Genomic DNA, 72,089 nt, shown 5'->3' on the forward strand with positions numbered 1-72,089 from the left:
TCCCAAAATGTGTTCCTCTTTGGCTTGAGTATTTTTGAGAATAAAAGACTAAGGAAGAAACTTTGACCTTCCCCCTAACTGCCTGTTCCAAAGAGGAGCGACCAACACAGATAACAATAGTATTATATGAACTAGATGTGGTGGACAGGGAGGAAACTAACAAGGCCCATTTCATCAGTCTTCCCATTTTCCATCGTCTTTGCAAGGTATGGCAAACATTTGTCTATTTAACTTTTGCCTTTCCAGCTACATGTGTATTGCCTTCCTTTTCTTTGAAGTCCCAAACCAATACCACAAACATCACCTTCTGTCTTTAGCTGAAGATTGTATTTAAGTGGGGGCTTTGGCTATTCTGGTGAGTTACTCAGTTTTCCTGGCTTTCTTCCATGTTTACATGTTATAGAACTTGTTTGACTTTCTCCTGTTATTTTGTCTCGTGTCAATTTAATTCTTCGACCAGCCAGAGGAACCTAGAAGTGTAGATGAATATTTCTGCCTGCTCTACGTTCAAATTTCAACTTGTGGAAAGTTGTATTTATATTTTACATATTATAGCTGAAACCTAAGTTTCTCTTATTACTTCACATATTGCATGCTGTAGCTACCTAGTCATTTGCCTCTGTGCGTTTAGGTAAATATTTCCTTTAAATACAAATAACTTCTTTCACATCATTTGAATATATAATTTTCTTAATTTAATTTAGAATTAATTGTGATTATTCCCACATGCAGGTCATTTAATCTCAATACTTTAATTGAAATGATAAATACACCAAATTAAATAATCCCATTCAAAATTGTTTTATAAAAGTATGTTAGGAGAAGACAGACTCCAGATATCAATTACAGTTAAGATAAAGCAAAACAGGTAAGCAAAATTAGAAACATCACATTTGAATGCTTCTTTTCTTACTTCATATTCCATTAGCTATATTTTATGTATCACAAATAAATTTTATATACTGCATATATGTAATTTAAAAATTATTTTATGTGATGCTCTAAGGCTGTGCTGTCCAATGCAGTAGCCATTGGCACCATGTGGCAACTGGGCACTTGAAACATGTATAGTCAAAAGTTCAATGTCCTCTAAATTTAAAATACACATAAAATTATGAAGACCTACATTAAAAACAACATAAAAGGGGCAGGCCCCATGGCTTAGTGGCTAAGTTTGTGCACTCTGCTTCAGTGGCCCAGGGTTTCACTGGTTCTGATCCTCACTGTGGACCTAGCACTGCCCATCAGGCCATGCTGAGGTGGTGCCGCACGTAGCAGAACCAGAGGGACCTACAACTAGAATATACAACTATGTACTTGAGGGGCTTTGGAAAAAAGAAGAAGAAGAAGAAAAATATGGAAACAGATGTTAGCTCCAGTGCCAACCTTTAGAAAATAAAAATTAAAAAACATAAATGATCACATTAATAATTTTATATTGATTACATATATAAATTATAATATGTCGATAAGAGTATATCACTATATAAATAGCAATATATGTACAAACATATGTAATACAATATATTGTAATATGTTATTAATATAAATGTTAATATTAATTTTGATTATAATGTTTGGCATTAAATCAATAAACTCTTTAAATCAACTTCACTTTTTAAATGTGGCTATTAAATTTCACTATTTAATTGTGAGTCACCTTATATTTCTACCAGACAGTGCAGCTCCAGGGTATTCTGGTCAACATGTAAAGGGAAATAAACAAGAGCAAGGGCAGCCATGACTATTCTTTTATAGAAGAGATTACCCCAAACATTCTGTTATGGCCCCAGGTCTTCCTCATTTTCAGGCTGCCGATAATGGGATTCAGCGTGTGGGTTAAACTGGTGTGGAACACTGCTAACAGCTTATATTCTTCTGGTGAGCAGAGATTCCTGTTCTAAAGACAGATGTAGACAAAAGGTGCATAGTAAAATGTCATTATGGTTAGATGTGTTGCACAGGTGGTGAAGACCATTTTTCTTCTCTCTTTTGAGTGCATACAGTAAACAGCAAAAGGGACATAGCCATAGAAAGCAGTGATTCAAAGGAAAGAAAAAAGGAAAGAGAGGCTTGTGCTCACAAAAAACATGTACTCATAGACACAGGTGTCCCTACAGGCCAGAGGCAACATAGTTGAGACATTGCAAAAGAATTGACTAAGGCAGTAAGGAATGTGGAGGGTGTAGACTGGGTGTGGCAAGGAGTTTATAAATCCCCAAACCAAGATCTTATGATCATCTTTACATGCATTATTTTACTCATTCATATGGGCTAATGGAGGGGGTGCAAATAGCCACATAACAATCACAGACCATGAAGGCCAGTAGTAAGACTTCAGAACGTGCCATGGTCAGGAAGAAGGAGTTTTGCACCCCAAACCCCAGGTAGGACATGCCTCTCTGGCCAGGGAGGAAGTTGAACACCATCTTGAGGATGGTGGTACAGATGTCCATCAGGTCCATAAGGGAGAGCTGGCGGAGGAGAAAGCACATCAGTGTGTGGAACTGGGGATCCAGGCGCATGAGGTGAACCATTGCTGAGTTATCCAACAAGGTTTGAAAGAAAATGAGGATGATAAAGAACAAGAGGAGCGCTCCAGCTTGATTTGGGGGAAATAATCCCAGCAAAATGAAGTGATTTGAAGTTGGATTCCATTTCTACATGAGAACTCACTGCTTTAACTTCCTTGAAAGAAAAAACAAAAACAAAGCACAGGACATGAAACAAAACAGGAGCGTAAAAAGAACTCTGACTTTACTAATGTTTGTTAGAATGAATTGTTTTTCCTTCAATCTTGCAGCTTTTCTTCAATCAAATTCAGAAATGAATGCTCCCTCTCCAAGTTTCCTAGTAAGCATTTCAGCAAAAGATCTTAAAGTATAAAGTCATGTCATAACCAGCAAAGATAAACAAGACAACTAAAGCATTCCTCTGTAGATAACTCCTGGCAAAGCACATGGCTCACAATTTATCCGCAAATCACAGAAATCCCTGCATCCCTGAACGTCTGTCAATCTGACACATCATATTGACAACAGTAACTGGAACAAGTGACTCAGAAACACTTTGCATGCTTGAATTCTAAGTCCTTTATTACTGAGGTTTCTTCTACGTCGTCAGTTTCTGCTCTTTCCTCCCCACTGCCACTACTCCAGCCAGGCAAACCATGATTCTTTACCTCTCATGTACTTTATAACTTCTATGTCTTTACTGAAAATGTGCCCACCACCCAAAATCAATGTCTTTGAACTATGAAAGTATGTATTGTCTGCCCTACATCTACCTTAATTATAAAATATTACTTGAATATTCTTTCTTCTGTAATGATGTTTCCATTTTCTGAAGCCCTACAGAATTCAAAGTCAAATGCGCATATTTTTATACATAGTTTTCTTCATCAGGCAAGTTACACATGACAAAATTCACAGATTACATGATATATATTTTTGCACTCCATTTTCCACTGCTTCAAGCAATAACTAGTATGACAATGAAAATGTACAACAGTATGGCCATTGGTCTCACTCTCCATATATACTCTCTCTTCATATCTATATTTATCTTTTTCTCATATATCTTTGAGTTGCCATAAATTATATGAAATGCTTTTCACCTTATCTCATTTATTGCAATTCTTTGCCAACCAAAATTCTGTTAACTTCGGTATTAATAACTCTATTTTTCAAATAAGAAAAGTAATATTCATAGATGTGACGAGTAATCTCAAATATAGTTAGTGATGCAATCAGATTTTGAGCCTGTGTGACTGTTTCAAATTTCTAGTTATTTCAATATTCCAAGTTTCCTAATTTTTGGTAAACGCTTTGTTCTGTGTACCATGCCTTATTGAAATCAAGTAGTGTAGTTATTACTCTTTTTCAAAAGATCAGGCTTAATTCCATATTTCAGAGTAGGTCAAAGCATACTGCAATTAGATGGGATATGTATATTTTCTCTGCATTTTAGTTTCTTTGCTGTTAGTGGAAGCAGAATCAAGCAATTGCAAAGTTATTCCACTAGAAAAGCAGGTATGAACAGGAGGAGCCTCTTGATTTATACATCATGTATGTTTGTACTTACTCTCTTCAGATTTAATTGATTAAACAGAGCCACTATTTAGAAGTAAAGAATAAAGAAGAGTTAAAGATGAATAATTTTTCCTTTCTGGAGAATCTTCCTACCTTTTTATGCCTATACCTTTCCTTTGGGAATTTTTACATGTAACTCAACTTTTTATAGCCCTTTTCTACTTATGTTAACTCAATTCTGGCAATTTGTTCTTTCCTTCACTCAGTCTCCCAAACATGCATAAACTGTGATTGTTGCACTTCTTATAATTTCAATATATGTTTGCTGTCTTCCTTCTCTGTGTCTCCATGTGGGATTTCCTGTTTTATGTGTGCTCATCTGTCTCAAGGAGACATTCAATGACACATTATGTCGAAGACACTGGTTTGGGTTTCAATCTTGTGTTACTGATCTTTCAACTGTAAAGAATAACAAGTAATGTTTGCTTAAGTTATTCATATTTAGTAAGTTAAAATCATATATTACTTCATATAACATTTAAACACAAGTAAAATTATGAAAAAGAAATTTCACTTTTATAGCTGTTTATTTGACAAATGCTAACAATGAAAAGTACAAAGTCAGGAACATAACACATGCACAATTTTGTTAGGCATGGATGCTAGATGGGATTGTAGACAGTCTCTACTTTTTATAACTTTCCATTAAAAAACTGATGACATAACAGATAAAGACAAAACATACAGTCACCATCCTTATAATACAATCATTCCCTCAAATGATATTCACTAAGTTTCTATTTTATGTCAGTGCAGCCAGGTATTGAAATGCTTTGGTGATTAAAACACGCAAGAATCTACAAGTACATAGTTCAAGTGTACCAAGAATAGGCCAGCAAACTCTAACTCCCAATCTGTTGTCATATAGTGATTAGTACTGTAGATAAAAATAAAGTAGAGTAAAGGGATAGACAGACAGATAAGAGAACTCAAAACAGCCACTACGTGGAGGCAATATTCAAGCAGATCTGGTCAAAGAACTTTCAACTTGAGTAAACAGCAAGCAAAATTAAAATCTGTTTTCTCAGGACAATAGCTGTGAGCCCAGGGATTTTGAAGGACAGGGCATTAGGGCATTGGTGTAGGAAATACCAGACCATGGTAAGGACTTGGATTTGTTTTGGTTGAGATGAGAAGCCTGTGAGAGTGCTATGATCTTAGGTATATTTCTAGAACTCACATGACATGTTCTGGGTGAGTAGAGAGCTGCAAGGAGGAGTGTCTGTAGGAGTCTAGGCAGGGAGGAATCAAAACAGCCCTGGAAATAAACTATGGAAGATTTTCTAGATGATAGCACCAGAGTTATTCATGGTGGTAGGGGTTGACTCTGTACTTATTTAATGTTCTTGTTTCTTCCTGAGAATTAAGTTCCTTAATAAGTGCACATCCCTTGGCATAGACCATGGCTGTGACTGCAAGATGCCTAGTGATCCTCATCCTAACCTATTATGTCCTTACCACAGTGTTGATACAGACCATCATGAAATGGTTGCCTATCTTATCATTTGTATATGTCTGGTTCCCTCTCCTGACGTTTGATCTTGTCCCTTTTATATGAGTATTGTTCTGATTTTAAAAAGGAAAGTTCTAAGACCTGAGTGAATCAGGATAGTTGGTCACTATTCAGAGCTAGGGTAGCACCTGATGAACTGATCTTTATCTATGGCATTGCACGGTGACTATTGCATAGTGGTTCTCAGGATTTTATCTGCCTGCTGAAATGGACCCAAGTTTTGCATTAGAACTAAATTAATATGATTTCATACTGATAAAAGATGACTAGTTTAATTTAAAAATCAGTCTTTAGCATGTGTGTCCTGGAAATAGGAGAGAAGTGACACTTGGGGTACTTTCCACATCCTTTTATTTAATCTAGGTTTAAATTCAGGGGAGAAAGCTTACAACCAGTCCTCCCAGGAAGTATGTTTACAATAGCAAGTGCTGAACAAATATAGCTGGATCTAAGTTTATGTATTCCATGTTTATAAGAGATGCAAATTTGCATTTTGATGCTCAGCTGCACAAATTGGAACAAAGAGTATCATAAAATTCTTTGATGATAGTTATAACTATTTTGTTTCCTATATTGAAAACTGTCATCTTCTCAGGCAATGGAAACCGATAGTTACTTTCAGATCCTGTAAATCTGGGGTTTAAAGCTTCTAGTACGTGAAACATAGGAGCTAGATCTCTATTTTCTATTGATCTATTTCATTGATGCCCAAAGATTTCTTTTTTGTGTATGAGACTTATTTACTGCATTAAAATTACATGAAGCACCACCCTCTGGTTACTTTATGACTTGGAGAATATTGTTCCTGTGGCTACAAGTTGAGTCTATCATTAATGTCTCCCTTGATCATCTTAAGAAGCTTATGGCTGACAATTATAGAGTTAAAAGGAAAATTACTACACTGACAGAATCTACTATGTGTAAATATGCCAATCTCAGGGTCTTAAATTTATTTTGCAAAAGTTACAGTTTAAGTATACTTTCAAAAAGTTTTATAGACAATAAGTGTAAGATCAATAAGCAAGTTGTTTGAGCCTCAGCTAACTCAATCCCAACAACTTTGTAGAACAGCTGTGAAAATGGAATTGAGTTCTGTATGATAAGCACGCAGTAGGTCCTCAAGAAGTGTCAATATTCTTTGTCTATTCTGTAACTGAACCATTGAGTGGCCGCTTGTCCAGAGAAATAAAGTGTATTAATTAAGATCACACATATCACTCCATGGCTGCGCATCACTAAATTCTAACTCACTCGTGTTACCTCTTTTTACATTTTAACTTTACCCTTGGCTTTTCCAATTTGTTATGGAACTGTCTATTCTCTGTGCAACAGAAAATATTTCTCTAAGATAGGAAAACCATATCTCCCAAATATCTCTCTAGGTTAAAGCTAGCTCAAATCAACTTAAGTTAACAATATTACTATCACTCAACTTGTCTGAAGTTCTTCCTAATTTTGTATTGTGGGTGAGGAAGTAGATTTTTAATGACATCATTTTCTGCTAACAGTCCCTTGAATTATTTAAAATGTTTAAGCACCAAACTTTGCTGACATAGTCTCTTAGGCTATGCTACAAGATCATGTCACTCATCGATAGGCTCTGCATCAAACCACAACTCTCTTTCTGACATGAGAACATTTTCTTTACTTGCTAAAATTCACGAAAAGAAAATGCCTGAGGACACTTTGTAATATCCTTTCCTTTCTGTTCCTACTGCTCATCATTCACTTTTAACATAAAACCTATGGCCACATTTAGGGTCCTGTTGTCCAGGACTTCTTGGAATCAGAAAACAACTTCACACCCTAGTGAAATATTTCTCCATTTGCATGTGCATTGCTTATTTAATATATTTCCTTTCCTATAACTTTGTTTCAATAAAGGCCAACTAAGACATTTCATACCTAATTCCCTCAGGTTCTAGTGTTGGAAGACAGTAAGCTGACTTGCTATATTCCGTATGCAGAACATTGCATCATCAAGTCTTAGATATTCCTCTTTACCCTTAATTGACCCTCAATGTCTATGGGGGTCAAAATCTTGGGCAACTCATTGGACTTTGCTTATTTGCAGATCCACTCAGTTCTGCACTTACATATAGCAAAGCAATCAATCCAATTAGTACCATTGAATTCTGTTGATCCCGAGAATTAAAACAAAAGGGATGAACTTGATTATTCCAGAATATGATTTTAGAGCTATAAGAGATGTCAGGTCATCATTACTGGAATTTTTTCAGTTTGAGAACTAATGTTAATCCTCTTTAATAGAGATTAAAGAAGTACTAAATAATAGCAGAACTAGTATCAGGGACAGTTTTCTGCCTATGTCCAGTGCGTTTTCAGAGGGAATTAATGGTGACTGTACTAAATTAAATTTTTCGCTGTCAAATATTTCCTTCTATTTGTATAGGGGTGAAACAATTGATCCTTGTAAAATTTAATGCAGTCAGCTGCTCTACTGAAGTAGCAAGTTGACTCTTAGTGATAATGAAATAAAATGAGCATTTAGTCTCAGACAGAAGAGTCTAGCTCCCCACTGATTAAGAAGTCAATTGGGGAAAATTACTTAAGAGTCTAGCTTGTTGACAAGTCTTTGAAGTTGTTCTAAGGGATATTCTAAGAATCAAATGGGATGATATGTGTCAAATGCTTACATAGTGCCTACCACAGAGGAAGGGCTCCATAGATTTCAGCATCTTTTATCATCCTATTCAATCTACAGATTTGTAATTCAGCTAAATGTACATTTAAAATAAAAATTGGACACTCTGACCTGAGACTGAGCATCTCTTTCTGTTTGTGGAAATGTAACTTGCTCCTTTTTAAGGTGGAGGGGTGGCAGTATTATGGATAAGGGGTTGCAGAGTTGTGATCAATGAGAGAATCCAGAGTGAGATGAATTACTCTGAGATGATATCTCTATGGAGCCCAGGGATTTCAAATGAGCTGAGAGATTCCTCATAGTTATTTAAGGAATAACCAGTTTTTTGCTTGCCTGGAGTGAAGAAGACTTTCTGAGAAGATTTTGTGAGTACAGGGAAACTTAGTAACAACAGACTTTATTTGGGGGAATATAGTGGATGGTTGTGGAAGTCTGGGAGAACAGGGTAAAGAGACTACATGAAGCAGGGTACAGATTAGTATGAGATCGTTCTTATAAATAATTTATGGATGCCTACTCAGGGATTTGAGGAAAAAATATTAAAAATGGTGACTGTTTGGGATAGGCACAGATGGTGCATATATCCATGTGCTGTAAGTGCTCCACTCAGGAGAGCATCACTTTATAGAAGGGCCCAATAATGTGGTGGAAATGTTTCCTCCACCCAGGATATGCCAGCCCCTTTCTCCAGGCAACTTGGTGCTTACTTCATGGGCACCTTTACACAGTGACTATTGTGGTGGCTTGAGTGGAGTCAATACATGGTCTCAGTGAAATGAACTTGGCCTCACCAAGGCTGATTTGGTTAAGGCCCAATCTCCCAACAAAGTAAGCCAAAGCTAAGCTACTGTTATTGCAACATTCACTGAGGGGATGTGCCAGCTACCTGGAGTCAAGCTGATTATATTGAACTCTTCCATACTATGAGGGGCAGCAATTTTTTCTTCATAATATACGCACATATTTTAGCCTCTGTATTTGGTAGCCAATGTATTTGCCTTTCTGGATAATAGATCCCTCCAAGAACCTATACAATTCCATCACTCATGGACATATATAGTACCTTACCCGTGGAATCTTATAGTATATGATTTCTGGCCAGTAGGCAGGTTTTTATGGAAAAGAAAGTTGTCAACTGACTCATTCCCATGGAACCTCTTGGTTTTTATCACATGCACCGTGACCTAGGAATACCTGTCCTGACACAAGAGTGGAAATGCATGGTGAAAGCTCAGTCATATTTGTATTACACATATGATATATAGAATTGACTAGACTTTTTCATTTATTTTTTTAAATTTTTTCCACCTCAGTAGATAGACTTTATAACTAAAGAAACCTCAGAAACTCCAAGTTTTGTAGTCCACATTCTCTCACAATTCCATCTCAAAGTAATTGTTAGGACCTTGAACCTATGCCCACATGATGCCAGGAAGGACTCCCTCAGAAATATTCATCTCAAATTGAACATTGGAGAATAACAAACTGTGCAAAAATCACAGAGGGTGGAGTTCAGGTCCACAATGGATAATGGACAGGAAGACCCACAAGAGAAGAGATTCAGGGGATATTTCATGGGCTAAGGAAGAAAGCCAACACACTACCACCAGGGTAAAAATAAAGATTTAAACTATCCCACCTAGTATGAATTGATAATATGAACAAGTGGCCACTTTCTATCTCTCGTTCTACCCACTTCTGAGTGTGAATTTATACTGAAGTTCTCTTGTTATATATGCATTATTTTGTATTTGAATATTAGGATTTTAAAGCACTTCTTACTTAATTTAGGAATTTTACAACCTAAGGAGCTAAAAGTAGAGGTCTTCAAGAGGACTACACATCATCCAGACATCTAGATATTGAGAAGAATACAATAACTGATTGGACTTGGTGTTTCTTGTTATTTTGGGGAGGGGGTAGGTGTTTTCTATGAATGGGAAAAAGGATAGATATAGGTGTTGGACAGGCAAAGGTGTGCTTCATCCTAAGAGAGTTTGATCTCACCACTTTTTTCAAAGATTCTATTTAAACACTCATTTTATCATGAAAAACTGTTTTGAAGGTTTTCTTGTGTTTATGAAGCAGAGTATGTCAGAGACCGTTAGTTTCCTACCCTGTTTCTGTGCTATCCTTTTGATATTAACAGTAACACTATGCTTTGTGGATGACAATGGAACCAGGAAAAACACTACTTTCCCAGTCTCCTCAAAAATGTAAGTTCTCATTGAGATGATTTCTCTTTAAAAGGGCCTAATTCTTTTAATACTTACCTTGAGGAAATGCAGATCTGATGCCCATGGAAGCAGCTTCTTTATCAGGACAACAGAATAAGATCATGAATATTTCATAGACTTGCAACCACACATCCTTAAGCTGCTGGAAGAAGGAGAAATTGTAGTCTCAGGATTTCTTGCTACTTAAGTATAACGGATTCTCTAAGTGTTTCAGCCACTGCCTGCATTTTTGTTACTTGCTGCCAAATGCAGTACCTAAAAAAAAACATTTCAATGATTTGAGCTTCCTTCAAAATTTATAACATACTTCTGGGAAAATTTATGTAAATTATTTGATTGATTCCAGTTTAATTCCTCCATGTAAGCTGTGGCTATGCAATTAACAAAAGAGGACTTAAATAGTCAAAGGAGCTGATGCTAAAGAGAATTCAGGAATCCTACAAATCTTTTGAAAGTGAAAATAAAGTCAGGAAAGAAAAGAAAACCTCAATAGCTTTACTGTTGTACAACTTGCTTTTATTCAACAAGTAATATATCAAGGTTTTTACATATAATTACATACAGTATTTCTAATTTTTAAAGAAATCTACATAGCGTTCTATTATATGAATGTGGAGTATACTAATTCATAAATATTATAGCCAGAAACTTACTGATAAAAACTTGGATTCCTTTTTATTATAAACAATTGTGCAATGTATAATTTTATACATATGGCCTTTCCCATAATGCAGGCATGTTTACAGGGTAAACTAATATTTATTGTATTTCTCTTAGTTTTAAATAGGGGAAAATTGGTTCAAATTTCTGAAAAAATAGATTAAGAATATTGAATTGAAGTTTCTTGACTTGAATCTATTGGAATTTTGCCTGACATCAGGGGTGTACCAGATTGCTTACTACTGCCTATGCCCAAGTACCTAGATATATGGCCATTTTAGAGGAAAATATTTACAAACAGTGAACCTATGGCATGCAAAGCAGAGCAGGTGTGGTTTGCACTGATGGATGCTTTAAGAATGTAGAGGGAATCATGGCCTGGCAAATGCTTTTTTGTCCTTTAGAATCATATATTTTCATTGCTCTGCTCACAGTTGTCTCCTTAAAAGGTTCCAATCTCACTTTTTAAAAGGTTTGCCTGGCTTTACATTGTGTTGTGGCTTGGTTGATTCCACTATGACCTATGAGTCTCATCTCACTTTCTCACAATGACAAGACACTTAGGATTCAGGGATCCGACCTGCATCCTCTTGTCTGGAATGTTCCTTGTCAACACATCCTTATAGTCAGTATGTTTTCCTACTCTGAATTTATACCTAGAGACTGGAATGTAGTAGGGTCTGAAAAAAGACACCACCTGAATGACTAAATGAATGAATAGATGCACCACTCTGTCCTCATCACCACTGTCTGCTCCTCTCTAAATTCTCTTGCTAGTGTGTGTGAGTGTATGCAGTAGCAGCCCCTTCATAAAAGCAGTAGTTTGAAGATGATCTGAGCTCTACTAAATCGGAAGGAGGCGTATTCAATCAGAGGGTAGTAACGGGAGCACATTTACGTTATATGTCATAAGTTGAGCTGAGACTTCTATTAGCGACCTTTTCTGGCCACATTGAAAGTGGATTGATAGCCTTAAAGTGCATTCTAAAGACTTGATGCTCTGAGCTAATTCTTTCTCTGTTTTTCTTTATTAAAGATTGGCACCAGAGCTAACAACTGGTGCTAATCTTTTTTTCTTTCTTCCTTTTCTCCCCAAATCCTCCCCTTACATAGTTGCATATTTTAGTTGTGGGCCCTTCTAGTTGTGGCATGTGGGATGCCACCTCAGCATGGCCTGATGAGCGGTGCCATGTCTGCCCCCAGGATATGAACCGGTGAAACCCTGGGCCACCAAAGCGGAACGCCCGAACTTCACCACTAGGCCACGAGGCTGGCCCTGAGCTAATGCTTAATTAAACGAAAATGAGTGATTCCTTGACAGACTTTAACAGGTGCTTCTGCATGATTTTTTAAAGCCATATTGTTTCTTAAGCTTTGGATCGCAATTTAGTCATGTTTAATCTAAAATCTTCAATGAACAATAATGAAGAAAACATTGTGTCAAAGGTTAGCTTTCCTTATTTTTAATTAAATGCCTTAATCATGGAACAGATGTCAGAATTCTCCCAAGAGATTACTAAAATCCTAACAGCGAGTCTTATACAAAGGTATAAATCAGATTTGTTCTTGGACCTGTAATGGTTAATGTTATGTGTCAACTTGATTGGGCTGTCCACATAAATGATAAAAATTCAATCTATAAATCAAAATTGGGGTGAGTTTATTATATGAGCCAATCTGAGGACTGTATAGCCCAAAAGAATGGCATTCACCAAGGAAGGAAGCACTCCAAAGAAGCAAGGAGGACAGCATGGTTATATAGCATATTCGAACAAGGAACACAGGGCAGGGATATCTCCTTTTACTACAGTTGCAAGATGCTTTACTAGCACAGCAGGTCAGTGGCCACAAGATAAACACAGTAGGTCAGTTTGACCCTTAGTTTCTAGGAAGAAATGCTTATATTTAAAGAAATGCTGATATGGGAGAGAGCATACACCCGTATTTTTAAAGGCACCATTCTTTGCTTTGCAATATTGTAAAAGTTTAAAGCGTATGTACAATGCATGTTTGGCAGCCCACGTGAGGCCTTTCTGGGAAAACACGGTCAGGCTGACTTAGTTTTAAACCAAATGGCTTCCTCATATACCTCAATATTAATTTATCTTGTCATTTATTCATCAGGGCCAAGATATTTGGTCAATATTATTCTGAGTGTGTTTCTGGAAGAAATTAATATTTCAGTCTGTAGTCTGAGTAAAACCTAGTGCCTTCCCTAATCTGGGTAAGTCTCATCCAATCAGCTGAAGGCCCGAATGAAAACAAAAGGCTGCATAAGAGAGAATTTCTTCTGCCTGACTGCTTTGAAGCTGGGACATCATTTTTTCCTGCCTTCCAGACTCAAACTGAAAAATCAGCTCTGCCTGGGTCTTCCACCTGCCAGCTTTCTGACTGGAACCACAGCAGCGTCTCTCCTGGGTCTCAGCTTGCCTCCTGCAGATCCTGGGCCTTTTCAGCCTCCATCACTGTGTGAGCCAATTCCTTGAAATAAATAATAAATCGTGTATATGTATATATATACTCCACTAAGTAGATATATGCACACATATACCCACAGCCTATGGATGGAAACTCTGACTAACTCAGGCCGATATGTTTTCTTTTGCTCAGCCAGGGACATCTCGTTTCCTTGTATTTTAACGAGTACTGAAATCTTGAATCAAAAATAGTATTCATATAGTGTTTTATTTCTCTATTTTTGACTCCCAATTTTCAGGTACGGACATAAAATTTCAATGTTTGTCTTAATTTATATTAAAAGTGTTATATAATTTATAAAATACATATAAATGTTTCACAACTTCAAGTTTGCCATGAGACGGTGGCAATATCACTGTGCTCATTTCTGGGCTTGTAGTAAGAATTACTGTATCTATCATGTTACACAGCCAGGAATCTGACTCCTGTTTTATAGCGGTTTTTTTTTTTTTTTGAACATCATCAAAGAAAGACATCACTGTGCAATTTCTATACCTTAGATAAACACATGCCATAAGGTATCTAATCTAATTTATCTTTATTTTCTGTTTCATATAAATCAATTTTTAACAAATATTTCTGATTAAATTTTAATTTCAAATGAAATGCCTAGTAAAATTACAGTCTATTTCCACTTTATCTTTTCCAAATGAATTATTTTAATAGTTTTAAAAAAAGAAGCCATAAAATTTACCATCTTCAATTAGAAGTTACAACTTCCAATGCAAAATACAGGCATACCACCCAAAGATACCAGAAGTGAATTCTCTCAACCATCAATTAGCGGAAATCTGTTGAAAAGCACTATTTATGTTCTTACTCCTTAAAAACAATGTTTGGATAGAAACTTCCACTAAACACCTGCAGGACAGTGAGCCCCAGCAGAGCAGACACTTGGCCTCAGACAGCACAGGTATGAATCAAGGGTCCATCTGTTAGCAAGGGGAAGATTTCAGAATAAGTACTTACAAACCTCGTTGTGCCTCAGTTCCTACAGCTGCAGAATGAGAACCATACCCATAACAGTACTTACTCATATGGTTGGTATAATGTTTTAAATGTCTTAAAGCTTCTAAAGCCCTTAGAAGTTATATAGTAAATGTGAAATGTTAGCATAATTCCAAGGGATCCTCATTATTTGTGGAATTTTACTCAGTTTTTTACTTGATTTCCCTTGGCCTTTGTGTAAATTCAACTTGGAGAGGTGCTTAGAGGTGTATTTATTTATTCTTTCCATTTAGTTTTGGAAGCATCTTCTTACATACTAAAGCTTCCTTTCTTTACTACGTTACAATAAGACACTTCAGGAAGGCTATACAAATATTCCTATAATAAAGCTTGTGATCAAAAGTCTACAGAAACCTACAGTCCTCATGGACAAAGGCTTGCCATCAGTTATTTTGTGAGTTTGATTAAGTCATTTAACCTTCAACATCTCAGTTCAGATTTTCTTATCTTGACGAAGAACTAATTGTTCACTCCAAATATAAGTATGAACATCCTGGATTCTACATATTCAAATGTTTTGCAGACTAATCTTACAGGTTTTTTCTGCAATTTCAATGACAACAACCTGAAACAATTCCCCACTCTTTACCCAGTTTCACACAGATGCCCACAGAACCACAGCATGACATCAGTATCATTCAAATCAGAATGTACCTTTATAGATGGGAAGTGCATAATGCATGCTGACATTGTTGATAATGAAAATAATAAAATAATGGAAACTAGAGTGGTTTAAATATGTATTAAAATGGCATACATATGTTCACATATTTCAAAAATGCAAAATAATTCTGCCCTTTCTTTAACATATAAAAGAAAATGTTCAAAAAGCCAATGGCTACAAATAATAAACGATATGAGTCCTCACATTAAGAAATTACAATATATTTTATCCCAAGAATGTAAGGTAAAAATAATCGAAGCCAAGGTATATTTGATTGAAGCTGTGCTACATGAGCACAAAGGAAACACTCTTCAAATGACCAGAGACTAAAGACAGACATAATTTACATTAAAAAAGAGAATAAACTTCAAAAACTTTTAGATAAAATGAGTCATTAAATATTGAAAGTTTCCATAAACTCTCCTTAATAAGAGAAACAAGAAAATAATATCTGCTATCTTCACTTCTATTCACATTTGCATTTCAGTTTAAATCTAACCCAAAAGCAAAAAGAGGAGAAAAATTGTACAAAGACTAGAAGTCAGTATGCATTATTATTGAAGAACATAATAGTATAAATTGAAATCCTAAAGGGAATAAAAATAAATTTATGTAAAATAAGAAGACATAAATCTTTTAGATAAATTTTCAAATTCCCTAACTGAACAAAAGTTTCAGAAAATTTACTTGAAAATGATAAAAAATAAGAACAAAGCACTATACTCTAATTGAATTCATAGTAAATTTTAGGAGACATTAGAGGAGATAATCTCATAGTCACAGAGAAAAGATTGAATTTTTAGAAGATAGAAGCTCAAACCACAAAAGAAACAATTGAGAAATGCATTTTTATTAATAATTTTACCTTGTCAAAAAGCAGTGCAAAGATTATGACATGAAAGCCGTAGTTACATTCCCACCACCGATGCACAAGACTTGGTTCCCTTTTCTCCACATCTTTGCCAGCATTTGTTATCTTTTATTTTTTGATGCTAGCCATTCTAACCGCTGTGAGGTGATATCTCACTGTGATTTTGATGTTTATTTCCCTGATGATTAGTAAACGTTGAGCACCTTTTCATATACCCATTGGCTACTTTTATTTCTTCTTTGGAAAATTGTCTATCCAAGTCCTCGATCAATGTTTTAATTGGTTTGTATGTTTTTCTGCCATTGAATTGTCTGAGTTCCTTATATATTTGTATATCAATTCCTATCAGATATATGCAAACAGTTTCACCCAACCTATAGGTTGCTTATCCATTTTCTTGATTTCTTACTTTGCTGTGCAGAAATTCTTTAGTTTGATGAAGTCATACTTGTCTATTTTTGCTTTTGTAGCCTAATCTTTTGGTGTGATATCCAAAAAGTCAAGCTCAGACCAATATCAAGGAGTCATTCTCCTCATGTTTTCTTCTACAAATTTATAGTTAAGGTCTAATATTTAAATATTTACTCCACTTTTAGTTGATTTTTTGTATGGTGTAAGATAAGATTTAAATTTAATTCTTTTGCATCTGGATATCCAGTTTTCCCAACACCATATATTGAAGAAACTATCCTTTCCCCATTGTGTGTTCTTGGTGCCCTGTGGAAATTTAAGTTGACCATTTATGCTTTGGTTTATTCTTGGCGTCTCTACTTTGTTTTAATAGTCTATGTATCTGTTTTTATTCCAGTACCATCCTGTTTTTATTAATATAACATTGTAATACAATTTAAATCAGAAAATGTGATGCCTCCAACTCGCTTCTTATTTCTCAAGCTTATTTTAGCTATTCAGGATCTTTTATGTTTCCATATGAAGTTGAGAATTGGTATAGCCACTACAGAAAACAGTATGAAACTTTCTCAAAAATTGAAAAATAGGATTACCAGATGGTCCTGCACTCTTTATTTCTGGGTACATAACCAAAGTAAAAAATCAACACCTCAAAGAGATATCCATATTCCCATGTTTATTGCAGCGTTATTCCCAATAGCCAAGGTTGGCAACAAACTAAAGCCTGTTGACAAATGAAGGGATAAAGAAATTTTGAGATATATATCTCCATCATTTAAATAGAAGGAGATCCTTCCATTTGCAACAACAGGGATAAACTTGGAGGACATTATGCTAAGTGAAATTAACCAGACGCAGAAAAACAAAGCTTAAATAATTCATGCAGATGTGGAATTTTAAAAAGTTAAATACATAGAATGGTGGTTACTAGTGGTGGGAAGTTGGGGGAAACGGGGAAATGTTGGTCAAAGGGTATAAAATTGCTGTTATGTAGGATAAATAACTCTAGATAGCTAATGCAAGGTATGATGATTATAGTCAATAATACTGTATTCAATACTGGAAACTTGCTAAAAGAGTAGATTTCAGATGCTCTCAGCTCACAAAAAGTGGTAACTATAAAAAAATTTTAACTATGTGAGGAGATGATATCTTAATTAGATAATCATAGTCATTTCACTATGTATATGTATATAAAAGCATCTTTTACATCTGAAAAGTATATAATTTTTATTAAACAATTAAAAACAAACTTAAAACAATAAATAACCATCATAACCTAGGAAAAAATAGGTAGCATTTGTAATTAATAAATGATCAGCATATAAGGAATACTTACGAATAAATAGTCTCAAATCTCAGAAGAAAAAATGGGTAAATGGCAAGAATAGTTTAAAATAAAAGAAACCATGATTTTCAATTGAGTGAATGAAATGATATTTAACCTCATTAGAAATCCAGCAAATGCAAGTTATATGTAAAATATGATTTCCTCCATGGTCAAGAGATTCGTAAAACTGGAAGTTTGTCAATTTCAAGCTTTGGAACGGATATAAAACAATACATAATTTCATACACCTCACATAACTTGTTTACTTTTAGATGGATAAACGCTAAAATTAGAGATTCTCAATCCTCCAGATGTATCTGTGAGCACCGGTACTCACAGTGCTTTCTGTTGACAGTTTGGAGCATCTTATATGTGTGTTGTGTTTGGCAGCAAAGACCACTGACCATTAATGTTTCCCTCTCACTTTTATCCATTGACACAGCCAAGGGCCACTCAACCATCTTTGAGCACCCTCAAAGGAGTGTGCTCACACCTAAATGTAAGTTATTTCATGGGTCACTGGTCCCTTAATTACTTAATTTTTTCCCTGTCTGTGTTTTGACATCTGCTTATTCGGTCAGTGGGTCATCTTGTTTTGGAGAGCTCATGTAGGTTGCCTACAGGCTGTCAACAGATCTTAGAAGAGTATTTTTCCTGTGCCTCATCTTTCCTTTCGTCTCGTTCAGGCCAATTTCAGCTTTTAAGACCAAGTTCTCACCATGCTTTCCCAGTTGGGTTCAGACAATGAACAGGTCAAAATGTCTTCATGTATTGCCTGCTCTGGGGTCCGGCAACCTTAACCAGCAAACCGCATTCTTTGACGTTGCTAACTCAATTTCCAGTGCTTTTCAGATGTTGGTTGTATTCTACACAGTGGTGTCTCATGTTCCAAATGTTTTTTCTGACACCTGAGGTGAAAGAGGGTCAGATGGTACCAGGGTTCCATATGAGGAATATGGGAAAGTGAGTTGTATGCTTACAAGGCCTATGTAATAGTTCCTTACTCTCTTACCAGATTCCCTTTGATGTGATCAAATTTGAGACATAATCAGATGAATCTTGTGCAAAAGTTTGATTTTCACAAAGTCAAATACGTAATGCTCACAAAAATAGGAAATAAATGAATGTCTATTCAAAGTTTGTTTAACTTATCCAAGCGGGGAAAAAGAAGGTGTCAGAAGTGGTGCAAAGAGCATTTGAGTTTAACAGGGCTTTTTATAGACCTGTGAGAAGACCACACTGAAATAAACACTATTTTTTATTTTTACTTCTGTTTTTTGTTTTACAACATAGAAATAATTGGTCTTTGTCTTAGGTTCCTGGCACAGAACTCCTAAAAACCTTGGAATTTCCAGAGTGGAAGTGGGATAGGGCTGCTTTTGGTTCTGATGAGGAGACTCTTGGTGGGCCCCTAGATAGCTTGAGGATGGGAGCTGGTAGCCAGAACACCAAGCCGTGATTGGAAGTTTGGAACCTTTAGTTCCATTCCCCAATCTCTAGGGAAGAGAGAAAGACTGGAAATTTACTTAATCACCAATAGCTATCAGCATGCCTATGTAACTAAACCTCCACAAAACTCCTCAAAGACAGGATTCAGAGAGCTTCTGAGCTCACAAACACATACCAGGAGGACAGTGCAACTCAATTGCACAGGGATAGAAGCTCCTGCACTCAAGACCCTCCTGAAACTCACCCATGGACCACTTTATTTGACTGTACATTTTTATCCTTTATAATAAGCTGTAATCATTATAATAGCGTTGCTCTGCTTTTTGTAAGTCACTCTAGAAAATTATAGAACCCGAGGAAGGGGTCATGGGAACACTTTGTAGCCAAGTTGGACAGAAGGGTGGGTTACCAGAAAACCTGATACTTGTGACTAGCAACTAACGGAGGCAGTCTTCTGCGAGTGAGCCCTTAAGTCTGTGGAGTCTGTACAGACTCCAGGTAGTATCAGAATTTACTAAATTGTAGGCTATCCAGTTGATGTCAGAATGTTGGAAAAGTGGTATTGGAAAAGGCACCACACATTTGGCGTCAGGAGATGAAAATCTTCTCATTGCTTGAGTTTTTGTTTTTACCTATGTAAAATTGGTTGATTTCTTATTTCATTACTGGACATAAATTATTTGCGTCTGTACTGGACACATTACAGATACATTGCATACATTGCATACACATTAATCTGCAGTGTCACAGATTCTGGGCCCTGATTATTAGTAAATAGTAAGTCAAACACAGTTGTTTTCACCCCGAGAACTAAATAATCTTTGAGCCGTCCTGTTATACAACGTCCATGTATAACATTAAAAGGGCAGACTTCTCTCTCTTTGCTTATTTTCTTTTTTAGATAATATTTCATAACACTTGGGCCAGAATCAACATAAGCCCTGCTTTCAACATGCATTTTTTCCCCATTGGAAACAATCGATGAGGATAACAATGAATATTGATACATGATTTACAAAGGGCCAGATATTCTTCCAAGTAATTTACAAATATTTTGTTTAATCTTTCTAATAATCCTACAGACTAAGCAATGTTATTATGCATATTTTACAGAAGAGGAGCATGAAGCTCACTCATAATGCTAATCCAAGACCAGGAAATGCATAAGAAATAGAAAAAGGATTTAAAAAAACACACAAAATTGGAAATCAATGGGTTTAGAGGCTATCAAAGCAATGGAGACCAGTTAAGGATAGAGGAGTCAAAATTCAACTTTACATGACTAATTTAAGGACACAGTTCTCAACGTGTAACTAAGGCTCCCTTTGAGTGATTCAAATGTTCCCTAAAGTTTTAGAACCACAAATATGAGGTGATTTAAACATAAATTCCTCTACTCTGCTACCTCAGGACAGTTAAATATAGGTATGTTGTTTAAAAATGTTAACACTGCATTCTGGTCGAATGCAGACGTTCATAGATCAAATGGCTGTTTTAAAGATGAAATATATGTAAAATGCTGAGCATATTTGCCAGCATGTAGAAATGCTTGATAAATGAAATCTATTATTATTCTCATCAAACAGAAAAAGGAACAATCTATATTTCAGGCAATTAAGGCACATTTGTTCAGTTCAAGGAGTGGAGCTCCTGTTTTCGCCTTTGAAAAGTCCTTGCACTCGCTGTCGTCCTCACAGTTCCACCTCTCTTCACCTTCCCATTCAGGGTTATTTTGCCTTTAGTAAAACCTGGGTGTTTAATTAGTTCATTGCACCACTTACTCTTGAGAAACCGTTAAATCTGTGTTCCCCTGAAAAAGGTGACTTGCCTTCGAAGGTGTCGTTGCCCCGGGGAAGGTCTTGTGTTGTGTACGAAACTTTAAGCGGTCACGTAGGACTTCCAAATAAGTATGGCCTGAGGCCAGGAGGAGGAAGAGGTACCCTCAACACTGATGTAAGCAAAGATTTGTAGTCAACCTATTAGAAAGATCCACTACCACGTCCATGTCTCAGGGATTCTGACTGTCTACCATAGAGGTGAGTCTAATTTGAGAATTATTTTCCCTTTATATTAGTAAGTAATTTCAGGTGATTCATATTTATGAAGTGTTTAGTATGCCACATCTGAATTTTGAGTTGCAGAGTAAACTTTGTAAGACTTTATTCACAAATGATACAAAATAAAAGTCTCCCCATTGTCCACATATATTCTGAAGACGTAAGTTGTGGGCTGGTCCACCCAAAACCAGTAGGCTAATAGATCTTCTTGAATAAGCAATCAATTCATTCAAATTACTGAGCTCATGATAGTGGATTGTTTCAATGAACTGTGTGGCTGTTTCAAGAAATTAACCATGTTATATCAATATCTTCTGGACATAGAGGCACTTTCTTTGTTGAGGGCAGAATGGCAGAAGGAAGAGAAAAGGAGATTGTGGAAGGAAACTCCAACAGTTTATGACGATGATCTCTACTAGAGCTTACAAGTCAGTGCAATGTGGAGAAGGAGACTGTAATCAATTTCCCTACGAGCTTCAGAAAGGGCGTGATTTTGGGATTAATAGACACAGAATTCCTCAAACATTCTCTAAATAAAGGGCCTAGAATAAATAAGAGAAATTCTGGGGGCAAACTATTTTGTTACTTTAAGAATAATGAAGAACAGTTTCCTTTTCTTTCTCTGAAGGATGTGTACATGTATACCTGGAAAACTATCCATAACCTATTCCTGGAGGGGAAGTATTTCTCTCACTTCACGAAAATATATACGCACATTTAAAAAAAAGACTGCACTCAATTTCAGTCACCTTATTTAATAGCCTAACATTAATTTGGTCCACAATTCATGTAAAGAAGAAATACTTATAATATTCTCATAATTTGCTGAGTTAATATGGACTTTTAGTTAAAGGCTAAATGTTTCACTTAGCAAGTGAATGCATTTATATATCCATAAAGCCAATAAATTCTTTATTAAAAATTCTTTGTATGATATTTAGTGAAAAAGATCAAGCTGCATTAGTTATGTACAAGAAATTAAGTAATACCTTTATATTGACCTTCCTATTAAATTATCTATTATAGTATGTTGCAAAGCCTAATTTACTAAAATACCATACATCACAATTTTTCACAATAGAGGAAGATATTACAGAGTTACTTATTTATTTACTACACTTTTGTTTTAAAGAGTCATGGTTCCAAATTTATTATTTATTTAGACACACACGTGCGTGTGTGTGTGTGTCCATGTGTGTATCTCTCTATCATCTATCTATTTCATCTTCACATTTCCAGAGCATTCAGTTAAATGATCAAATTGACATTTTGTGCCATGGCTTTCTAGCTATTGTTTATGTGGGAAAAATAGCAACTAATGATATAGACCAACAAATAAAATTGAAATTAATAATTTTGTTTCAATGTGCAAAATGACTTTGGAAATTACTTCAAAATTCATTCATGCACAAAATATCTTAATTATTTTAGTAATCTGTTAAGAAGCTTTGTAATTTAAAACATATAAATGCAGCAAGGTTAAGTAACTGACTCCTCATCACATATATAGAAAATGATTCTCAAACCAGGAGTTCTGTATCTTGAGCCCAGAGTTCTTTATCCATACATCCCCACATCAATAAGATCAGTCTGAGGGTGGTTTAAAGTTATAATGGAGGCTGAGAGAGCCTGCAGGCAAGGAATCACGGTCTGTGGCTATAAGAGGAGAAAGATATCTTAAATAGTGTACAAAACAAGGAGCTGAATGCACTAGATAGGAGGTAGTGCAAATCACTAAGGCTTGGCAAGGCCTCGATTAGGTAGACTGCTTATGTGTCTGGTATCAGTGGTTAAACAAGCCATCGCAAAGGTGCTGGTGTTCCTGTGTGTTGTTGTATCCGTTCAAACGTGAATGCTGACGTGGTGGAGGTAGCACTTTAATGAGCCATTAGCACTGACTTTCCATAGGTCTCTTAAAGAGACTGCCTATGTGTTAAATGGCTCTGCAAGACATGGGCTCTGTCTGCCGCCTAATTTTTATAGTATTAGAGTATTCACAAAATCAAACCCTTCGGGTTATAAAGCATCATCACTATCTCTGTCTCTGTAGTAAACAATTACCAATCAATTACCAGACAATTCCAGAAAACAGGCTCAGAGGGTATTGTGTCTCTAAGGCTTCGGATGAAATATTTTTGGACTGTCCATGTCAGAAATAAAGAGGTCTGCAAACCTGTCCATAAACAAAATTGGCAAATTTGTGCATTTTTCTGCTAATAAAAGAGGAGAGTTGGCTCCATGCACCTATATGCTCTTCTGCTCTTCATGAATTTACAAGTTTTGTTCTTAGTATGGAGTTTAAACGATGTCAAACACTAAAAAATCTTACTTATGTTCAGTGTATAGCAGCTCTCAATCTGTGAACCCTTCCTCATAAAGCCATGCTCATTTCTGTGGGCTCAGTCATTTTGTTTGTGTCTCCAAAGAAAATAGATCTGTTTTGTTAAATATTAAACAACCATCCTCAGAAGATAGGCCAAATATGTAATTTAAGCATTTTTAAAATATTTTTCCTCTCAGATATATTTATACTTCACCTGTGACTAATAATTATGCTTCATGTAATATGGTTGTTTTAAAACTGCTTCCTTTTCTTTTTAATCACCTTACTCGTTGTTATAGTTATTGCTATGCTCTCCAAGCATTTACTCTCATCAAAGGTCCTCTCATGCTTGCCTTTCATACTCACCTGATCGTTGCAAGCCTCCATGACGGTACATTGTGTCGTGAAACGATGCGTAGGGCATGGCTCCAAGTCCTAGTAAGCTGGGGAAAGAAATGTGCATTTTATTCCAAGTGTGATGGAAACAGACTGAAGGTTTCAGAGCAGAGAGTGATGAACTAGCATAGCCGCACTTTAAAATCAGGTAATAAAAATAGTTATTTAATGAGAGGAAGTAACATTTTCATCAATTATTGGGGATATTATGTTCCTTCAGTGGGGAAACTTTGTTATACTCATCTGTTCCCTTCTGTGGCCCTTGTAACCCACAGTGAAATAGCTGTAATTTTTTGTTTCTTAAAAAAATAACTAATTTGAGTATGTTAAAATTTCCAAAATTTGAAAAGAATTCATCTAAGACTCAAAGAAATATAAATAGCAAATGTTTAAATAAGTGTTTATTTTCTAACTTGGTTAAATTTTGGTTTCAGTACACATAAGAAAAGCACAATAATAATAATTATTAAATAATATAAAAAACAGCCAAATTAACTACTTACAATTCTATAATCTTTGAAAGCTTTTTTCTACTTTTGATTCATTTTGATCTATTATACCAACCAACCAATATATCATTGTGTGAAATACATAGACTAACGTTATTTAAAACAGTGAAAGGCTGAGTTACAGAGAAGTGGAATAACAGGTCAAGCAGAACCATCTTAACTGGGATGTAGGGCTTTGAGTCAGGACCTTGGATTCCATATCCAGCACATGTGCAGAAGTTATGAAGCCAAACTAAGGTTTGTAGATGATGAAAGTCCCTTCCTTCTCTATTTTTCCATTTGCAGAATCACACCAGAAGAAATCGTGGAGAAGAGAAACACAACATCAGACTTCATTCTTCTAGGACTCTTTAAACATACAAGACCCCACCTCTTTCTCTTCATGGTGGTGCTGACAACGGCCATTGCTTCTCTTATGGGCAATGTCGTCATGCTTCTCCTGATTTACTGGGACCCCCGGCTCCACACACCCATGCATTTCCTACTGAGCCAACTCTCCCTCATGGATGTGATGCTGGTTGCCACGATCATTTCCAAAATGGCTGCTGACTACTTGACTGGCAAGAAGTCCATCTCCCCTGCTGGTTGTGTGCTGCGGCTCTTTTTTCACTCACACTGGGTGGCGGCGAGAGTTTCCTTTTAGAGCCATGTCCTATGACCGCTACGTGGCTGTTTGCCATCCACTGAGATATCCTGTCCTCATGAGCCAGCAATTATGCCTGAGAATGACTTTGGGGTCTTGGTTCCTGGGGGCAGCTGATGGGCTCATGCAGGCTGCTGCTACCCTGAGCTTCCCATTTTGCGGTGCACGTGAGATCGACCATTTGTTCTGTGAGGCCCCCATGCTGGTGCGTTTGGCTTCTGCTGACACATCAGTCTTCGAAAATGTAATGTACATCTGCTGTGTGTTAATGCTTCTGGTCCCCTTTTCCCTCATCCTGACCTCCTACAGTTTTATCGTCGCAGCTGTTCTCCAGATGCATTCTAGAGAAGCCTGCAAGAAGGCTTTTGTCACCTGCTCCTCACATTTGGCTGTGGTGGGACTCTTTAATGGAGCTGCCATTTCCACCTACATGAGACCCAAATCCTACAGGTCAGCTGACCTTGATAAGGTCGTGTCAGCATGCTACACTGTCTTCACCCCTGTGCTGAACCCCCTCATCTACAGTCTGAGGAACAGCGAGGTCAAGGGGGCCCTGAGAAAGGTGGCTGGGGAAATGTGTAAATTTAAAATGACAGCAAACTTAGTCTCATTCTTCAAATTATTCAATGCTAAACGAGTCTAATTTCCTGAAGTCGTTAACATTTAAACATATGGTAATTCTCTCTCCTTTAATAAGGCTTGAAGAGAAAGTTAAATTCTTTGATCAGTATAATAGGAAGTTGTTAAGAATTACGTGAGACTACCATACTAAGAGAGGCTATTTTTTGAGCACTTACTATTTGCTATGCTCCACACCAAGCAATTTTTATACATTACTTTGCATCCTATTAACAACTATATGATATAAGTACTTTGACACCCATCTTCTAAGTGAGAAAATGGAGGCATGGGAAACTAATATTGTTCTCAGTATCACGCAGCAAATAAGTGTTAAAATGTGACTCCCAAACTTGTCCTTTAAGTTGGTATATTGATTTCTGTCCAGGAATTTATTTTAAACACTATGTTCTATGTCTTTGATCTGTGCATGTTATATTTTCACTGTTTTTGTAAGCAGTCTTTCACAATCTGTTTTATCTGGATCTTGAAGGCAAGCCATTTTAATTCATGTAACTTTTTGTTTAAGTAATGTATATCTTTCCCCAGGCTCTAGTTGTAATTGCAATGGCCAATCTGTTTTAAAGTACACCATGACTAAATTCTCTCTTGAAATTAATTGTGTCCATGATGCTTAAATGTTATGTTGATTCATGATGCTCATGGGGTCCATGGATATGAATTCAGACACATAAACATGCTTAGTCTTAATAGAACACATGATGATAGTGAGTGAGCAAACCTGAGTAAGTCAGCCGTCTGTTATGTGGATCACCTCACATCTGCAAATGTCCAGATAACTAGAATTATTTATCATGCAAAATATGGGCACCAAAAATAACAATACATTTCAGGGAAATAATATAGACCTGTTATCTGATGACAGTTAAATTAAATATGAAATCAAAATTAAAAAGAAAATTTCAAAATAGTTTTGGAAATTCTATGTCTGTCTCTTTATTTTTTTGATTGTTTTTCAGAGATTTTACCCTTAGCTTCTAAATAAATGTTTCTGTAGAAAATTTTCAAAAGGCACTACCGATGTGTTTTCCATCGATGTCTAAAAACAGAGGAACATCATGCAGAAGCTGTATGTGCAAAATCAGGAACAGTAAGAAAACTTGAAGTGGGGAGTTACCTTGAACATATCATCTTCAAGGCATTATTTACTTACAGCTGATACAGTTTTTAGTTAATGCAGTTAATACAAATCTCAAGCATACAGGTTACAAATTTTACCTATATATATGCTTATGTAACTACAACAAAGATCAAGATTTAGAATATTTCATATTTCTAGTACTCTTGGAGTCTTCCTTTTGCTTTTTCCTAATCAAAAACTCCAAGAAGCTAATCATTATTTGAACATATAATTAATTTTGCCATGCTTCTTTCACTCAATACTATATTTTGGAGATTCATCCATATTGCTTTTTGAGATTCCACATGTAAGTGAGATCATATAGTATTTTTCTTACTCTGATTTTCCATTTAGCATAGTACCTACAAAGTCAATCTGTGTGTCACAAATGCCTGGGTTTCCTTCTTTATTGTGGCTTAGTAATATTCCATTGTGTGTGTGTGTGTGTGTGTGTGTGTATACACACACATATACTTAATACATATATACATATGAAACAAGTTGTTTGCAGGTGTTTTCTATTGTGAATAATGCTACAATGAACATGGATGTACAGATATCTCTTTGAGATTCTGATTTCATTTTATTTGGCTATATACCCATAAGTTGGGTTGTTGGATCATATGGTAGTTCTATTTTTAATTATTTGAAGAATCTCCATACAGTTTTCCATAGAAGCTATACCAATTTACATTACCAACAACAGTGCACAAGACTCCCTTTTCTTCACACCCTCAGCAACATTGTTATCTCTGGTCTTTTTCATGATTGTCATTCTTACGGATGTGAGGTGAACCCATTGTGGTTTTGATATGCTTTTCCCTGGTGATTAGTGACATTAAGCATCTTCTCATGTATTTTTTGGTCATCTGTAAGTCTTTATTGGAATAATGTCTATCCAGGTCCTTTGTCCATTTTTTCAACCAGGTTGTTTGTATTTTTGCTATTAAGTTGTAGGAGTTCCATATGCATTTTGGATATTAACCTCTCATCACATAATTTGAAAATATTTTATATGTTTAGTATGTTGGCTTTTCATTTTGTTGAGTATTTTATTGTAAAGAAGGCTTTTAGTTTAATGCCATCCTATTTGTTGATTTTTGCTTTTTCTGCTTGTACTTTTCATGTCATGTCCAAAAATATCAATGTCAAAACCTACATTGAGGTCTTCTAAGACCTTGTCGTCTGAGAGTTTTATGGTTTCAGGTGTTCCATTAAATTATTTCATCCATTTCCAGTTAATTTTTGTGAGTGGTGTAAGATAGGTGTCCAATTTTATTTAATTGTGTGTGAATATCCAGTAGTTCAAATACTGTTTATTGAAGAGAAAATCCTTTTCTCATTAAGCATGCTTAGCTCCTTTGTCAAATATTACTGGACCATATATGCATGAGTCTGTATCTTGGCTCTCAATTCTGTTCCATTGTTGTATATGTTTATTTTTATATCAGTACCATCTAGTTTTGATTAGCATAGCTTTGTAATATTGTGTAAAATCAAGAAATGATTTCCGTTGCTCCCAGCTATGCTATTTTTTCTCAAGATTGCTTTGAATATTCAGCATCTTTTGTGATCCCCATACAAACTGTGAGATATTTTTTCTATTTCTCTGAAAAATGCTCTTGGAATTTTGATAGTGATTGCATTGAATATATAGATGGCTTTAGATAAGTATTGACATTTTAATATTAACTCACTGATCCATCATTATGGGATGTTTTTCCATTTGTTTGTGTCTTCTTCAAATTTTTTCTTATACTTTATAGTGTATAGACTCCCCGCTTTGCTTGAATTTATTCCTAAGTATTTTCTTGATGGTATTATAAATAAAATTGGTTTTTTAAATACCTTTATCATATATTTTGGTGTTAGTGCAAAGAAATAAAATTGACTAATTTAATTTGATTGATTTTGCACCCAACAGCTTTACTGAATTGAATTATGCTAAGGATTTCTTGGTTGAGTCTTTAAGATTTTCATCCATAAAATTATGTTACCTCCAAACAGAAAAAAATTTACTTTAACTTTCAGATTTTGGTGTCTTTATTTCTTTTTCTCAATGAATTGCTCTGGCTAGGACTTCCAATACTATCTTGAAATCGAGTGATGAAGATGTGCATCTTTCACTTGTTCATGATTTAGATGAAAAGCTCTCAAACTTTCACTATTGGGTCTGATGTTAATCACGGACCTTACATATATGAACTTTATTATGTTCAAGTACATTATTTCTTTACACAATTAGTTGAGAGCTTTTATTATAAAAGAAGGATAAATTTTTCAAGTAATTTTTCTGCATCATTGAAAGAAGAATAAGATTTTTACCCTTTATTTTACAAATGCGGTGTATCACACTTGTTGATTTGCGTATGTTGAGCCATTTTTGTATCCCAGAGACAAGTGCCACCTCATAGTGATGTGTGATCCTTTAAGTGTGCTACCGAGTTCAGCTTGGTAGTATTTTGCTGAGAATTTTTGCAACTATATTTGTCAAAGTCATGGGCCTGAACTTATTTTTTAGTGTACTTATCTGGCTTTAGTGTCATAGTGGTGCTAGCTGAGTAAAATAAATTCGACAGTTTTCTTTCTTTTACAAATTTTTGGAAAATTTCGAGAGGGACTGATGTTAATTCATCTTTACTTGTGAGGAAGAATTCACCAGTGACACAATCTGATCTTGGTCTTTTCATTGTTGCGCTGTTTGATCACAGCTTCTAGCTCCTTAGTCATTATCAGTCTGCTCACATCTTCTGTTTCTTTATGATTTTGTTTTGGTAGGTATGCATTTCTAGGAATTTATCCATTTCTTCTGTGTTGTCCAATTTCTTGGCGTGTAATTGTTTATAATAGTTTCTTTTGATCTTTGTACTTTTTAAAGATTTTATTTTTTCCTTTTTCTCCCCAAAGCCCCACAGTACATAGGTGTATATTCTTCATTGTGGGTCCTTCTAGTTGTGGCATATGGGACGCTGCCTCAGCGTGGTTTGATGAGCAGCGCCATGTCCGCGCCCAGGATTCGGACCAACCAAACACTGGGCCGCCTGCAGCGGAGCGCGCGAACTTAACCACTCGGCCACGGGGCCAGGCCCTGATCTTTGTATTTTAATGGTATCATTTGTAATGTCTTGTCTTCTAATTATATTTATTTGGGTCCTCCATTTTTTGGATGTTAGTTTTGCTAAAGTTTTGTCACTTCTGCTAATCATTTAAAAAAGCTCTTACTTTTGTTCATATTTTAAATTGTTTTCCTATTTTCTATTTCACTAACTTCTGCTCTACTTTTTAATATGTCTGTCCTTCCTTCTGTGAACTTTGATCTTAGTTTTTGCTTCTTTTTCTAGTTCCTTGAGTAGTAGTGTTATCTTGTTTATTTGATATATTTTCTTATGTTTGTGTTTATATTTTTAAACTTGCCTCTTGGTATTGCTTTTGCTGCAATCCATAAATTTTGGTGAGCTGTGTTTGCATTTGCCCCCAAGATATTTTTTTGTGATTTTCATTTTCATTTCTTCTTTGATTTTTTTAGTTATTCAAGAATGTGTTGTTTAATTTCCATACTTTTTAAAATTTTCTTATTTTCCTGCTTTTTTTGATTTCTAGCTTCGTACTATTGTGGTTGGAAAAGATACTTAATATAATTTCTAACTTCTTGACTTTGAGGAGATCTGTTTTTTGGTCTATTTGATTTACTCTGGAGAATGTTCTGAGTACATATGTGAAAAATGTATATTCTTCTGTAGTTGGATGAAATGTTCTGTGTAAGTCTTTTAGAACATTTTTCTAGACTGTTGTTCAAGTCTTTGCTTATTGATTTTATATCAGCATGTCTCTCCATTGATGAGAGTCAGATATTGAAATCCTCTACTATTATTATATTGCTGATTATTTCTCCATTTAGTTTTGTTAGTGTTTGCTTTATATATTTAGATGCTCATATCTTCTTGATGAATTCACTTCTTTATCATTATATAATAACCTTATTGATCTCTTTGGCAATGTTTAGCTTAATATCTAATTGGTCTGATATGAGTATATCTACACTTCTTCTATTTTGCTTACCATTTACTTGAAATATCTTTTTGCGTCCCTACCCTTTCAGTCTCTGTGTATCCTTAAAGCTAAACTGTGTCTCTTGTACACAGCATATCGTTAAATTTTGTTTTATTTATATATTCAGCCATTTTATGTTTTTGGTTTTTGTGAGGAAGGTTAGCCCTGAGCTAATATCTGTCCCCGTCTTCCTCTACTTCATATGTGGCACTCCTGCCACAGCATGGCTTGATAAGTGGTGTGTAGGTCCGCACCTGGGATCCGAACCGGCAAACTGCTGGCCACCCAAGTGGAGCACAGGAGCTTAATGCCACCAGGCTGACTGCACATTATATGTTTTTTTTTAGTGGAGAATTTAATCTATTTATCATTAAAGTAATGTTGATAGGTAAGGGCTCACTATCACCATCTTTTTAGTTGTTTTCTGACTGTTTTGGATTTCTTTGTCATTTAGATTGTAAAGTTCTATGATTTCAAGATAGGTTTCTGGACACTTGGCATCCCAGGGATAAACCCAAGTTGATCACAGTAACTGATCCTTTCGATATGTTCTTGAGTTCAGTTTGCTTTCTTGAGACTTTTTACATCTATATTCATCAAAGAAACTGGTCTATTGTGTCGTTATCTGGCTTTGGTATCAAGGTAAACCTGGACTTTTTAAATGAGTTTGGGAATCTCCACTCTCCTTCAAGTTTTTGGAAGAGCTTGAGAAGGGTTGATGTTAACTCTTTAAATGTTTGGTAGAATTCACCAATGAAGACAGCTATCCCGGACTTTTCTGTTCTGGGAGGTTTTTGTTTACTGATTCAGTCACCTTGCTACTTATTGATATGTTCAGATTTCCTATTTCTTCCTAATTCATTCTTAGCAGGCTTTGTGTGTCTAGGAATTCATCCACTTCTTTAAGGTGGTCTGATTTTTTGGCATAATAGTTATTCATAGAAGTGTTTTATGATCCTAAGTATTTTTGTATCTTCAGTTGTGATGACTACTCTTAAATTTCTTATTTTACTAATGTGAGACTTTTTCTTAGTGTAGCTAAAAGTTTGTCAATTTTATCTCCTCAAGAAACCACCTTTAGTGCTATCGACTTTTTTTCTTTATTTCTTGGTCTCTATTTCATTTATTTATGCTATGATATGTGTCATTTTCTTCCTTCTGCTAAGATTTTGGAGAACACATATTCCACATCTGGGAATATTGCTAGCTCCCACCTGTAACACTACCAGAAAGAAAGCTATATTTGTGTGAGGAATTGAACAAAAGTAGGCCATGTCTGAATTATAAAAGAAGGCGGCTCTCCCAATGCCTTTGGGCCCTTATGGCACCCACTCAAATATAATTTTGGAAGTGACTGCCACCCATACTTGTGCAGCCTGGAGCTTATTGCGAAAGCCCATGAGCATCTTCCAGCAGTTACCATTGGGATTTTGGCAGAAAACTCCCAGCTGCTGCCACCCGGTACGCACTGTGCAAGAGAAAAAAAACTGCATGTGTTTGAACTCTTCCTTTAGTTCTGTCCTAGCTCAGCTCAAGACCACTAGGGACACATCCATTCCAGTAAAGGCAGCTTTACCAAATTACTGCAATGACAAGGGCGACAAGCGCCAGAAATGACAGTGTCTCATTAAACAAAATAAGAGTGTTCTATATTTGAGGAAAGGGTGGAGTTTAGGTAAAATTTAAAGAATGGTGGGTTTGTAGAGGCTCAATGAAAAGCAAGACTCCGTGTAAATGGTCAACGTTATATCTGGGCTGTACATTAGATACGAGGGTGCTTTTCCCTGGAACTACAGAGTGAGATTACGTGAGACATTTTGTGTCAAAGTCTTCTTATCTGAATTTCTGAATCTGTGTTGAAAAGTGAGATTGCATGTCTACGTCCATGTAAATTAGGTGCTCCAGAAGGGAGGCATACCTCGTTCTTACCTACATAATTAAAACAGCAGTCTTTTGAGGCCAGCCAGGTGGCGCAGTGGTTAATTTCCCACTTTCCGCTTCAGCTGCCTGTGGTTCACAGGTTCGGATCTCATCAAGCCATGATAAGCATCCCACACATAAAATAGAGGAAGATGGGCACGGATGTTAGCTCAGGGCCAGTCTTCCTCAGCAAAAAAGAGGAGGAATGGCAGCAGATGTTAGCTCAGGACTAATCTTCCTCAAAAAAAAAAAAAAGCAGTCTTTGAAAGTCTAAAATTTCAGAGAGATCTGACAAAAGATCTTTCTTGAGCTAGCCCTAAGTGCCCGAGAGGTCACATGTCACTTTCTCCCAGAATAGCCATACACACATAAATAATTACTCAATAGCAAAATATTTTCAGCATAGAGTTCATTATGAGGAAGGGTGTGGTGGAGAAAATGCAAAACTCCAAACAGAAAGTTGAATGTAATTAGCTCAGGATAGGATCAGAGAGAAAGGAGAAAAGAAACAGAAAAAGACTGACAATGAGTTTCAAACACTTTGAAATATTGAGGTAATCAAAAAGTAATGTCAATCTGCAAAAACAGAAACTAGTTTAAGAGGTAGAGTGTTTACTTGGAATCAAATAATTACAATTTTGGAAGCACAGATTCAGGTAGAAACCCAAATAATATCCTATATGAAAGATGACATGAGTGGAGCCACATTAGAATAGAGACAGCATGGCCATTTTAAAGAAATTGTTGTGCATGTCTTGTTTTATCTTCCAAACTAAATCAAACTGCCAACATTCCAAGAAGGCAGTAAGAGCAAGAAGATCCTGTTTGTAAGGACTGATAAAATTGGGCTTTCCTGATGACTGCATTGATAACCAATGAATGAAGTTCCGATCTAGCCTTTTGCCTCATGATCAAATCTCAAAGCAGTCTATAAAGAACAAACCGAGCCTTACCTCATCTAGCACCAATAAACTCGTCTTTGATACAACTCACCTCATCTTCCTCCCTTTTTCCCATAAAAACCCTGAGTCCTTCTGCTGTAATCAGAACGTTACTCGGGTTTCTCACTGAATCAGTGCTCCCCAAATTGCAATTCTTTGATCCCAAATAAACACTTTGCCTCATAAACTGGTTTCTGTTTTTGTAGATTGACACCCTCTAGGGAGTAAAAGCCTGGGGCATTTAAAGGCGAAGAAGTGAAGTTGTATTACAAAGAATTTTAATTGGAGTTGGAGACAGAGAGCTAGCCTGCGCTTAACATTAACTATTAATTCTATCTTCCAAGAGTCCACAATTCTCAGTTTTTCTAAAATTTATTTTTAATTGAGTTCATAATAATTTGCATCATTGTGAAATTTCAGTTGTACATTATTTCTTGTCTACCACAGCATAAGTGCTCCCCTTCAACCCCTGTGCTCACTCCCCACCCCCTTCCCTTGGTAAACACTGAATCATTTGCTTTGTCCATGCGTTTGTTTATATTCCACATACGTGTGAAATCATATGCTGTTTGTCTTTCTCAGTCTGGCTTATTTGGCTTAGAATAATTCCCTCCAGGTCCATCCATGCTGTTGCCATTGCGATGATTTTGTCTTTTTTATGGCTGAGTAGTATCCCATTGTATATATATACCACATCTTCTTTATCCAATCATCAGTTGATAGGCACTTGTATTGTTTTCATGTCTTGGCTATGGTGAATAGTGCTGCAATGAACATAGGGATACATATGTTACCTTGGATTGTTGGTTTCAAGTTGTTTGGGTAGATACCAGAGGTGAGACAGCTGGGTCATAAGGTATTTCTATTATTAGCATTTTGAGGACTCTCCATACTCTTTTCCATAGTGGCTGCACCAGCTGCATTCCCACCAGCAGTGTGTGAGGGGTCCCATTTCTCCACACCTTCTCTAACATTTGCTATTTTTAGTCTTAGTGATTATAGCTATTTTAACAGGCGTAAGATGGTATCTTAGTGTAGTTTTGATTTGTATTTCCCTGATGATTAGTGTTGTCAAACATCTTTGTAAAAAAATTTTTAATTTTTTTACTTGCAGTAACATTGGATTATAACATTATATAGCTTTCAGATGTACATCGTAATACCTTTCAAATTCTGTGTAGATTACATCATGTTCACCATCGAAAAACTAATTATAGTTCACCCCCCGACATGTGAGCCTAATCACCTCTTTTGCCCTCCCCTCCCTTCCCCTATGGTAACCACCAATCCAATTGCCATTGCTATGTGTTTGTTTGTCATTGTTTTTATCTTCTACTTATGAGTGAGATCATACTTTGATTTGACTGTCTCCCTCTGACTAATTTCAATCAGCAGAATACCCTCAAGGACCATCCATGTTGTCACAAATGGCTGGATTTCATCCTGTCTTACGGCTGAGTAGTATTCCATTGTGTATAAATACCACATCTTCTTTATCCATTTGTCCCTTGATGGGCACCTAGGTTGCTTCCAAGTCTTGGCTATTGTGTATAATGCTGCAATGAACATAGGGGTGCAAATATCTTTATACCTTTGCATTTTCAACTTCTTTGGATAAATACCCAGCAGTGGGATAGCTGGATCATATGGTAGATCTGTTCTTAATTTTCTGAGGATATATATTGCTTTCCATAGTGGCTGCACCAGTTTGCACTCCCACCAGCAGTGTGTGAGGGTTCCCTTCTCTCCATATCCTCTCCAACACTTGTTGTTTCCTGTCTTGTTAACTATAGCCATTCTGACTGGAGTGAGGTGATACCTCATTGTAGTTTTGATTTGCATTTCCCTGGTAGCTAATGATGTTGAGCATCTCTTCATATGCCTGTTGGCCATCCGTAGATCTTCTTTGGAGAAATCTCTGTTCAGATCCTTTGCCCATTTTTTAATTGGGTTATTGGTTTTTTGTTGTTGTTGAGCTGTATGAGTTATTTGTATATTTTGGATATTAATCCCTTATTTAATATATGGTTTGCAAATATCTTCTCCCAATTGTTAGGTTGTCTTTTCATTTTGTTGATGCTTTCCTTTGCTGTGCAGAAGCTTTTTAATTTGATGTCCATTTGTCCATTTTTTCTTTTGTTTCCCTTGCCTGGTCAGACATGGTTCTTGAAAATATACTGCTAAGACCGATGTCAAAGAGGGTACTGCTTATGTTTTCTTCTAGAATTATCATGGTTTCATGGTTTCCAGTCTTGCACTCAAGTCTTTAATCCATTTTGAGTTGATTTTTGTGCATAGTGTAAGGTAATGGTCTTCTTTTATTCTTTTGCATGTAACTGTCCAGTTTTCCCAACACCATTTATTGAAGAGACTGTTCTTTTCCCATCGAACGTCTTTTCATGTGTTTATTGGCCATCTGTATATTTTCTTTGGAAAAATGTCTGTTCGTATCCTCTGCCCCTTTTTTGATCAGACTGTTTTTTGTTGTTGTTGTTCAGTTGTCTGAGTTCCTTATATATTACAGAGATTAACCCCTTGTTGGATATATGATTTGCAAATGTTTTCTCCTACTTGGTGGATTGTCTTTTAGTTTTGATCCTAGTTTCCTTTGCCTTGAGGAAGCTCTTTAGTCTGATGAAGTCCCACTTGTTTACTTTTTCTTTTGTTTCCCTTGTCTGAGAAGACATAGTATTTGAAAGATCCTTTTAAGTTTGATGTCAAAGAGTGTACTGCCTGTATTATCTTACAGGAGTTTTACGGTTTCAGGACTTACCTTCAACTCTTTGATTCATTTTGAGTTTATTTTTGTGTATGGCATGAGGTAATGGTCTACTTTCATTCTTTTGCAAGTGGCTGTCCAGTTTTCCCAACACCATTTATTGAAGAGACTATCTTTTCTCCATTGAATGTTTTTGGCAACTCTGTCAAAGATTAGCTGTCCATGTATGTGCAGTTTTATTTCTGGGCTTTCAGTTCTGTTCCCTTGATCTGTGTGCCAGTTTTTGTACCGATACCAAGTTGTTTTGATCACTATGGCTTTGTAGTACATTTTGAATCAGGGATTATGATGCCTCCAGCTTTGATTTCATTCTCAGGTTTACTTTAGTAATTCAGGGTCTTTGCTTGCCCCATATGAATTTTAGGATTCTTTGTTCTGTTTCTATGAAAAATGTCATTGAGATTCTGATTGGGTTTCATTGAATCTGTAGAATGCTTTGGGTAATATGGAATTTTCATTATGTTTATTCCACCAATTCATGTGCATGGAATCTCTTTCCATCTCTTTATGTCATCATCTATATCTTTCAATAATGTCTTATAGTTTTCATTGCATAAGCCCTTCACCTCCTTGGTTTAATTTATTCCTAGATACTTTATTCTTTTTGTTGCAATTATAAATGGAATTATATTCTTGATTTCTCTTTCCGTAAGTTCATTATTAGAGTATAGAAATGCAAACAAGTTTTGTAAGTTTTGTACCCCGCAACTTTACTGTAGTTGTTAATTATTTCTATTAGTTTCCTGATGGATCCTTTAGGGTTTTCTATATATAAGATCATGTCACCTGTAAACAGCAAGAGTTTCGATTCTTCACTCCCTGTTTGGATTCCTTTTATTCCTTTCTCTTGCCTAATTGCTCTGGCCAAAACCTCCAGTACTATGGTGAATAAGAGTGGTGATAGTGGGCATCCTTGCCTTCTTCCTGTTCTCAGGGGGACGGTGTTCAGTTTTGGCCCATTGACTATGATGTTGGCTATGTGTTTGTCATAAATGACCTTTATTCTGTTGAGGTAATTTCCTTCTATCCCCATTTTCTTAAGAGTTTTTATCATAAGTGGCTGTTGGATCTTGTCAAATGCTTTCTCTGCATCTATTGAAATGATCATGTGGTTTTTATTCCTCAGTGTTGACATGGTGTAGCACATTGATTGATTTGCGGATGTTGGACCATCCCTGTGTCCCTGGTATGAATCCCACTTGATCGTGATGTATGATCCTTTTGATGTGTTGCTGAATTCGGGTTGCCAATATTTTGTTGAGGATTTTTGCATCTATGTTCATCAGTGATATTGGCCTGTAGTTTTCCTTTTTTGTGTTGTCCTTGTCAGGCTTTGGTATCACAGTGATGTTGGCCTCGTGGAATATATTAGGAAGTGTTCCATCCTCCCTAATTATTTGGAATAGCTTGAGAATGATAGGTATTAAATCCTCTCTGAATGTTTGGTAGAATTCCCCAGGGAAACTTCTCATCCCAGGCTTTTATTCTTTGGGATGCTTTTGATTACAGGTTCAATCTCTTTCCTTGTGATTCGTCTATTCAGATTATCTATTTCTTCCTGGTTCTGCTTTGGGAGGTTGTAAGAATCGAAGAATTTATCCATTTCCTCTATGTTGTCCATTTTGTTGGCATATAGCTTTTCATATGATTATCTTATAATCTGTTGTGTTTCTGTGATATCCGTTGTTATTTCTCCTCTTTCATTTCTAATTTTATTTATCTGAGCTTTCTCTCTTTTTTTTCTTTGTAAGTCTGGCTAGGGGTTTGTCAATTTTGTTTATCTTCTCAAAGAACCAGTTCTTTGTTTCATTGATCCTTTCTACTGCCTTTTTTGTTTCAATAGCATTTATTTCTGCTCTGATTTTTATTATTTCTCTCCTTCTGCTGACTTTGGGCTTTGCTACTTCTTCTTTTTTCTGATTCAGTTAGGATTACTTTGAGATTACTTAGTTGAGATTTTTTCTTGTTTGTTAAAGCAAGCCTGTAGTGTGATGAATTTCCCTCTTAATATGGCTTTTGCTGCATGCCATATGAGTTGGTATGGTATGTTTTCATTTCCATTTGTCTCCAGATATTTTTTGATTTTTCCTTTAATTTCTTGAATGATACATTGGTTGTTCAATAGCCTGTTGTTTAGTCTCCACATCTTTGTCCCTTTCTCAGACTTTTTCTTGTAATTAATTTCTAGCTTTATAGCATTGCGATCAGAAAAGATGCTTGTTATTATTTCAATCTTCTTAAGTTTATTGAGGCTTGCCTTTGTTTCCCAACATATGGTCTATCCTTGAGCATGTTCCATGCGCAGTTGAGAAGAATATGTATTCTGCTGTTTTTGGATGGAGTGTTCTATATAGGTCTATTAAATCCAACTGGTCTAGGTTTTCCTTTAATTCCACTGTTTCCTTGTTGATTTTCTGTCTGGGTGATCTATCCGTTGATATGAGTGGAGTGTTGAGGTCCTCTACTATTATTGTGTTATTGTTAATATCTTCTTTTATGCTTGTTAATAGTTGCTTTATGTACTTTGGTGCACCTATTTATGGGCCATAGGTATTTATGTGTCATGTCGCCTTGGTGAAGTGTCACTTTAGTCATTATATACTGCCCTCTTTTGTCTCTCTTTACCTGCCTTATCTTGAAGTCTACTTTGTCTGATTTAAGTATGGCAACACCTGCTTTCTTTTGCTTGCCATTAGCTTGGAATATCATGTTCCATCCCTCCAGTCTGAACCTGTGTTTGTCATTGGAGCTGAGATGTGTTTCCTGGAGGCAGCATATTGTTGGGTCTTGTTCTTTAATCCATCTTGCCACTCTTTTGATTGGAGAATTCAATCCGTTTACATTTAGGGTGATTATCGATATATGAGGGCTTAATGCTGCCATTTTATCACTCATTTATCAGGTCTCCTGCATTTCCTTTGTTTCTTGTCCTGTGTATTTTGGTCTACCAATTGAGTTATGTAGTTTTTTATGTTGTGTTTTTTGTTTGTTTGTTTCCTTCTGATTTATTATTTGTGCCTACATTCTGCTTTTTTGTTTCGTTGTTACCATGAATTTTGTATTCAAAACCTCATAGATAAGATGCTCCATTTTCTGATGGCCTCTTATTTCATTAGACTAAACTGATTCAGTCCCTTTCCTTTTCCCCTCCTAGGTTGTTTTTCTCACATCTTATTCCATCTTGTGTTGTGAGTTTGTGATTAAAGTGACAAGATTATCTTTGTTTTTGGTGTTTTCCTTCTCTTTATCTTTAATCTTATACTTGAGTATTTGCCATCCTGTTCTGATGTATAACTACAATTTTCTGATTTCATCTACCTATTTATCTCCTTACCCTGTGTTTTGTAAGCCTTTTCTCCCTTTTTTTCAGGTATGAGGACCTTCTTGAGGATTACTTGTAGAAGGAGTCTCATGGCTATGATCTCTGTTAGCTTTCTGTTTATCTGGGAATGTTTTTTATTTCTCCATGCTATCTGAAGGATATTTTTGCTGGATAGAGTATTCTTGGCTGAAAGTTTTTGTCCTCCAAAGATTTGAAATTGTCATTCCAGGCTGTCCTAGCCTGTAAGGTTTCTGCAGAGAAATCCACTGAAAGCCTGATAGGAGTTCCTTTGTAGGTTATTTTTTCTACCTTGCTGCCTTTAGCATTTTTTCTTTGTCATTCTCTTTTGCCAGTTTCACTACAATATGCCTTGCAGTAGGTCTTTTTACATTGACATATTTAGGAGATCTGGTAGCCTCTTTCACATGGATTTCCATCTCCTTCCCTAGGTTTGGGATGTTCTCTGCTATTACTTCTTTGAACAAGTTTTCTGCTCCATTCTCTTTCTTTTCTCCCTCTTGAATACCTGTAATTCTTATGTTGCGTTTCCTAATTGAGTTGGACATTTCTCAGAGACTTTCTTCATTTCTTTTAAGTCTTAGTTTTCTCTCCTCCTCTGTTTGGAGCATTTCAACATGTCTATCCACAATGATTATGCTGATTCATTCCTCTATGATGTCCACCTGAGGATTCAGGGAATCCATATTTCTCTTCCATTGTGTCTTTCATCTCCATTATTTCTTATTGATTCTTCTTGATAGTTTCAATCTCTTTTGTGAAGTAGCTCCTGAACACACTGAATTATTTCTCTACATTCTCTTTTAACTTGTAGAGTTTTTTGGTGACAGCTACTTTGAGTTCTCTGTCATTTAGATTACATATTTCTTTGTCTTCAGGACTGATTTCTGCATACTTGTCATTTTCTCTCTATTCTGGAGATTTACTATAACTTTTGATACTGCTAGAGAGTGTGGCTCTGTTTTACTGCATCATGGTATTATTTGGTCACAGTTACCTCCTATCACCACTGGGTGGGGGTCAAGAGCCACATATTCTGAGTCCTCTGCATTTTGCTGAGATCCCAAGCACTGGAGTCAGGCCTGGGCGGGTGGAGGGAGAGGCAGTTTCTTCCACATGCTCTCAGGAGTTTCTCCCTCTACCCTTGCTGTCTCCTCTCCTGTGGTGTTGGCTTGATGAGGTCATCCCTGCTTTAGTATTCACCTCAGTAGGGGCTTTCCCCTTGGCCATGAGGACCTTTGGGGATCTTTGGTGTTCCTGCAAATGAGTGTCCCCTCCCCAGTTCCTTCCCTCTTGGAGGCTGCCCATGGTTCCAGATCCTAGTCTTTTGGAGAGGGAGAAAAGTTTTCTCTTACTCTCTTCCACCTCCTTTGAAGGGAGTTCCAGCTTCTCTGCCCTCCATTGTACGGCTGTTTGTGTCCCCCAGAGTTCTTTTGTGTTGTGTTTGGATGCCCTCTGTTGTAGTATGAATGTCTTTTTGTTGTGCGGTGGAGAGGCGAGATTACCAGACAAGCTCACTCTGCCATGATGCTGATGTCCCAGAGTTTTAGTTTTGCAAGATGAAAAAAGTTTGAATTTTTGGAGCAAAGAGCCTGGAGCACTGGATCAGGGTCAGCCCACAATCTTCAGTTTTTGTGGTCTGGATGTCTGTTCTCCTGCTGACTTCTCAAACAATTGCTTGTGAAACAACTGCCATTTTGACACAGTCTGAGAGTTTGGCCCAGTCTAATGTTTAAGACAGCAAGGCTGTTTCTCTTGAAAGGCAGCTCCAACTCCATATTAAAATGGCTCCATTATAGTCGATTTTGACATTTTCCCCTTTTGATTGAGATCTTTCTTTGAAAGCATTGCTGATCAACTATTGGAAAGCATTGCTGATCAACTGTTAAAAAACATTGCTGATCAGTCATCATAGCATCCTCCATCCTTCATTTTAAGGAAAGCTCATTCCCAGTATGTCATGTCCCACACAAGGAGAAACACAATTTCCTTAAGAGCTTTAAGTCCTACTTGAGCAAAAACAGCACCAGAGCAGACACCATCATATTTCTTTAAGGGCAAATACTGTCTATAGTTCCTTGAATTTTCTCAGGTGAAGGCTCATAAGTGTTAGCAGTCATATAAATGCATTGAGTGATTATTATCCAAGTGGTATTCTTATAACATTGAGTTATGCACAGGAGACAGTTTTACAACAGTGAGAATTTCTATTATAATAAATAAAACACTAAGTTGAAACTGGAGAATAGACCCAAACCAGGCCATTCCTGAGGGTAGCCAGTTAAAGTGATCAAAAACCATGGAGTGTCAGTGGGCACAACATTTAACAATTCGGTTTGTGTTCAGATTTTGTCTAGTTCAGTTTTTATTTCAATACAGGTGTTTGCCAAGGAAGAGATACCAAGGAATAGAGGCGTTTACTGCAGGAAAAAGCCATCCTGTTCAGCTGGGAGATAAGCACAAAAAATTCTATTACCTAATACAAGTTGTGCAAGAGGATCCACAGACTTTTCTTTGGCAGCTATTTCTTTAGTGACAGATATAGCAATATCTGTCAGGGATTTAGAGAAATTTATGATCATATATTTATCCATGACGGTGCCTATCCTAGGAAATAGGTTTTTTTTCAATCTGGCAGCTGTGCTGGGGTTTCTACCAACAGGCACTGAACACCCTTGACTATGTGTGTAACTAATTTTACATTTTAGTCTGTGAAGTAAACTCAATGGTGATGCCCAATACAGAGTTTTTGATTGGTCACATAATGAAAAAAGTTTAACCAACAATCCAGTTGCATAATGACCTCTAGTTTGGTAGAAATTTAAACAATGTGATTTACACAGGCTTTTCTGCAAAATGTAAGAGAAGCTAGACCCTAAGGGAGTACATACCATGGAGTCATTATAATGAAATTGACAAAACCAAGGATTTGATTGGTCAGGCAAAGAATTCTAGACACTTAGGACAAAGAATTAGGAGAGGAATGGCAGAGAGATTGGTAATTAAATGTACTAAAGAATCTCTAGACTTATGTACAGAACGGTGCTCCTGAGGACAAACCCAACAGTCAGAAACATTTCCCCCTTTTTGAATAGATTGGGAGATGCAGAGAAGAATATTATTTTTCTAACAAAGAGAGAGAGATAAATAAGGTAAGAGACACATTGAGTAAAAGGCGTACAGTCCTGGTCCAACCGTTTGGGAAGAGCTGTCTGTCTCAGATGTCAGTTGCTTCTCCTCCTGTACAATTAGATTTGGAGTCCTCCGGAATTTGTTTAGCATCTGCACCAGCGTCTGATGACTATATTTTTGGTGGAGCCTTCTTTAGCTGTGAGATGTATCATCAAATTTGAATGCTTTCTAGTTCTGTATCAGTGTCAGTGGTTAGGAGCACTTGGTAAGGTCCTTTCCAGCAGGGCTTGAGAGCTTTCTTCCTCTGATGATGCTTCCAGAATATCCAGTCTACAGGCTCTAGACTGTGACCATAAGATCCTTTAAATTGGAATCCAGAGAAGCTTCTTTAACCTCTTGATCATACGCTTGAGTATAAGACATTAGAGAGTCACAGTAGCTTGTGTCGTACCAGCATAGGACAACAAAGGGTCTGCTGAAGATTGCATATCGGTAGACATTGATCTAATGGTGACTAATTTGTGTGGAGTGAGATGATGCTTTTGAAAGAGGTTACTTTGAACGATTAGTGTGACCAAAGGCATTACCTTAGCCCAGGGAAGTCCAGTCCACATGTATGTAACAAAGCCTCAAGGACAATGAACAGGACTGAAATATGACATCTACAAAAGTGCAAACATAGTTTTTCTCTTTACAATTACCCTCATTTTTGTACCAAAGAAAATCCCACTAAAACTAATTTGTTTATATTAAAAAAAATTGGCCTAATTTTTTATATAAGTAAAAATACTGACAGAGGCTTTCTGAATTCCTGAAGGATAAGGTAGAAAGAAAAAGTAAATGTTTTATATTTTTTCACAAAGGTATGTCTTACCAAATTTTTGATAGCTTAGGAAAAAGAATTCTTAAATTCTGGAAAAACAAAACATTTAGAGTATCTTCTTCAGTTCACATAATCTCATGTAATTAATACGTATATCTTGATCATTTGTTAGGATATTTTGAAGCCGTCATTCTCTCCATTAAGTGTCTGTAATTACCTACCCAGTTCAGTGTTATGATGTGAAAGTTTTTCAGAAACCTGTATTGTAGACTGTGTCAAAATCTTTTCCATGAATCTCTCTGAAGGTGAAACATATTGCAAAAGCATCAAATAAACAATAACTCTGTAAATGACAAAAGACTTAAAATGGCATGGCTAAAGATTTGATTACAATAAAATTGACAATAAAATTTGATTATTCCTGTGACATATAATATTTTTAAGTAACTAGAATTACGGGAGATAACATATGAGGACATAGATTTTTAAAAATTTGGCACTGTATTTGGAACGTTTATATTAACAACATACACATATGAGGATATCCATAAAGAAAGTTTGTCTTTACTTGTTTGATAATGCTTCACATGTAATTTGACATATCAAATAAACATAATTAGATTGCAATGTCTGTTATTATGAGAAGAGAGAACAAATTCTCTGAGAAGTCCCATGGACTCTCTGGTAGTTCTCAAAGGTACTTGTAGGGCAAAAAAAGATTTTGCTTATGATTTAAATTTTTGGGAAGTTTGTTGGAAATATCAAAAGGCTTTAACACACCTGGTCAAATAAGATAATAGGTCATGATAAAACAATGCTTACTTATCCATTTAACTAAAGTGACAACAGAAGATGTCAAAGGCAAACACAGAAACTTAAACTGTAAAAAAAAAAAAAAGGCTCTCTTAAAAGAAAGATTTCAGCTTTTTGAACATGGGAAATTATTTTGAGAAAACATAGAATCCCTGTATTTTTGGTAGACTTACATAAAATTAAAGAAAAATCTTTTATAACCTCTTTCTCAAGAGCAGGAAAACAACTGTCATTTTAAGAGAGAGAAAGGCAATTTCTAATTTTGTACCAGTTTACTGTTGATATTAAACCATTTACTTAATGAAATTAATTCCAAGCTTAGCCAACTTGCCCATGCACAAAACTCTTTACCCAAGGTGCCTCTTCCACAAACCTATAACTTTTCTTTTTTTTTTTTACTTTCAGAACATGCCTTTTCCTCTTTCCCATAACCAGTTTTACTTTAGGACAAAATTTCTTTCTTAACAAAAAAATCCCTCCATCCCTTTTACCTTCTTTATTGAAAACATACATTTTATCACAGGATAAATTTTTAATGAGTCACAAGACATGTTCATTAATAGACGCAAACACCTTTTAGTTTTTCTGTAAAAAGAAGCAAAAAGTAGGTAAACCTATGTTTAGTAATTAATGTCTAATATTTTATCTTATTTGGAAATGATCTACTTACTCAATAAATTTTCATGGGTGTACATAATTTAGAAAAACTCTAATGTTTCAAGTTACCAAGAGATTTTGAAGTTATTTTTAAGTACATTTACCATAACACATAAAAACTTCACCTAAAAACTTTTTATATTTCTTATATCTATTTAGTTCACTTGTTCCTAATAATTATATTTAGATTGCCTACAAAAACTTGTGAAACATTAGACAAAATCCGCTATTATTATAAGTGATTTTTATAGCTAGCAAATTTTGTAACAAGGATAACATGAGCTTATTTCATCAATAAACCCAAGTAGAATAGACATGGAGTCTGTATCATACCCAATGCTGATAACTCAGAGAACATGCCTATTTCAACCAAACCAAGGAATCTAAATAAACTTTCATTTACCAAAAATTATTCTGTATCGCATTTACTTGCAAAACACATATGGGTTAGTTTCCGTTATATTTCTGAGAAGAGTAAAGTGCTCAATTCTTATAAGTGCTTCACCTTTAACGCAATTAAATAGAGCTCTTAAATTTGGTAATACCATCTAGAGGTAGAAAATATGTAAAATATTTACAACATACGTATATAGACACAGACAGATGTAAACACAAATCTTATAGCCTCCATTTAAATTTTTTTCTTAGATTTTCTAGGCAACTAGGTATACAGAAAGTTAAGTCTCTTCTATGCTGCATGAGGAGTATGTATCAATATAACGGGTTAGGTAGAGAATTGTGCAAGATAGTCCACATATAAAGATGTACTATTCATATATATACATAACAAAGTGCAGTGTTCAGTGCTACAATGAGTGAGAAAAATGTAGAAGCCATGGTGGAACAAGTTCTGAGAGGAAGGAATTCAGAATTGGTTTCTTTTCAAAATTGTCAACTTAAAATAAAAAATCTGAATGAAAATAAATTTAAAGGTTTCAAATGATGGTCTCACTATTTCAAATCATGCTTATTGCTACCTTACTTCAATTATAAGGACACATTCTGACAATTATTTCACATTTATTCTTTATAAATAAATGAACCTACATTGTTGATTTGACTTCCATATGACTTTCTTTGACAAGGAAGAGAGCTTAAGAGAGATCATCTATGAGCTTAATGTTAAAGAAGCGAGAGAGAAAAAAGCAGACTCTGACAGTTGTCTACTCAGCTTGTCTGATTAAACAGCGGGGTCACGGGGTCCTGTTGATCATCACTAACTGGAGTCGGGGAGACCTGTAGGGGGAGCTCTCACACCTTGTCACATGTCATCAATTACTCCAAACAAGAAGACACAGAAGCTTCAACGTCTGACAGAAAGTACAGCTACTTCACTTCTGAAGGGAGAGTTCTCTCTCTACCTGCCAGTAGCCCAGCCAATAAGAAACGCCGCAGCTCAGCCAACGAGAAGTTGTTGTCACCCCGAACTTCTACTTTCCCCCAATGAACTTTGTTTAGAATAGACCATCCTTACTCTCTTCTTTCATTATGAAAGCAAGCTCCTCTCCTTTCTTGTCTGGATTTGCCTGTGGTTCGCTACAGCATGCGCGTCCCAAATGGGAACTCTTTTGGCTATTCCAAAATAAACTCATTTTGACGGTAAAAATAATAAAATTAGCTTTAAAGTTGACAAAACTTATATTTCTATATATTTTATCCTGAATAATTTCAAATGATGTGAGACAAGAAAGGCCCGTTTGGTCTTTTTGTCCCTCTTTATAATGGCTGTTTTTAAATATGCACTTTTCAACTCTGATGAAGTAAGATTTCATATAAGATCTACTTTATGGAATGTATTAGATCAAGTGGAGACAAGCAAGGGATATGGTTGGGATGACAATATTACATTTTTAAAATAGCAAATAAAAGAAATGTGCTTTGGAGGGCAGATCTCAGAACTGCATTTGTTGGTATGCATCTAGAAGATAGAGTAAATGTTAGATATCAAGTTGTAATTAAAATATTGACACACTATACACCAAAGCTATCCAAATATTTAATAGTTTCACTTCTTATATACATTTATTTTATATATAAGATAAAATATTTTACATATATTTATATGTAATGTGTATGTTATCTATATTATCTGTATACTATTACATATATCTTGGAAAAAGAAGATTGTTATATATGCCTGTCAAAACAAATATGTAAGGACAAAATGAAAGTGGTGGCTATTCAAAAAGAGTGGAAACTAGGAAACCCTTAGACGAGGCTTTCAATATCCACAAGGAACCCTCTGTTCTGTGAATGTTACAAAGTAACATCGATAACTCAGGGGCACTGGTTGGCCAGTTGCTAAACCACAGTTGTGTGTGTGGTCTGACCAGTAATCAGTTATCTAAGTAATTTAGTCTGTGTGCTGCGACCAGTCTTTGTTTAAAGGGAGTTGGCGGTAAGAAAATATGGAAGAGGAGTGGGGTATAAGTAGATTATAAAATCAAAATTGATTTTCCAATGATGATTGGGCTGATAAATGTTAGTGTCGTTTCTCCTGAGGCTTGTGCGTTAACGGAGGACTCAATAATATATTCTGTCTGCTTTTCAAAGGTGAGTTAGGGGGTTTATGGAACAACGACAATAAAACCAAAAAACTTTCATTTGGGAGCAAAGAAAAGGCATCAGGATTACCCAGTAATTGGAATTCACAGTGTGATTGCTTTGTTCTCAGGACACTGTTCACAGGGAGTTTCCAGTTGGAGGTTTGTTTTCTCCAACTTGAACATCACCTGGCCTCCCACAGAGACTATTTACGAAAAACAGGGCAGGTTAAAGGCTCAGGGACTGAGTAAAGATATACATTGTCTGTCACATAACATGAAAAAAAGGCTTGAAAGCAGCTTTGTTTCCTTTGCTAACCAACTTCCGAGAGCTGGGAGCCCTGCCAGTTCAACTCCTTTCTGGACAGACCAGGGCACTTGTTAGAGTCTGCACTATAAAAATAACAATGTATAACAAAGTAGAAGAAATGACAAGCACTTGCACCTGTAGTTTGGATCCAAAAACAACAGCTTGTTAAAACATCCCTAGGGTTTCCAACTCAGCTCTCCCAGGCATTTTGGAAAGTAATGAGGTCCCACATGGACATAAGGAGAATTTGGCAACATGAGATAAAAAAGAAACTTTGAGAACAAGTTTTAGGTTTGCCTCATGCAATTCTCATACACAATGGATGGACCTTTCGCGTCTGATTAAACTCGGTGTGTTTCTGTGTTGACAAGCATATTGGGAGTGGAAGGACAACAGTGTGCTCAATTTAAAGTAGTAGAACATCAAAATGAGCTCACTGGGTGGTTGTGGGCTCGTTTAACAACTATGCTCATGTTTCTTGAGGCTCTTCCGTACTTGATGATTGGCGGTTGGAATAAGTTCATCATTCCAAGGATGCACTGTTTTCTCCAACATTACCACTTATTTCAGTATCTTGAAGTCATCACTCCAGATTCATAATAGCTTTATTTCAATATTTTGACCATGTCAGCATTTATGCCAAAACTATCACTGAAATAAAAATATACTTGGGTATATTATTGGATGTAGAAATACATATTATTCAACTCTTTTACTTCATAAGAAGGTATTTGATTGTTTAAAGTTTACACACATTTCACTTATTCATAAAGCCCAAGAATGGAGGCTAGACTATTCAAAAACAAAACCCAACAAATGGTATCAATTTGGTAAAACATTCAGTCAAGTCAGTAAAAAATACAAAAATCATAGGATAGGATGAATTGACTTATTTCAGTCAGTACTTCAATTTCAGCACTCATGGAAGGAAAATTATTGATTATCTTGGAGAACTTTTAGGATAAGAAAAGTGCTGTTAGCTGTCTCTCCTTCCTACTGCTCTGGTAATGCACCAGCGCAAGATTAAATTCCTCGTCTTCTACGGGGGCTTCTACCTTCCCAGCTACTTAAAGACAGCGTTTGGATTGAAACATGTTTGAGGCCTCCCACAATCTCTGCACCCCCATTTTTTCTTGTGCTAATTTGAAAGAAAGTATTTGGATCCAATAAATGTTTAAGATAATAATAACATAATTATCATTATTATAACATTATATAACAGATGTTAATAATACTTCAGATAATTAATTATGATTTGGAAAGTCATACAATTTTCTAACATACTGTATGGCGCTTAGTCTTTGTGTATCTTATTAAAGGGTGCAAAATTCATAGCTAATTTTTATTACCCCTTACCTCCATGCGCTCTTCATTTTCTCCATATTATAACAGCTTTTTATATTTCTTACCTTCTTTTCTTTGTCACATACTGGGCAGATATCTCATTATTGTCTTCTAGTAAACTAAATTTTTATTGGGCTATGTTGATTCTAGAATGCATTCCATTTATTTTATTTTTTATTTCAGTGCATATATTTTACGTTTCCAAGATTCTGGTTTTGTTTATTTTGCATTCATTTTTCTCCTTTCATCCTTCCTGATTTGTTTCAAAATTTCCTGTTCTTTTAAAATAGAAGTTATACTTCTATTTCATTAAATTTCAAGTGTGCATGTGTATGTTGCAAGACTTTTCTTATCCACAATATAAATTCAACCTGTAACAAGTTCCTATTTCTATGGTAGTTTGGGGTTATTTTTTTTTTAACATTAGACTCAACTATTTGGATCTCTCTCTCTGTGTCACACAAATACACAGACAAACTCATTTACACATTATATTCTGTCTCCCACCATCTGTGCTTACCCTTTCTGTCTAGCAGCTTATAACTTCCTCTCAGCAGACGTCTGGGGTTCAAACTCAAACCTGGTTCCCATGATTCATGACTTGAGTTGTGTTCCCCATTCAGATATTGTGGACATAGCAGGTCCACAGCCAGAAGACAGTTTGTCTTATTTCCTTTGCAGTAATACTGAGCCTTTCTCCTCAAATTCCTGACCTCAAAACTTCCCATTAAAAGCTTAACCACAGATATCAGTTTGATTAATATGTATTAGCCCTTTGCAAAAGGCAAAAGCCCACCACGTCCTCCGACATCACATAAAGGGTCTTGCTCCAGTTCATCTCTATCTCTGGGAAGCTGCTGCCCTCTGCCCCAGTGACAGAGCCTGTAGTTCAGATCCACCCATTCTGCAACATTTCACCTGTTTCAGATCTGCAGATATATTTAACTAGAGTTTCTCGTCACAGAAAACTTTTCTCCAAACGTGTAAATACACATGTATTTGATATGCATACTATTAGTCTTTGGGGTGTGTCTGGAGCAGAAATTGTTTAAGATTCTTCCACAAGTTGGTCCAAATTTATGCACTTTTTTTGTCGCATCTACAGTAATACGTCCTCCATCATCTTTTTGCTTGTTTGGGATCCCACAACCGTTGATCATCATTCTGGTGAGAATAAAGTAATATTTTATTGCTGTCTATGGATTAGGTATGGAAGTGATCATCTCCTCCCGTATTTGTTAGCCATTGGACTTCCCATTGCTGTGAATGTTCAAATCAACTGCTGATTTCCGGTCTACTTTGGTGCAAATGTTATTGAGTGCTTGCCATATTTAGGTTATTTCTGGAACGCAGTGAGTGGATCATTTGCTTAACAGAAGCAGGTCTGTGTTTGCAAGTATATCGAGAGTGGGATGACAATAGTGTACTCGTTAATATGGTGAAGTAGAACCACAAGGTGAAGTCTCCTTAGTGGTTTTGTGCTGATTTTTGAAACTTTTAAAATTAAAATTATTTTAATTCTTATTATGAAATATATTGTACACACAGAGAATACATCTTATTAATATTTACACATTTAAAATAAAATGTAATAACCTGTGATCATCACATATATAGGAAATATACATCAGCAATCCATTCAAACCCCTGGTGGCCTCTTCCTACATTTCCCAGAGAGCTACATTTTTAAATTTGTTTCAGTCAATCCTTTGGTTTCTTTATAACCTTATCATAAGTGTTTGTATCCTCAAATACGTGTGTGCCTCTTTTGAGCTTTATATTCAAAGAATCACACTGAAAGTGTTCGTCTTTTCTTTTCCTGCCTTTTGTCCTGGGATACGCTGATGTGCCGATGTTTATAAATCACTTAAAAGGATAATAACTTCTGTATAGATTTACGTTGTTTAAACACAATCTACTCAGGTGTTTTCCTCTAATTTGCTGCAATTACAAATAAGAGTTCAATGAGTGTATCTAGACAAGTCTCCTTATGAAAGTAGAAATTGTTTTACAGTGAACACTTAAGACAAAAATAAATGATTGTAGAACTTTTACCAGGTAATTCCTGATTATTCTTCAGTGATTGCACAGATTTATGCTTCTCCCCCAATGCATCCGAGTTCACTGTGTGTCACATCAGCATCCAAACCTGGTCCGTTCGCTCACTTGAGTATTTGACAAAAAAATAGCAGGTGTGGAATACTACCTAATGCTTTCATTTTAATTTCCATAATTATTAATTATACTCAGTGGTATTTGATATGTTTATTGGTCATCCACAATTTCTGTTACACTATTGTTCATTCCTTTTGCACACTTTTTTTCTAGTGGGTTGTTTGCCTTTGTTTTGATGGTTCCTAAAGATTTCATATATATTTGCTTGCTGATTCAGTCACTCATCCACCTGTCTAGGTGACCTTTCCCTTTGAATGGCTCTTAAACATCTCCGACATCATAAGTCCAAACCTGTATCCTGATCCCCCATCCCATACTGCCCCAGCACCTCCTTCCTCAGTACTTTGAATGGCAGTGACTTTTTTCAGCGCCTCAAGCCCAAAGCTTTGAGGTCACCCATGAGGGTTCTCACTGCACACACTCTGTGTCCCGTCCACCAGCTTTTCTGTTGGTTCTACCTCCAAACACACCCAGAATCTGGTGACGTCTCAGCACCTCCACAGCTACCACTCTGCTCTGAGCTGCTCATAACTTTCACTCGAATTTCTGAAATGTTTGCCTAATCTCCCTTCTTCAGTCCATGTCCCTCAGCAACCTACCCTCAACAGAGTAGCCCGAGTCCTATGTGAGAGTCAGATCATGGCACTCCCCAGCTCAAAGCCCTGCAACAGCTTCCCAGCAACCTTGGAGCCAAAGCCATGGTCCCCATGAAGGCCTCCAGGACCCTACCAGTGTAGGTCCTACTTACCCTCTGACCTCATCTCTCACTGCTCTCACCTTCTCCTCTTCCTTCCAACCAAACAGGCATCCATGTGATTCTAGAACACACTGTCCACAGTCATGCCTGAGGGCTGGTGCACTTGGAGGTTCCTCTTACTAGACTGCTCTTTCTCCAAGAATCTATGGGGTGAATTCCCTCATTTCTTTCCAGTCTGTGCTCCAAAGGTAGCTACTCAGTGGGGCCTAGCATGAGCTCCCCACTATCACCCCCGTCACTCTTGATTGGCCTCACTTTTGTCCCACTTTTCCTTTCACTGTAGCACTGATGATCTTCTAGCATACAATAGAATTTACCTATTTATTATGTTTACGTTTAGTATCTAATGCACCCATAAGCATTTTTGTCTTTGTTCTTCACTGATGCATCCAAAGTGCTGAGGACATTGCTTGCCATATTGTACTTGCATTCAACTGGGTAGATACTAGTTGAAGGACAAATAAAAGTCACGCATATAGAGCAGCGCACACAAGTGTATATGGTGATGAGTATAGGAAACTCGGGATCCAACTACTTAGGAATAAATTCGGACAACATTGACAGGCTCTCCCATTTGCTGTATTTTTGGGAAAATAACTGAAGCTTTTAGTTTCCTTATTGCAAAAATGAGGCTAAAATTGTATCAGTGTTGTCACGGAAAAGTCAGATGAGACCATAATTATTTTGTTTTGTAAGGCATTCTTTTGAGAAAGTTTAGAATTTTCTCTTTACCTTTTATGGTCTTAAACTTTACAAATATGCCCATGTGTAGATTTTTTTTACTATATTATGTTTGGCATTGCATATCAATTTTGAGGGGGAAATATAATCTTGCTTCAACTGGGAAAAAAATTTCATTATTTCTTCAAATATTTCTTCCTGTGTATTTACTTACTTTATTTTGGTGATGCTTATTATGTTAAAGCAATTTGTTTATCTGGATGTTGTCTGAGAGGGTTACACTATGTGACAATTCAGCAGAATAATCAGTAACTGGTTATGTCTGTTCTGTTAATTAGCACTTTGTTTTAGTTATATATTCTTTAACAATTAATTTTTGTATCTGGCATTTTCATCCAGTTTTCCTTATACTTTTTTTCCCTTTGTGTTTCTTATAAAATCTTTATCCTTAACTTCCAGAACCTGTTTACTATTTGTTTTAAATTTTACTTTATGGTAAATTAATCATTTTTTATATGGCACAAGACTTTTGTTTTGTTTTACTTTATTTTTAGTTTGTTTTTCTCAGATATCTCCTATTTCCCCAGATATATTGCCTACTATTCCGGTAAATGTATTTCTGTGACTAAATATTAAATCCAGGCCACAATTTATGTCCCTTCTACGATATGTCTTCAGTCGTATCCTACAAGTTTGAAAAGCATCTCCTTCTTTTTCGTAACTCTTGATATATTTCTTTTTACGTTTTCCTAAACCTATAGCAACTTAGAAGACTTGTTCTCAATTTCTAAATGCATAATTCTTTCTTATTTTTTCCTTATAAATATTCAATTTATTTTAACTTATTTATGGGTTGTAATCAATAGTCATTTAATAAATTGTGTATTTGTGTAACTGAGTTATTCAAAATCTTTACATCTTTTGTTGTTGTTGTTTTTTTTTTGCTCTATGAAGAAATTCACTTTAACACGCACAACTTTAAGACTTTGCATACGTTACAACAGTGCATTAGGGATACAAGCTGTAAAACACTTTCCATTCCTTTGGATTTTGCATATGATGGGTTTGCATCAGTCACTGCAGGTAGATTGAGCAAGCTTTGTTTTTGTGTTTGTTTTTTTAAACATGCATTCAACTAGATATGATTCTGAATAGATTAATACTCCCTTTTTATCACTATAGTTAGCTAAAAAATTGCCAGGCAGCCCATAAAACAGGTTTTGCTGTAAGAACAACCCAGAGTCAGCTGGAGACTCATGGCGCTGGGACCTGCTGGGCGGGCCGCAGGAGTGCTAGCTAAGTGTCAGAGCATTAGGAAGAAAGTCCGGGCTGGAGGCGCCAGGCCTGCAGCACCAGCTGTGGAACCTCCATTATGTGACCGCACAGCTCCATCCTCAAACATCGCAGGGTGATCACCACTGAGGGGGCACGTAGCTGTAGGTGGGTGTTCCGGGGGCCTGATATGTGGGCACCGTGACTGGGTGAGGGGCGACAGGAGTTGGGGAGTGGGCAGTCAGCAGGGTACCTGCTGACATCGCCATAGTGGTCCCAGCCACCATGCCCATGGTGACCCCGTTGCCTGTAGGTGGAGGGATAGGTGCAGGGTACACCGTCGCCGGCATGCCATTGGGCTGCACCACCGTGGTGTGGTGGACGACGTGAGGAGGTGCTGCCTACAGGGGTTGTGTGCAGTATGTGCCTTGCTGTGCGTATGGGCTCTGCTGGGGGTAGGCACTTCGCACGGGGTACACGGCGGTCTGGTAGGGGCTCGGGGAGGAGTATGGTGGCACTGCCTCACTGGTGGGGGAACAGGGCACTTTGTAAGGTGTGCCAGGAGTGTAACCTGTTTGGAAGGTGGGGTTCGCTCCAGGGTACATGTTGGGGGAGTAGGCGGGAGCCGCTGCTGTGTAGCCCATGGGGAAACCAGCTGGATAACCAATTCCTTTGGCGTTTGCATAGGGAACCCCAGAAGAACCAGGGCTATAAACAGGATTCATGATTTCAAGAACATGACATCCACAACCAAGGCTAAGACAGGAGTCCAGATCAGCGCTGTCCAACAGCACTTTCTGCAGCGATGAAGCTCTTCTCCATGTGGGCCGTCCGATAAGCACCCATCAGCTAAAGTAACAATCGCTCCCCGCGCCGCGGCGGGCGGCCTGGGCCTCGCTGACCAGCGCGCCGGCCGGGGGAGCGCCGCGAGGCCTGCTCCGATGCGGGGCCCGAGCCGCCAGGGCCAGTCTCCACCGCCGCCGCCGCCGCCGCCGCCGCCGCGGGCCTCTCCCCTGCTCCGCGCCCGGCCCGCCTCTCCGCAGCCCGCGCGACCCGCCCACGCTGCTACATCTTTTGTTTTTATATATTCTTTGATATTTTTGTTTTTCTCCCAACATTGGAGTATGAAAATTACTTTATAAATGAATAAGTTGAAAGACTTATATACCGTCAATGCTCATATTTCTATCTTCATTTAACTGTTTTTTATTTATCACATATCTATATATTTATGAATGCCTTTCTCCATTTAGTCCATTTTATTTATTTTATTTGTTTCAAAGTGAATTTCAGACACTGGTACACTTTAGCCCCTGAACATCTGAGGATAGATATATAATATTAACTAACTAGAGTTGTTTGCTTATTTTTAAATTTTATTTCTATATTTTCAATTTAAAAAATTGGTATGTAAAACTACATATGCTATATTTTTACTTAAATACAGTCAGATACACAAATTTAAATGTACCACTCAATGAATTCTGGCAAATGCATACACCCACGTAGTGTGTTGAATTTATCCTGCAGAAAATTTCTTCCTCCTACGCCCATTCCCGTTAATCCTTGCCCCAAACCCCAGAAGCTTCCACATTGTTCTGACTTTTTACCATCTTGGATTAGTTTGTTTTCTGGAAGTTTATACTAGTGGAGTTCTATGGCATCCAGTTTTGAGTAAGAATTCTGTCATTCTACATGTTTTTGAGATTCACCCATGTTGTTTGTATAAATACTTGATTTGTTGTTGTTGTTTAATTTAAACTCTTTTCTTTTGAGAAGTAATTTTAGATTCATATGCTATTGTAAGATATAATGCAGAGAGATACTAAGTAACTTTTACCCATCTTTCCTCAAGGATGACATCTTATAAAACTAAAGAACAAGAATTATAACCAACACAGAGACATTGATAAAATTTATCAATATTTCTCAGATTTTCCTAGTTTTACTTTTCTCGAAAGTATGTGTGTAGGTGTGTGCGTTTAGTTCTATGTAAGTTTATTATGAATGTAGGTTAGAGTGTCCTTCACTGTGGTCAAGATAGAGATCAGGTTCATTACCATGAGAGTCCATCAGTTTGCCATTTACTGCCACACCAACACACCCTCCCCTAATTCGTGGAAATCATTAATTTATTCTCAACTCTATAATTCCATCATGAATTACATGAATTTATGTATATTACATAAATATTATATGAGAGGAGTTTTATACACTATATAATTTTTCAGGATTGGCTTTTTTTCACTGAGCATACTTGTCTGGAGATTCATTCAAGTCATTGAATGTAACAATTCCCAAAACTTAGACCATTTTTAATTAATTTGTTTTTATGTTGGAAATGGAAACATCTTGTATATTTTTTAACACTAGAAAAGAGGGGACTGGTGAAAGAGAAAGTTGACTAATATAAAGTTATTACCATGCAAGCTTTAGTTGAAATTATTCTGTTTAGTATAATAAATTTATATAATAAATTTTAAAATCTCAAACTACACTTCAACATACTAAACTTTTGAGATGGAATGAAAATAGTTAAAAGGAGAAATTTTATAGGGGCTAATGTCTGCATTAAAAAAAAAAAACCTTAAATAAACAACCTAACCTTGAAGTTTCCAAAGAACTAGTAAAAGAATAAATTAAGTCCTAAGTTTGTTGTAGAAATAAAACTGAGACTAAAAACAATAAAAGAGATCAATTAAACTGAGAAATGCTTCTTTTTTTTAAGGGAAACAAAATTGGCGAAAATTTGGCTGGACTAATCAAGAAAAAAAAGAAAGAGGGGTCAAAAATACAATCAAAAATGAAAGATTACACATTACAAATGATACCACAGAAATAAAAAGGCCCATTACATATTATTATGAACAACTATATGCTAACAATTTAGATGATCTGGAAGAAATGGATGAATTTCCAGAAATGTAAAATCTACCAAGACTGTCATGAGGAAACAGAAATGATATCTACATATACAATGTAATATTATTCAGCCATAAAAAAGAGTGAAATCTTGCCATTTGTGACCATGTTGTTGGACCCTGAGAACATTATGCTAAATACAATAAGTCAGACAGAGAAAGACAAATACTGTAGGATCTCTCTTATATGTGGAATATATCTATACAAACACACACTATGTACTATACACCATGTATATACTCTATAATATGTCTGCTAGATATGTATGCTATATACTATAGATAGATAGATAAATAGATAGATATAAGCTCATGGATACAGAGACCAGACTGGTGGTTGCCAGGGGTGGGAGGAAGGAGATGGGAGAAATAGTTAAATTGCTGTTTGTTTTTGTCTCGTTTAAATGAATTGAACAAAAAAGTAGAAATAAAAAGAAGTAGAAAATCCAAACAGACTAATATCAAGGAATAAGATTGAATTAGTAATCAAAAATCCTCCAACAAATGAAAGTCCAGGATCAGATGGCTTCACTTGTGAATCTGACTAAACGATTAAAGAAGAATTAACACCAATCCCTCTCAAACTGTTTCAAAAAACGGAAGAGAAAGGAGCACTTCCGAACTCATTTTATAAGACCAGAATTATCCTGTTACCAAGCCAGATTAGCACGCTAGAAGAAAAGAAAATTACAGGCTAATATTGCTGATAAACATACATGCAAAAAGTCTCAAACAAAAATTAGCAAACTGAATTCAACAGCATATTAAAAGGATCATATACCATAATCGAGTAGGACATATCCCTGCGATGAAAGGATGTTTCAATATGTGGAAATCAATAAATGTGACATTAACAAAATGAAGAATAAAAATCATACAATCATTCCCATAGATACAGAGAAAGTATGTGAAAAACACTTACCATCATTTCAGGATCAAACATGATAACTATAGTTCCCACTGCTGTGTGATATATACGAATGTTGTTAAGAGAGTAAATTCTGAGTTATCACTACGAGAAAAAAATATTATTTCATTTCCATGTATTTTTATTGTATCTGTGTGAGATAATGAATGCTAGCTAAATTTATTGTGGTAATCACTTCTCAATATATGTGAGTCAAACATTTATGCTGTACACCTTAAACTCATACAGTGATGTATGTTAGTTATATCTCAATAAAACTGAAAAAAGACCTCTCAAACTAGATATAGAAAGAATGCAATTCAACATAATAGAGACTATGCATGACAAACCCACAGCTAACATCATACTCAACAGAAAAAGCTGAACACTTTCTCTCTGAGATTAAGAACAAGACAAGGGCACCACTCTTGCCACTTCTACTTAACATAGGACTAAAATCCTAGCCAAACAATTAGGAAAGAAAAATAAATAAGAGGCATCTGAATAAGAAAGGATGAAGTAAAATTTTTTCTGTTTGTAGTTGACATGATCTTACATATAGTAAACCCTAAAGACTCCACAAAAAACTGTTAAAACCAATAAATGAATTCAATAAACTTGCAGGATATAAAATTAATATGCAAAAATAAGTTACATTTCTATACACTAACAATATACTACCTGAAAAAGAAATTAAGATCTCATTTACAATAGCATCAAAAAGAATAAAATATTTAGGAATAAATTTACTAAAGGAGGTGAAAATCTGTACACTGAAAACTATGAAATATTGATAAAAGAAACTGAAGAAGACTCAAATAAGCTGAAAGATATCTTGTGCTCAAGCATGGAAAGAATCGATGCTGTTATAATGTCCATTATACCCTAAATGGTCTACAGATTCAAAGCAATGCTTATCAACATCCGATGGCATTTTTCCAAGAAAATAGAAAAAAAATCTTAAAATTTGCATGGAACCCATAAGACTCCAAATAGCTACAGCAATCTTGATCAAGAAGAACAAAGCCGATTCCAAGCTGGGTTACAAAGATATAGTAATCAAAACCATATGGTAATGGCATAAAAAAGACGTAGGACACTAAAAAAAGAAAAAAAGAGAACAGAAATAAACCTGACTAACATTTTTACAAAGGCACTAAGAAGGGGCTGGCTCCATGGCCGAGTCATTAAGCTTTGCCAGCTCAGGGTTCTGCCAGTTCGGATCCTGGTTGCAGACCTAGCACCACTCCTCAGGCCATGCTGAGGTGGCGGCCCACATAGCACAACCAGGGGACCTACAACTAGAGTACACAACTATGTACTGGGGGCTTTGGGGAGAAGAAAAAGAAGATTGGCCACAGATGTCAGCTCAGGTGCCAATCTTTAAAAAGAAAAAGGCACTAAGAATACACAGTGGGGAAGGGATTGTCACTTCAATAAATGATGTTGAGAAAACACAATATCTGCATGTAAAAGAATGAAATTAGACTCCATATTATACCATGTACAAAAATCAACTCAAAATGGATTAAAGACTTACAAGTAAGACTTGAAGCTAACAACTCTTAGATGAAAACAGAGAAAAACTCCTTGACATTGTTCTTGGCCATGACCTTGTGGTTTCGACACAAAAGTATAAGCAAAAACAGAAAAATATAAACAAATGGAACTACATCAAAGTGAAAAGTTTCTGCATGGCAAAAGAAACAATCAACAAATAAAAAAGTAATCTATTGAATGAGAGAAAATATTTGTGAACCATATATACCATAAGAGATTACTATCCAAAATATATAAGAAGCTCATACAACTCAAAAGTTAAGTAAATAAATAAATAACCTGATTAAAAAACACTCAAAAGACATAAATAGACATTTTTCCAAGGAAGATACACAAAAGGCGAACAGACATGTGAAAAGATGCTCAATTTCACCAATCATAGGGAAAATGAAAGTCCAAACCACAATTAGACATCACCTCAAATCTGCTAAGATGGCTACTATCAAAAAGTCCAAATACATCATATTGGTGAAGATCTAGAGAAACGTGACCACTTGAAGACTGTTGCTGGGGATGTAATTGATCAGCCGTTATGGGAAACACTATGAAGTTTCCTTAAAAAATTAAAAATGCAACTACTAGGGGCCAGCCCAGTGGTGCTGCAGTTAAGTTCACATGTTCTGCTTCAGCGGCTTGCGGTTTGCCAGATAGGATCCCAGTTGCGGACCTATACATTGCTTGTCAAGCCGTGCTGTGGCAGGCGTCCCACATATAAAGTAGAGGAAGATAGGTATGGATGTTAGCTCAGGGCCAGTCTTCCTCAGCAAAAAGAGGAAGATTGGCAGTAGTTAGCTCACGGGTAATATTCCTCAAAAGAAAAAAATCATTAAAACTCAAAAAAGTAGCACAAATCTCCCTGGTAATGGTAAATGTATAGCCATAGTTAAATCTGCAATATGGTAATGGTGGTGTATAACTCACAACTCTAGTTTACAAGGTAAAAAAGTCAACGTGGCAAAAATAACCAAAAATTCAATAATCTGTCATTAGTTACACAATACTAAAAAAATTTCAATTGTAGCAGCAAAAATCTAAAATTTGAGGAGGAGAAGAAACCAAAATATAAAGAATGTAAAATATATTGATGTTAAATTGTTAACAGTTCAAAACAGGATGTTATAAGTTTAAGGTATTTTATGTAAGCCTCATGGTAATCACAAAGAAAAATCTCATAGTAATTCTTCAAAAGAACATGATAAAAAGTCAAAGCATACAGTTACCAAAAACCTGAAAACACAAAAAAAGGACAGCAGGAAAAGGAAGAGAAACAAGGAACAATGGATATATAAAACAGCCAGAGAACAATTAATAAAATAGCAATAGTAAGTCCTACCTATATATAATTACTTAAAATTTAATCAAATTAAACTCTTCAATCAAAAGATAAAGAAAGGGTGAATGGATAAAAACAAGACCCAGTGATATGCTGCCTACAAAACACTCATCATAATTTTAAGGACACACATAGGCTGAGAGTGAAGGGATGAGAAAAGACATTTCAGCAAAAGTTAAACAAAAAAAGAAGTGGTAGCTATACTTATCACAGACAAAATAGACTTTAAACTAAACATGATCAAAAGAGATAAGATTATTACATAATGATAAAGGGATCAACACATCAAGAAGATAGAACAATTGTAAATATTTATGCACCCAAGATCTGAGTAGCTAAATATATAAAACAAAAACTAACAGACCTAAAAAGAGAAAGAAATAGCAATACAATAATTATTGGGGACTCTAATACCACATTCTCAACAGCAGATGGATCATTCAGACAGAATCAATAAGAAAACAGTAAATTTGAGCAACAGTATAGATCAAATGGACCTAACAAACATATAATGAACATTCTGTCCAGCAACAGCAGAATACACATTTTCTCAAGCTCATGTGAAATATTTTTCAACATATCATATGTTAGGCCACAAAATAAGTCATAGTAAATTTAGGAAGATTGCAATCATCCAACTATCTTCTCTGACCACAATGGCAAGAAACCAGCAATCAAAACAAGAGGAAAACTGGAAAATCCAAAATCCCATGGAAGTTAGATAACATTATCCTGAAGAACCAATGGATCAAAAAAGAAATCAAAGAGGAAATAAGAAAAGTTTCTTGAGACAAATGAAAATGGAAACACAACATACCAGAATTTATGGGAAGCAGCAAAAAGAGTTCTAAGAGGGAACTTCAAAGCAATGAGCCCCTACATTAAGAAGCAAGAAAGATCCCAAATAAATGACCTAATTCTACATCTTTAGGAACAAGAAAAAGAACAAATTGAGCCCAAAGTTAGCAGAAAAAAAGAAAATCATAAAGATTAGAGCAGAAATAAATTAAAGAGGACAGAAAAACAATACAAAAGATTAGCCAAACTGAGTTGATTCTTTAAAAAGATAAACAAGCTCTTAGCTAGATTAACCAAGGAGAAAAGAGAAAGAACCCAAATCAAGAAAATTATACATTAGAAAGGAGTTAGCCTAGATTCACCAAGAAAAAAAAGACTCAGATAATGAAAATCAGAATTAAAAGAGAAGACGTTACAACTGATACCACAGACATTCAAAGGATCAAAACAGGCTACTATGAATATCTATATGTCAACAAACTGGACAACCTAGAAGAAATTAAAAAAAATTCTTAGAAACATACAACTTACCAAGAACAAATCAGGAAGAATTAAAAAATATGAATAAACCAATTACTAGTGAGGACATTGAACCAGTAATCAAAAATCTCCCAGCAAAGAAAAGCCCAGGATCAGATAGTTTCACTGGTGAATGGTACCAAACTTTAAAAAAGTCCTTCTCAAATTCTTCCCCAAAACTGAAGAGAAGTAAACACTCTCAAACTCATTTTACAAGGTCAACATTAACCTGATACCAAAACCAGAAATAGATATTACTAGAAAAGAAAATTACAAGCCAATATCCTTGATGAATATCGATGCACGAATTATCAATACAATACTAGTAAACTGAATCCAGCAGCGCATTAAAAAGATCATTCACCGTGTTAAAGTTGGGTTTACCGCTGGGATGCAAGAGCGTTTCAACATATGCAAATCAATCAATGTGGTGCATCACATTAATAGAATGAAAGAAAAGAATCCTGTAATCATCTCAATAGACACAGAAAAAGCATTTGACAAAATTTAGCATCCATTCATAATAAAAACTCAACAATTTAAACATGGAACATATCTCAACATATTAAAGGCCATATATGACAAGTCCACAGCTAACATCATACTCAATAGCAAAAGGGTGAAAGATTTTTCTCTAAGATTAGAAACAGGACCAGAGTGCTCACTCTCACCACTCCTATTCAACAGAGTACTGGAAATCCTAGCTAGAGCAATCAGGCAAGAAGAAGACACAAAAATTATCAGAATTGGAAAGAATGAAATAAAATTGTTCCTAGTAGCAGATGACATGATTTTATATGGAGAATATTTTAAAGATCCAACCAAAAATCTGTTAAATCTAATCAATACATTGAGTAAAGTTATAGGATACAAAGTTAATATACAAAAATCAGTAGCATTTCTTACACAAACAGTAAAATTTCTGAAAAAGAAACAAAGACATTGATCCAATTCACAATAGCATCAAAAACAATAAAATACTCAAGAACAAATTTAACTAAGGAGGTGAAAGATCTCTGCTGAAAACTACAAAACATTGATGAAGGAAATCAAAGAATGCAAGTGGAAAAGTATTCTGTGTTCATGAATCTGAAGAATTAATATTGTTAAAATGTCAATAGTATCAAAAGCTATCTATAGATTCAGTGGAATCACTATCAAGTTTCTAATGGCGATTTTTACAGAAATAGAAATAATACTCCTAAAGTTTACATGGAATGACCAAAGACCCCAAATAGCCAAAGAAATTCTGAGAAAGAAGAACAAAGCTGGAAGAATCTCAGTTCCAGATTTCAAGATATAGTATAAAGCTATCGTCACCAAAATATTACAATACTGGCATAAAAACAGATGAGTAGAAGAGCTTTGAGAGCCCAGAATACACCCAAGCTTGTGTGGTCAACTAATATCTGACAAGGGAGTTGAGAATGCTCCATGGTGAAAAGACAGTCTCCTCAATCAATGGTGCTGGGATGATTGCATATTCACATTTAAAAGAATGGAACTGAGGTCATGTCTTACACCACTTGCAAAAATTAACTTGAAATGGATTAGGCTTAAATGTAGGACCTGAAACAAGGAGATTCCTAGAAGAAAACTTAGGAATAAAGCTCCTTGACACGGATCTTGCAATAAACTTTTGTATATGGATTTTTTTGACGCATAAAGCACAGGAACAAAATAAAAAATAAACAAGTGGGACTGCATCAAACAAAAAAGCTTTTGCATGGCAAAAGAAACCATCAACCAAGTGAAAAGACAACACTTGGAATTGGAAAAAATATTTGCAAACCATGTATCTGATAAAGCATTAATATCCAAAACATAAAAACTCATACAACTCAGTGGCAACAAACAACGAAATTAAAAAGTGGGCAAGGGATCTGAATAAACATTTGTCCCAAGATATACGAAAGGCCAACGTACATAAAAATATGCTGAACCTCACTTGTTATTAGGAAAATGCAAAGGAAAATCACAAGGAGATATTATCTCATGCCTGTTAGAATGACCATGGTCAAAAAGACAACAGTTAAGAGATACTGACCTGGATGTGGAGAAAAAGGAATGCCTGTGCCCTGTTAGTGAGATTGTAAATTGGTACAGTCGCTGTGAAAAACAGTATGGAGGAGTCTCAAAAATTAAAAATAGAACTACATTATAATTCAGCAATTTCACTTTTGATAATATATCCAGAAGAATAAAAGCATAAACCCAAAGTTAAAATAATACTCCAAAGTAACCCCATTGTTAGCCTCCAATATGGTTCTTTTTGCTTATCATCACCTAGAATATCAATACAGATTACAAGATATCCTGCTAAAACTGTATGCTGCTTAGTTTCATATTTGGAGATGTCTTATAAATGTCATGGCAATAAAGTATTCTTTTATATTTTGATTTTAATACTCAACTTCAAGTCTGTGTTCTTCGTTTAGGTTCATTAATGCTGCTCTGTTTGTGATTATCAATTTTATAGAATATTCCATTGCACGTTTTGCACTATTCCTTGTATTAAACTAAAAAGTCGAATCTAGTACACAGGGTATCAAGTCTTGAGGCACATTTTTCCCCAAAATAGTTCTCTCCAATTTACACAAACTCCAGCAGTGTTAGAATTTTAATTGTTGCCAAAGTAATGTGTGGGCATACTTGAATCCCTCGTTTGTTCAATTTGCATCACCTTGACCTCTAGTGAGCTTGACATGCTTTTAAAATGTCTGGTAACATTTTGATCTTCCTCTTCTGTGAATTGCATGTTGGTATCCATTTCTCTTTTCCTATTTATTTAGGTATTCATCTTTTCCTATTGAATTTTTTGGAGTTTTAAAAGGCTTGTTCTTTATACCAATCCTTTTTCCATCACGTATGTTGTCTATATTTTCTTCTGATATGTCTTTTGTGTTTTGACTTTGAATATGTTGTCTTAGTTGTTATTGCTGCTGATTGCAATAATTATGTTAATATGCACTTAAATATTGAGGGAAAACCTCCTCATCTTCAGCTCTCTGCCGGCACCATGAAGCCCATCATAAACATCACTCGGCCTACCTGGGACGGACACCATGACCTGAAAAAGAGATGGTGGTGGGGAGGGGGTGAGACGGGAAATGGAGTCCAGTTGTGTTACTAAGCCCCGACTTCTGAACCAGTCTTCTCTGTAGGGATTTTAATTCAACTTGGCAGTTTGGGCTCATTCATGCCCCTCTTCTCACTGGTCACACTCTGGCATACTGCCGTATGAGGTTCACTCTGTGGTGGAAGTTCCTTCTTTAGGTTTAGAGTGACACTTCTTCCATCCTGGGAAAAAATGAAGCCTATTAAAGGAAAATGCCACAGATAAAATTATTTTTGTGGCAAAAAGAGGGGAGATCATGCATGCATGTATGAATACCTGCTAATGTACTCCATTCACGTGTGGAGATTCTGCCCAAATCTGAGCCCTTTTGTTGAACTAAGTGCTATGGACTGAATATCTGTATCCCCTCAAATGAATATGTTGAAATCCTAGCTGCCAATATAATACTTTTGTAGATGATTATGTCATAAGGAGGCAACTCTTAAAAGGGATTAATGTTGTTGTAAACGAGATGCCAGAAAGCTCCCTTACCCCTTCCACCATGTGAGGACACAACAAGACTATGGTCATCGATGAACCCTCACCAGACATCAGATCTGCAAGACCTGATCTTGTAGTTTTAGCACCCAAAACTGTGAGAAATAAATTTTTGTTTTTTAAGCCACCCAGTCTGTGAATTCTTGTTATAGCAGCTGAATGGACTTACACCAAGGAAAGTATCCTTTGAGAAGTTGGAAAAGATCACAGCCCCCAGTACAAGGTAGACGTGCAGACAGGGAAACTGCGGAATGCAGAAATTATGCAATGTCGACAATTTGCTGCTTTGGGGCCTACTGTAGAAACAGTTCAGAGCTGGGAATGTCTGGGTCATAAGGAGAAGGTCTCTCTGATCGCTCACCAGGGGAAGCTGGTGATAACGGCCCCAAATATGACGGGACACTAGACAAGTTCTTTCCTATGCTAAGGAAGGAGAAGTCACCACAAACCTGGAAACTATTCAGTGTATACTCCAGCACAGCTCCAAATCCAAATCTTGTCTATGGTCTTGTTTCACTCTTCCTCAAAGCTTCTCTGAAGAACAAAAGGTTCCCTCAAGTTTTGAGGGGAGGGTGAAAGCAGGGTGGTAAGCATCTTATATAAGCTTCTCTCCCATAATCAACTTAAAAACTAGTCTCAGAAACACACCCAACCAGAGACAGTGGAGAAGGCAGACCCTAACCCCCCACACAGGCTCTCTGACCACACGTAGCAGCTTAACATCTGGTTGTCCTGGCCGCTCTCACATCACAGGACAAAGATAGTATGATAACAAGCAGGAGACACTGCTTCAAAGTCCATTCTGCAGACTGCAACTCGGTCTTCCTTATAATCTGGCTAAGGCATAATGGGAAGTGGGGGAGAAAGGTGATACATAGGTGGGGGGATGTTCCTGTTGTTGGATCTTTGCAAGCCAGCTGTTCCAGTCTGGTTCAAGCTCGCTATAAGCAGAGTATTCAGTCGGCAACCATATCCACCTGCACAATCATCTGGGCCACCCCTTGCCAGACCCCTTCCCTCCCATCCCCCAGGGACTTAGTGGAGGGCTCTCCCTTTTCCATACAAATGTGGCCCTCCTGGTTCAAGAAGTAATTGGCTGTGCCCCTCTTCCATGATAAAATGAATTGTACACAGCAACTGCTCAGCCTTCTCTTGAAGGGTGTGAAAACACCACAGAGGACAAGTGAAGGAAACAGAGGGAGGCGTGAACTGTATGTGACTCCTTATGACAGGCCTGCTTCCCCTTGGCTGGCGAACTCTCCTATATGTGCTCCATTTAAAAATGATGTGACATGAAACATGGCAAACCACAGATAATCAATGTTAAAACTAATGCCAACAGTTCAAACATCCAATGAGGTAGCAGGATGTCAAACTAACATGCAACAGTCAGTAGCATTCATGTAACAAACAGTAGCCACAGCATATAATAGATGAATAGACCTTATTTACAATAGAAATAAGGAAAGATAAACTGAAAAAGCTACCAAGAAATGACCTGGACCTCTATACACAAAAGTACAAAATAACCTATAAATGCATAACAAACACAGAGACAGGATGGTCCTCTCTGCTAAGTTCAACCATAAAACCTGGACAACCATAAAAGAAGAAATTTAGTGAGAACTCTGAAAGGTGGTAAGAAGAAGGCAAACTGACTTGGGACTTCAGGACTGGAGGAACAACACAGTGACAGGGTGTCTTACCCCCCAACTTTAGAAGGAGACCCAGATTCAGTAATCTCAGATCCTGACCTGCCAACAGAACTCAGCGCAGGTAGGCTTGTCCTCCTCCAGATGTAATGAGTCTCAGGAATTGTTCCAAATTAGCACAGCAACACTCCCAAGGGGGTCTTTGGAAAGTGTCACTAACAAAGGAAACAAAGAGAAGATTCTCCTGCCCTGTCACCCATGAGACTTTCCTCCTTTCCCTGGAGGTACCAAGCCTGCTGGGCAGCAGCAAGAGGCACTTTGCCCACTGGAGGGGACAAAATGACTTCCTCCTAGGTTTTTAGGTTCTGTGGCTGCTCTGCAGATTAAGTTTGCGTGAGACAAATTAACAAAAGAAAATAAATTGATTACACAGTAATTTAACTATGGCTTGAATTTCATAAAATATAACACTCAAGAATGTAGCCAGATGACTCAGATTTTTTTCAATTTTTACCAATTTATTAAAGTAATGTTTCTCTAATAAACACTAACCGCCACTTGAGTGAGATTCATAATCATTCTTGTGATTGTGTTCACAAATTAGAGACAGTTTACTTACCCCTACTGCTGTGAATAAAATCAATTTTGTCAGTGCTGTTGGCACGTCATAACTGAAAATTCTGTAAAGTTGAGATTTGGGCCTACAAAACGCTATTTAAGAGAGCAGGTGGGTCTTGACAGTAAAGACAGTACCAAAAGCTGCATTAAGAACTTCATCCAGGCAGTTTGCTGTGACAAAACTTCAATGCTATCATACATTGTCTGGGATTTCTTCAAGGTCCTTTTCATTCCTCTGAGAAATGATGATTCACTTCCATCCTGCTCTGTGTGCTGCCAGCACTTTTTCTTTAATTCACTGGAAGATCAAGACCCCTCTGAAATTTCTCCAGTCATAACTACATTTGAATGTAAAAGCAGCCCACTAAAAGGTGAGGCAAGACAAGTCACTATGATAACTCCAGCATGGGGTCCATCTTTTGTGACAGCTCCAGCTGGAAAGTGCACATGGATGTCTGTGTTGTTAAGATCAAAACTTCCAGAAGCACAGGGCAGATGGTATTTCTCGGCATTGCTGCAGAGCCTACTAATAGCAAGATGGGTGGACTCTTCTCATGATATCCCCTAGCTGAGCAGTTAGAGTTAAATGACCTTCACCATCCATTCAACTTGCCTCCACAAATATGATTTCTCCACCTAAGGGAGTCCAAGCCAAACTTATTGCCATTCCTGGTTGACTCAAATGCCCATTTTATCTATCTGGAGCCCAAAGATGTCTTTTGGAGCATAGAAATCAATCAAAATTGGCATTTCAGGTGGTAGGGCCAAGTAAGTCCTGTCATTGATAGATTCAGATTTTGCGTCTTCTAAGATGTTTTCTCTGTAAATTTCTTTCTCATTCACATCAAAATGGTCCAACTTGACTTCCTTATATTGTTCTTTTCCCACCTTCACAGCAACAGCTGGGCAAATGGCCCCAAACCAGCTATCCAGAGAATGACCCCCTGCCTCTCTGGTACACCTGGTGAAGATGTGAAGAGGAGTAACCTGAGAGATCTGAATCTGCTGAGGACTCAGCCCATGTTGTTCCAGTTGCTTTGGGATCAAGTGCTTGCTGGCAATCTATCTTCTCTTGTGTATACCCTGGCACCTGAATGTCCTCATTCTGTCCAAGAAGACAGGTGGAGTAGTAGCAGTGGTATTGGCGATAGTCATTAAAATAACTTGGGAGAGGTTAAAGCCCACATTTAGAGACTGATTTGTGAAGCTATGGTTTTGTTCATGATCCAATACCTCAAGCAGAGCTGCTGCAGGATCACCTGGACACAACTTTTTCTAATTTGTGAACCTCATCTAATAGAAACACCAGATTGTTAACCTCAACGGTCTTCAAGTCATTGATTGTATGACCAGGTATACTGCCAACATAGGTGTGCCTGTGTCCTCCAATGTCAGACTATTCACGTTCTCATCCAAATACAATCTTGTGGAAATCTCGATCTAGAGTCTTGGCCACAGACTTTCCAACATTGTTTTACCAGCTCTAGGAGGGTCAGCAAAGCAAAGAGTGGGCCCTTCAGATTGGTTTTCAGCTGTTTGACAGCCTAATATTCCAAAATTCTGTCCTTCAATTTTTCAAGGCAAAATGCTTATTATCCAGAAGAATTTGGGCTTCTTGAATGTCTGGATGGTCGGTTGTACTTTTGTTCCAGAAAGTTCCACCATAAATTCTAAATAATTTCTAATCTGAACATATTCTGGCATTGCTTGAAGCATCTTTTTAGTCTTTTTCTCTTTTTGACACAGACCTAATGGGCTTCTTCTGACATATTGGATGCTCACTTTTTCTTCTAGCATGACAATATCATGATTATCTTCTTCCTTATGTTCATCTTTTAAAGTACCTAGGATGCGGGCCAGCCCGGTGGTGTAGCAGTTAAGTGCTCACGTTCCGCTTCAGCAGCACAGGGTTTGCAGGTTCGGATCCCAGGCATCGCTTGGCAAGCCATGCTGTGGTAGGCATCCCACATGTAAAGTGGAGGAAGATGGGCATGAAGGTTAGCTCAGGGCCAGTCTTCCTCAGCAAAAAGAGGACAATTGGCAGCAGATGTTAGCTCAGGACTCTTCTTCCTCAAAAAATAAAAAAAATAAATAAAGTACCTAGGATGTGTGAAATCCTATTGAGGCATATTCATATAATGCATTTATTATTATCTTTCTTGCTTTTTCTGTTTTATTATTATTATTATTATTATTATTATTATTATTATTTTTAGGAAGATTAGCCCTCATTAACATCTGCCACCAATCCTCCTCTTTTTGCTGAGGAAGACTGGCCCTGTGCTGACATCCATGCCCATCTTCCTCTACGTTATATGTGGGACTCCTGCCACAGCACGGCTTGATGAGCGGTGCATAGGTCTGCACCCAGGATCTGAACTGGTGAACCCCGGGCCACTGAAGGAGAACACGCAAACCTAACCACTGTGCAACCAGGCCGGCCCCAAGTTTTCTGTTTTTTTAAAGCAATTTCAATTCTTGCATTGGTTTCACAAGCAGTGGTATCATCATCTTGGACAGTTCCTCCAGAGTCACAGTATCTTAAATTTGGAGCATCATGAGTTTTACTTCCAGGAACCCTACTAAGTTCTCACAGTGAAGAACCATGAAGAAACTCTGATGTTTCTGGCACGGGAGGGTGGGGGAGAAAGGTTACCATTTTGAAAGGATTTTGAAATATCCCCTGAGTGTGATCCGTAATAGAAGCCTCCACAGCAGGGGAAAAGAGTACCAAGCCTTATCCCACGTGGGTGAAGGGCAATTAACCAACTGCAGCCCCCTGTAGCCTTCCTGTCTCATCTAAAGAGTTCAAAGAAAAGAAAAAAAAAGCTTAGAAACACTTGTGAAGGTCACAACCCAGGGACACAGGCCCACTAAAAGATTTAATTATATCCCCTCCCTTAACACCTTCCTACCGTGTCCCCAGGGCTGCAGTATAGTGATGGGATCATAGCTGAAAGAGTTGCAAGGCATAGGCTCTGTTTAAGGAGGAGATTTAGGGGAACCTAAAGACACAGGAAACACAAAAACAAGGACACTAGAGGAAATTGAAGCCTCTGACATGCACAGCTACGGTAAATATTAAACACAGCCCAACACCTAGCCAGATGAGCATAAAACTTCACACTAAAGGTTTATTTATTTCAGTTCCTATTTCCTAATACAGCATGTGTGGCTTTCAACCAAAAATTACAAGGCATGCTAAAAGGCAAGAAAAAACAGTCTAAACAGACAAAGCAAGCATCAGATCCACATTCACATTGACACAGGTTTTGGAAGTATCACACATAGAATCCAAAATAACCATGATTAGTATGTTAAGGGCTCTGATGGAAAAAATAGATGGCACACAAGAACAGATGAGGAATGTCAACAGACAGAGGGGAATTCTAAGAAAGAATCAAAAAGGAATGTTAGAAACCAAAAACACTACAAGAAATGGAGAAGGCCTGTGATTGGCTCATCTGTAGATTGCATACGGCCAAGGAAGGAATATGTGAGTTTGAATATATGTCAATAGAAACTTTGCAAACTGAAATGCACAGAGAAAAAGAAAAAAAATTT

General features: G+C 36.6%; 2 pseudogenes; one reads left to right on the plus strand and one right to left on the minus strand.

The window, feature by feature from the left end:
- Positions 1-24,870: 24,870 nt before the first annotated feature.
- Positions 24,871-25,910, plus strand: LOC139043307 (olfactory receptor 2T12-like; annotated as a pseudogene).
- Positions 25,911-54,556: 28,646 nt separating this feature from the next.
- On the minus strand, positions 54,557-55,341 carry LOC139043316 (myelin-associated neurite-outgrowth inhibitor-like; annotated as a pseudogene).
- Positions 55,342-72,089: the final 16,748 nt, after the last annotated feature.

The sequence above is a fragment of the Equus asinus genome, unplaced genomic scaffold, assembly GCF_041296235.1.
Source record: "Equus asinus isolate D_3611 breed Donkey unplaced genomic scaffold, EquAss-T2T_v2 contig_2, whole genome shotgun sequence".
Classification (NCBI taxonomy): Eukaryota; Metazoa; Chordata; class Mammalia; order Perissodactyla; family Equidae; genus Equus; species Equus asinus.